Genomic DNA, 72,089 nt, shown 5'->3' with positions numbered 1-72,089 from the left:
ATGGTGGATTGCGCAGTATGTATGTAGATGTAGATGTAGACGTGCTAATGGTCACTGTGTGTTGAAAATGGCTCAAGAACACACATTGATGACATTCTGAGGGGTAGAATACTAGGGCGACTGGAGGCTGGTCAGACACAGCAGGTCGCAGCACGGGCCGCGTGTGCCACAAAGTGAGATCTCAAGATTATGGCAACGATTCCAGCAGACAGGAAACGTGTCCAGGCGCTACAGTACGGGACGTCCACAGTGTACAATACCTCAAGAAGACTGATATCTCACCAGGAGTTCCCGCAGACGGTCACGGAGTACTGCAGGTGGCCTTGCTCGGGACCTTAGCGCAGCCACTGGAGCAGTTGTCTCCAGGCACACAGTCTACAGACGACTGAACAGACGTGGTTTATTCGCCCGGATACCTGCAAGGTGCGTTCCACTGATCCCTGGTCACGGGAGAGCCCGTAAAGCCTGTCAAGAACACAGTACATGCTCGTTGGTACATTTGTGCCAGGTTATGTTCACGGACGAGTCCAGGTATAGTCTGAACAATGATTGTCGCTGGGTTTTCATCTGACGTGAACCGGGAACCAGATAGCATTCCCTTAATGTCCTAGAAAGGGACCTGTATGGAGGTCTTGGTTTGATGGTGCGGGGTGGGATTATGATTGGTGCACGTAAACCCCTGCATGTCTTTGACAGAGGAACTGTAACAGGTCAGGTGCATCGGGACGTCATTTTGCACCAGTATGTCCGCCTTTTCAGGGGTGGAGTGGGTCCCACCTTCCTCCTGATGGATGATAACGACGGCCCCACCGAACTGCCATCGTGGAGGAGTACGTTGAAACAGAAGATATCAGCCGAATGGAGTGGCCTGCCTGTTCGCCAGACCTAACCCCCATCGAGCTCGTCTGGGATGCTCTCGGTCGACGTATCGCTGCACATCTTCAAACCCCTATGACACGTCAGGAGCTCCGACGGGCACTGGTGCCAGAATGGGAGACTATACCCCATCAGCTGCTCGACCACCTGATCCAGAGTATGCCAACCCGTTGTGCGGCCTGTGTACGTGTGCATGGTGATCATATCCGATATTGATGTCGGGGTACACGCGCAGGAAACAGTGGCGTTTTGTAGCACATGTGTTTCGGGACGGTTTTCTCAACTTATCACCAATACCGTGGAATTACAGATCTGTGTCGTGTGTGTTCCGTATGTGCCCATGCCATTCGCGCCAGTTTTGTGTAGTGCCACGTTGTGTGTCACACATTCTGCAATTATCCCTAATTTATGAGCACGAGTGTAGATTCCCAGATATTTGAGTGGCTGGAAGATTTCTTAAGTAACAGCAGCCAGTTTTTTATCCTCGCAGGCGAGGGTTCATCGGAGACAAAGGTATCGTCTGGAGTGCCCGAGGGAAGTGTGATAGGACCGTTATTATTTTCTATATACATAATATATCTGGTGGAAAGTGTGGGCGGCAATCTGCGGTGGTTTACTGATGGTGCTGTGCCGTATGGGAAGGTGTCGAAGATGAGAGTTTTGGGAAAGTGTGGTTCATATGTGAAGGAGGTCGCATATAGGACGCTGGTGCGAACTTCTCTTGACTACTGGCCGAGTGTTTTGGAACTGTACCAGGTCGTATTAAATGAAAATGTCGAATCGTCTCAGAGGTGAGCTGCTAGATTTGTTACCGGCAGGTTTGACTGACGCTCAGCTGTTACGGAGATGCTTTGGGAACTAAAATATGGACCCCTGGACTGCAGGCGACGTCCTTTTCGAGGAACGCTATTGGAAAGATGTAGAGGACCGGCATTTGAATCTGACTGCAGAATAATCGTACTGCCACCAACGTAGATTTCGCGTAAGGGGTACGAAGACACGAGAAATTAGCGCTCATGCACATAGACGGTTATTTTTCCCTCGCTCTATCTGCTAATGAAACACGAAAGGATATGACTAGTAGTGGTGTGGGGTACCTTCTGACACGAGTACTGTTGCTTGCATGGTATGCAGATGTGGATGTAGAACATCCCCGGATATGTCACCGATAGAACATGTGTGGGGAAACTTCCTAGTTGGTCCCACCGCCAGTACGCAGAATGTGAAGGACGAGTTAATAACAGTTGTGGGCGATGTTGGCTCAGCAGAGGCTGTCCGACATCCTGCCGGAGAGGATCAATGCATGCATCCAGACCAGAACTGTGCGACGTCAGTATGGTAAGTGGATCCATGCTGCCAAGTTATTTGTCGCTTCGTCTCGACTTTTAAACTACTGAAATAACATCACACACTCCTCTCAGTCCGCGAAGTTTCATTTCGTTTCCTCGTCCACTTCAGTAATCCTTTTTTTTGAACCGAGCGAGGTGGCGCAGTGGTTAAACACTGGACTCGCATTCGGGAGGACGACGGTTCAATCCCGCGTCCGGCCATCCTGATTTAGGTTTTCTGTGATTTCCCTAAATCGCTCCAGGCAAATGCCGGGATGGTTCCTTTGAAAGGGCACGGCCGACGTCCTTCCCCGTCCTTCCCTAATCCGATGAGACCGATGACCTCGCTGTCTGGTCTCCTTCTCCAAAACAACCCAACCCAATCTTCTTTTTTTTCAGGTAGAATAAATGAGTTTACAAAGCAAAGCACGTGTTGTGAAACAGAAAGTTTGAGATCAGTGTATAACCGTTTCTGGCATTTGGCTGTGACACATAAAAGCGAGAAAACCATTCGAAAACTGAGTGTCGTTCAGTAACGACTAGAGGGCAGCCACGAATTGCTTATCGCTGGGAGGGACAGGAAAACAAAGAAATGGCTCAGGGAACAAAGTAAAGAACAAGTCTTTGTTCTAATTGCAACTAGCGATCCGTTGCAGCTTCACATAGGATACACTATCCACGACCCAGCGGCCCTTCTGGCGTAGCAGTAAATTTGTTTATGGGGCACTGCGTAGAGTTACGATTACAAGTCAGAGAGGAACCTTAGGTAACTGAATTGAACAGGCACATGCCACTTCCCAGGGTGTCGTGGGCTGTCCGACACTGGACTTTGCGACCGTGACGTCAACGTGGTGTTTCCGACCACAAGTACGAGGAGCACTCAATAAGTAACGCAAAAAAATGTTTTTGTTCTAACAGCAGGTTGGTTTTATTCAGGATTCCAATGCAACATACTATTCTCTCCTCTTTTGCCTACAAAACTCTTTTTCTCCAACATAATCTCCTTTCAATCGACAGCCTTACGCCACCTTACTGGGAGAGTCTGCTTCCCTGCATGGTACCACTCGTTTTATTGGTCGACGTCAGATTGAGAGATGGCATGCCTTTACAATGCACACAGTGACTTGCCCCCTCTCATATTTATATCTCGCTCTGAGTAATTCGGTTTGGGGAAGTATGGCCGAGTATGGTCATTACAAGGCTAGTGTTGAGAACTCAGAAGATATGAATATTTTCCTCTCTAATTGCATGTGGTGAAAAGTTGCTATTGCTTGACACGCGGACTTCCCACGCAGCGTCTCTCGTCACCTGGGTGGTCCGGTGACAGGCGAGTTCTGCTGATGTTGAAAGGGCTATACCGACGGGTGTGAGAGAGTCGAGTAGAGGCTGTCAAGACGCCAACATTGTCATAAGAGCAGGGGCGACACGCCGACAGGGGCCTGAAAGAGCGGCTGGGGTTAGAGATTCCGTTACTTTGCAGAAACTTAGCGAAAACTCTTTCTGACGGGCTACCAGCTAGGCGTGGGAATAACTTGTGTTCCCAGGCAGTCTTGGCGGGCAAATTCCCGCGTTTTCTGCAAAATCATAACTGTGATTGGCTTTCTCAGGGGACAGCTCCGTGACGTAGCAAAATCGGCGCAGAAATTGGCGACAAGTACCTCCACTGGTGGAGTAGTAGTGCTTCGGCGGTAGAGTGGAATTTTCCGCCGGTTTTCGAGTTGCTGATTGGCACGTTTAACCACGGCCACTGTCGTGGGGGCGGGAATGTTCGGTGTTCGGCTTGTACAGGTGCTCTTGACAGAGTTAAGTCTCGCCTGAGCTCTCGCTGCTCTGGACAGCCTGCCTTCCGTTGGCTGTCTAATACACTTTTATTTGATTGTAACTGTTTGACGAAGTTGCTGAAGTTTCCACTTCAACATAACTTTCCGAGTACAGTTGGCAATTGAGCGTTCTACGTACAAGCGGCCTATGTTGTCTGTCTCGAGCAGTTTTGGCAAAAGTTGACTGTATTGGAGTTACTGTGTGACTTCGCTTGTTAAAATCAATCACTGTACCGTCAGTAATTGTGTGCAGAGCCTTCTTCGTCTCCCTCAGAGGCGCATTTGTATTGCTAGGAAGTCTTTAGTCTGGAACAATCAGACCAGGATAATTTGTATCGGGCTATACTCGCGACATTATCATCACCAAGCAACCAGCCATTGCCTCCAGTACGCCAGATCATGTCCTTCCAGTTCAGAAGACAGCTTGGTAATGTATGTCCACAACACCGGCAGATTAGGGAATTTTGCTATGTGATAATCAGAGCTCAGCAGAGCGCGCCTGTTCGTCTTTTATAACATGGTTCTGTCTTGGGTGTTCATTGTCTGAGTTCTCACTACTGTAGCAGCAATTAATGTTAGGTTGGCTGGGTGTTTCTCTTAAGATTAGAGTTGCAAGGAATTGCTTCCACATACCACTTGGTCATAAATGTCACAAGCTAGTTTATGGACAACTTTACCTTCACAGCATTTATTTGAGTATCCAGTTTGACGTATTGTAAACGTTTCATGTGTTTTGTTTATTACACTCCTGGAAATGGAAAAAAGAACACATTGACACCGGTGTGTCAGACCCACCATACTTGCTCCGGACACTGCGATAGGACTGTACAAGCAATGATCACACGCACGGCACAGTGGACACACCAGGAACCGCGGTGTTGGCCGTCGAATGGCGCTAGCTGCGCAGCATTTGTGCACCGCCGCCGTTAGTGTCAGCCAGTTTGCCGTGCCATACGGAGCTCCATCGCAGTCTTTAACACTGGTAGCATGCCGCGACAGCGTGGACGTGAACCATATGTGCAGTTGACGGACTTTGAGCGAGGGCGTATAGTGGGCATGCGGGAGGCCGGGTGGACGTACCGCCGAATTGCTCAACACGTGGGGCGTGAGGTCTCCACAGTACATCGATGTTGTCGCCAGTGGTCGGCCGAAGGTGCACATGCCCGTCGACCTGGGACCGGACCGCAGCGACACACGGATGCACGCCAAGACCGTAGGATCCTACGTAGTGCCGTAAGGGACCGCACCGCCACTTCCCAGCAAATTAGGGACACTGTTGCTCCTGGGGTATCGGCGAGGACCATTCGCAACCGTCTCCATGAAGCTGGGCTACGGTCCCGCACACCGTTAGGCCGTCTTCCGCTCACGCCCCAACATGGCGCAGCCCGCCTCCAGTGGTGTCGCGACAGGCGTGAATGGAGGGACGAATGGAGACGTGTCGTCTTCAGCGATGAGAGTCGCTTCTGCCTTGGTGCCAATGATGGTCGTATGCGTGTTTGGCGCCGTGCAGGTGAGCGCTACAATCAGGACTGCATACGACCGAGGCACACAGGGCCAACACCCGGCATCATGGCGTGGGGAGCGATCTCCTACACTGGCCGTACACCACTGGTGATCGTCGAGGGGACACTGAATGGTGCACGGTACATCCAAACCGTCATCGAACCCATCGTTCTACCATTCCTAGACCGGCAAGGGAACTTGCTGTTCCAACAGGACAATGCACGTCCGCATGCATCCCGTGCCACCCAACGTGCTCTAGAAGGTGTAAGTCAACTACCCTGGCCAGCAAGATCTCCGGATCTGTCCCCCATTGAGCATGTTTGGGACTGGATGAAGCGTCGTCTCACTCGGTCTGCACGTCCAGCACGAACGCTGGTCCAACTGAGGCGCCAGGTGGAAATGGCATGGCAAGCCGTTCCACAGGACTACATCCAGCATCTCTACGATCGTCTCCATGGGAGAATAGGAGCCTGCATTGCTGCGAAAGGTGGATATACACTGTACTAGTGCCGACATTGTGCATGCTCTGTTGCCTGTGTCTATGTGCCTGTGGTTCTGTCAGTGTGATCATGTGATGTATCTGACCCCAGGAATGTGTCAATAAAGTTTCCCCTTCCTGGGACAATGAATTCACGGTGTTCTTATTTCAATTTCCAGGAGTGTGTTTTGAGTTTAGTCATAATAAATCAAATTGTTATTTTGGACAGAACTTTCATTCTGTAGATCGGTAGAGCAACCCTTTCATTTCTCACTATGTTAATGAAACTTTCCACTATCAAATTAGTTTCTATTAAATTAAATTATTGCAGGTGCCAAATTCTTTTCTACTCCACTTGCAGGGTCGATTACAGTCAGTTAGCGTTTCTTCTTAATCCATGTGCAACAGCAAAGTCGGAGTTAGAAGAGGGGGGTTTAGAACATCATTTCCATATGAGGATTCTAGAAGAATTTACTGTTAAATACACTGCTAGCCCCGGCACCTCGCAAGATCCAGCGTCTTGCTGCATAGTAACCTCTCCATTATCCACGTATTGCATCCTTCGTTGGGCCAAAAGGTGGAAGTCGAAAGGTGCGAGATCCGGGCTGTAGGGGGGACCCCAGCGGGCGCACTCCTCTGACTTCTCCAACAGGTGGACGAGTGTGTCAGCACTTCCAACAGAGAAGTCCAGTTGAGCAGCGAGATGTCTGACTGTGATCAGTCGATCACGTCGAATGCGACTGTCCGCACGTTCCAACACTGCAGGAATCACAGCAGTGTGCGACTAGTGAGGTTGGACAGGACCGCCTAGCCCGACGACTCACTGTGCTTTTGTTCGCTGACAGGTCTCTGCAGATATTCTGCAAGCACCTATGAATATCTGCCATGCTCTGGTTTTCTGTCAAAAGAAACTCAAATACAGCTCTCTGCTTGTAATACACCTCCATTCACTAAGCTATAGGGTCTGAAGTGGGTGTATTCCACAATGTCCCACGATAAATTCCGGATTTTTTCAACCAAAATTGACCAATAAAAAAAAATGTATTGGATTACTTACTGAAAGCCCCTCGAATTTTAGCCATGGCTTTCCGACCGTCGAAGGAAGCCGTAACAGTGGTGTCGGAGATACAAGGGTGCTAAACTCGTTGGTGCTAGGTGTAACTTTGGGACCGTTTTGTAGTTGGAACACCCCCGTCACATTTATCCAGACTATGCGCATGTCGCTGGGTGACCCAAAAGTATATCAACATTTGCAAATTCAATTCTTCACGAAATAATGTAAGTAGGTAGCTAAAAATTGACACACACGCTTGAAATGACATGCGGTATTACTGAAGCCAAAATAGGGTGCTTCATATGACACAAAAGCAATAATTACCGTGACAGTCGATTATTAGCAGAGATGATCTTCTCTGTAACAAATTCTGAACATGTTGGCTGTCACTTATCGTCAATATCTGCAGTCAAGGGGCAATGTTGAGAACGGCACTGTACACCATGTCAGTCACTATGGTGAGAAATGGCCGTCAGATGTTGTCTTTCAACATCGCTAATGAGGTCAGACGATAGTGGTGGACTTGCGACTTCAGCTGGCCCCACAACAAACAGTCACACCGACTGAGGTCTTGGGATCCTGGGAGGACAAGCATGACGGAAGTGGCGGCTCAGCAGGCGCTCCTCACCAAACGATGTGCGCGAAAGACCTTTCACGCCATGTGTAGCAGTGTGGGGCGGAGCGCCATCTTGCGTAACAGTCGTTCCTTCCAGCAGGTGGTTGTCAGCCAGGCTAGGGATGCTTGGGATTCTGTGATTTCACACGCGTCACGATGGCAGTTTGAAAAGCAGCAACCCGCATTTCCACGAAGAAAAAGGTCCCGACCACGACTGATGTGGTAAATCCGCACCACATCGTGACTTTCTCCTCGCGTAATGGGGTTTCCACAACAGATCTAGGATTCTCTGTAGCCCAAATTCTGAAATCCTGGCTGTTGACAGACCCTCCCAGGGTGTGAAATGGGCTTCGTCGGTCCAAAACACGTTACACAACCAATCATCCTTTCCCCCCATTCTTTGAAGTGCCCACACCGCAAATGCTCTCCGCGTCACAAATTTGGTGCTTAAGATGACGCTGAATTTCGAACGGATAACTCTGGAGGGTACGCCTTAGCGCTCTCCCAAACAGCAGAGCGTGGAATGCAGGTGCAACGTAAGACTTCGCGAGCGCTGACATCACCATGCGGTGCTAACTTGCTAAAGTCTCCCTTGTGTCAGGAATGGCCCTTGTGTCTGCAGCATCACTTGTGTCTGGTCGCCCACTACAGGGTCAATCATCCAAATAACCCGTGGCTTCGAACTTTCTGATCATTTTTTTCCACAGCGACAGTTGTCAGTGCACCTTTGCCTGATCCAATATCTTTCTTCGACAGGATCGTAAAATTACTGAAGCGGATTCTCCAGTCCGAAGTAAAGCTTCGCCAACAGCGCCCTTTCCCGAGTGAGGTGGCGCAGTGGTTAGTACACTGGACTCGCATTCCGGAGGACGAAGTTCAAACTGGCATCCGGGTTTTCCGCCATTTCTCTAAACTGTTACAGGCAAATGCCGCGATGGTTCCTTCGAAAGGGCATGGCCGATTTCCTTCCCCATCCTTCCCTAATCCGATGGGGCCGATGATCTCGATGTTTGATTCCCTCCCCCAAATCAACTAACCAACCAAAAACGCCTTTTCTGCCAGTGTCAACATGCCACAATTGCTGGAGCATCTGACTCCTTCTCTCACTGCAGCTCATGTTGTACATGATTCTCGTGCGGCGTCACTGGCGTGTTGCTGTCCACTGCCATCTGTTGGCGTATTTGCTGTCGTTTTTGGTTGTTTGGTTGGTTGATTGGGGGAGGGGACCAAACAGCAAGGTCATCGGTCACATCGGATTAGGGAAGGAAGTCGGCTGTGCCCTTTCAGAACAACCATCACTCTCGCTTTTGGTTGGCTGGTTGATCTGAGTGAGAAGACCAAACAGAGGGGTCATTGGTCCCATCGGATAAGAGAAGGAAGTCGGCGATACCCTTTTAAAGGGACTACCACTCTCGTTTTGGTTGCCTGGTTGATTTGGGGGAGGGAACGAAACTGGGAGATCATTGGTCCCATCAGATTAGGGAAGGAAGTCAGACATGTCCTTGCAGAACAACCAACACTCTCGTTTTTGGTTGGTTCGTTAGTTGATTGGGGGAGGAGACCAAACAATGAGGTCATCGGTCCCATCGGATTAGGGAAGGAAGTTGGCTGTACCCTTTCAGAACAACGATCACTCTCGTTTTTGGTTTGATGGTTGATCTGTTCGAGGGGACCAAACAGCGAGATCATCAGTCTCATCGGATGAGGGAAGGAAGTTGGGCATACCCTTTCAAAGGGACCATCGCTCTCGGTTTGGTTGCCTGGTTGACTTGAGGGAGGGGACCAAACAGTGAGGTCATCAGTCCCATCCTATTAGGGAAGGAAGTCAGCCATGCCCTTGCAGAACAACCATTGCTCTCGTTTTTGGTTAACTGGTTGATCTGGTTGAGGGGACCTAACAGCGAGGTCACTGGTCCCGTCGGATCATGGAAGGAAGTCTGCGATACCCTTTCAAAGGGACCATCGCTCTCGTTTTTGGTTGCCTGGTTAATTTGGGGGAGAGGACCAAACAGCGAAGTCATCGGTGCCATCGGATTAGTGAAGAATGGGGAAGGAAATCGGCTGTCCCCTTTCAAAGGAACCATCGCTCTCGTTTTTGGTTTTATTAAAACCCCAACATCGTTTCGGGCATGTGTGCCAAGTTTTAGCTCTCCAACTACATTAGTCCGTGATCTACTGCACTTTCAACTGTTAACGGACTTTTGGGTCACCCTGCACACAGGCATTTTAAAATCTGTTCTTTATTTTTTACTTTTAGTGTGACTAAGTCTCTGCAAGTGATCGAGCGGCAGTCACACTCGTATTCCGTCTGTTTTTTCCAAAATATGTCACGATTTCCTAGTGCGTGGTTAGGCAGGCCTCAAACAGTACAGCTTAAATTACTGCAAGTGAAACGACGCGTACGAGGGGCATTCAATAAATAATGCAACACTTTTTTCTCTGCCAATTTCAGTTGAAAACATACGGAGCTTGTTGTGGGGCATCGCAAAATATTCCCGCTCCACCCACAACTGTTTCATTAAGTTCCGATAGGGCCTTCAAAATGGAGTGGTGCGTTCCAAGCAAAGAGCTGCCGTGGAGTTTCTTTTGGCGGAAAACCACAGCATCCCAGATATTCGTAGGGGCTCGCAGGGTGTCAACGGAGACCCAGCAGTAAACAGAAGCTGGGTGAGTCGTTGGGCGGGGCGGCTGTCACCATCTCACCAAGGCAGCGCAAACCCGTCAGATCTCCAGCATGCCGGCCGGAAGGTGCGGACACTCTCACCCAAGGTCATCGACAGATCATAGCGAAACTCCGCAACTGGACGCCTCTGTTAGGAGTGCTGACACACTCGTCCACTGGTTGGGGTACACGAAGGTGCGTGTCCGCTGAGTCCTCGTCATCTAACAGAACACCGTAAGGAGGAACGAAGGACCATCTGTGCGGAATTACTTGCATGCTGCGAGGCCGAGAACAGCGGGAGGGGTGGGGGGGGGGGGGGCGGTAACAACCAACAACCAAAGGCTGACTGGCGAGGCAACAATTGTCTCGAAACACACGGCTGGTATTTACGTAGCACTGAGTCCTCGTGAATGTAGAGAGTGTCTGGGAAGTAGGAACGAATATTAAAGTGTCACAGAACATACAAAATTTATTAAAAATGTAACGATTCTTTTTACAAACACATTAAGTAACGTCTCTCATTTATGTATGAAAAATTATACCCTCCATACGACCACCCAAGGCCGCACAGCAACAAGCAATGCTTTCATTGAAGTTCTTGATGACGCGTTCACAAACATCTCGTGGGGGGTCGTTAACAACCCATCTAATTTCATCCTTAAACTGGTGTATTGCTTGTGGTTTGTTCAGATGCACTTTTGATTTCACAAATACCCACAAAAAAAAGTCTGAAGGCGTAAGGTCGCATGATCTGGCACTCCATTTGTGGCTGCCACTCAAAGAGAGAATTTTTTGAGGAAACTTTTCATCCAGCAGAGCATTCGTTTCGCGAGATGTGTGACACGTCGGATAATCTTGTTCAAACCAAAAATCGTCATTTTCATCAATGAGAGGGAAAAACCAATCAGAAAGCACGTCACGTTTCGGTAACGGTCGTCGTTCAGGGTGACGGCAGCTCCCTCATCATTTTCAAAAAAGCTCGGGCCCATCTCTCCTCCTGCCCAGAACCCGCGTTGTGGATGCATCTCATCCCGCACAGCACTCGCGGATTTTCGTTACCCCAAATTCTGCAGTTCTGCTTATTGACGTACCCACTGAGGTGGAAGCGCGCCCCATGTGAGGAAATTATTCTTTCTGTAAAGTTCTCGTTCTCCACCTGTCGAGTCAAGATCCATTGAGCAAATCTATGCCTCTTTCCATGGCTGTATGCACTATGGGACTTAACATGTGACGTCATCAGTCCCCTAGAACTTAGAACTACTTAAACCTAACTAACATAAGGACATCACACACAGCCATGCCCGAGGCTGTATTCGAACCTGCGACCGTAGCAGCAGCGCGGTTCCGGACTGAAGCGCCTAGAACCGCTCGGCCACTGCGGCTGGCCCGCTTTCCATGATCTGCAGATTTCAACTCTTGTGTTAAGTTGAATCTGGTACGAATACATTTTCAGATCTTTTGAAAGGATTTCGCGCAGTGAACTTGGCGATAAATTCAGTTGTTGAGCTCGTCGGCGAACCGATTTTCTGGGCTTTACGGTAGCATTGTCACGCACGACAGCAATGTTTTCTTGTGTTCTAACAGAACTAGGTCTTCCTGTTTTCTTGAAGCCTGAAACAGACCCCGTGGCCTCAACCTTCCTGATCAACTTCCGAACTGATCATTCGGTTGGAGCAACTTCACTTCCGAGTGTCTCACGCAATCCACGAAAGATTGCCATGGGACTTTTATTGTTTTTGTAATAACTTTTTATGGTTCAATTGGCTCTGAGTAGTATGGGACTTAACTTCTGAGGTCATCAGTCCCCTAAAACTTAGTAACTAACCTAAGGACATCACAAATATTCATGCCCAAGGCCGGAGTCGAACCTGCGGCCGTAGCGGTCGCGCGGTTCCAGACTGTAGCGCCTAGAACCGCTCGGCCACCCCGGCCGGCTAGCTTTATATGACTCGGATACATTTCTCAGGTGTCATCTACTTCACTAGGAAAATAAACATCAAACATCAGTGTTCACCACACAGAAGCTATCAGGCTACTAATGGGATGGAGTGCAGATAACAAACCGTCATATGACAAAACAGCGCAAAATTCAAATTCGTCCTCACTTCACGGACACCCTTTATATTAGGTAGATCGATAAATCCACAGCTTTATTTGGATTTAGCTGTATTTGGAATTATTCAGCAGAAAAAATATAAATGTCGTGTGGCTAGGGCCTCCCGTCGGGTAGACCATTTGCAGGGTGCAAGTCTTTCGATTTGAAATTCGGCAACTTGCCCGTCGATGGGGATGAAATGATGATGATGATGATGACAACACAACACCCAGTCCCAGAGTGGAGAAAATATCCAGTCCAGCCGGGAATCGAACCCGCGCCCTTAGGATTGACATTCTGTCGCACTGACCACTTTTTTCCTATTTTGCATTTTGTTCGTTTTTGATCGTTGTGTTTGGTCGTTGCGGACGTCACATGACATCTGATCAAGTTCGTATGTTGATCCTTCCACTCAGTTTTTTCATTACAGAGGCCAACCAGCTCTCTGACCGAATACCCCGGGGGGTGGACATTCAGCAGAGAGAACTGCTTTTAACCTTTTGCTCCCTACGACGCCGATTGATCTGTACGTCTTAATAACAAATATCTCTAAGAGCACGTTGGTTAATTATCATATTGTAAATATAAGGTGAAGGCCAAATCAAAGTTTACTTCAGCAAGGCCAAGTCAGTACAAGGTTCAGTCCCTGATACTACAAATGGGAGCCGTAACATAGTGCCGGTTCTGAAAGCAGGTAAATCATTTTCATAACATGTTGATTAAACTCGACTGACCTTAGCGTAAAATTAACAGAAACACAAACAAAATGAAGAGACTGTTCTGCACTGAGAAATTCATTACAGGATTAGCACCAAAAAATTAATATTTGCTCTTTGTGCAATACGCAGATCACGCCGTTTCAAGCAAGCGATATGTGATGTTGACACTCTTGAAGTTTCGGAAAAGACAGTTTGTTTGCGTTAACTAATCATAAGGAACAGGACCTTGACGATTAAGCAAAAACATCACACAACGTGGATTTAACTTGTGTAGGTAAACACAAGAAGAGAATCGAAGTATATGAGATGTGGTGCTACAGACGAATGTTGAAAATTAGGTGGACTGATAAAGTAAGGAATGAGGAGGTTCTGCGCAGAATCAGAGAGGAAAGGAATATGAGGAAATCACTGGCAAGGAGGAGGGACAGGATGATAGGACATCTGTTAAGAGATCAGGGAATGACTTCCATAGTACTAGAGCAGGCTGTAGAGGGCAAAAACTGTAGAGGGAGACAGAGATTGAATTACATCCAGCAAATAATTGAGGACGTAGGTTGCAAGTGCTGCTCTGAGATGAAGTGGTTGGCACAGGAGAGGAATTCGTGGGGGCCGCATCAAACCAGTCAGAAGATTGATGACTCAAAAGAAGAAAAGAAAAACAAGGTAAACACTGGTCTTACCCAGTGAAGTTCCATACCCAGTGTAGAGCTGAATGAAAGTTTTTGATTTTATTTGATTAATTTCTCTTTGTAACGAAAGGAACTTAATCGAAAACAGCAATTTCAGCGTTCCGTACCTCAATCGATGAAACGGAGCTCTTAAAGGATTACTTTGTTCTCCAGCTGTCTGGCTGTCCGTTGAAAGCCCTCTTCCTCAGGAATGGGTGTATCAAGTCGAAAGACATGTCACGCATCAAGGTCTATATTCCCTTAGCGGCGTAAAAAATTGAAGCTTCTAAGTCAGTGCCATCAAAAGATACGGCCGTTTATGTAACATATTTCATTACTCGCCAACTCATTCATCAAATCGTATAGAATCATGAGTCGTATAGAATCATGAAACTTCACAGAAAGCAAGGTTTCACAGTACAACTAAATGAAAAAATTCGAAAATAGTTAATGTGTAATTACATCACACGAAAAAATTTTTTGGCATGCATTATCCGACTGCCTCTCTGTCCGTCTGTCTGCCATGATCGCTTTTTCTCAGGAAATATGAAACGTGCGAAGTTGATATTTATGTCAGATAAAAAAAAGATATGACGTCCGTTGATAGTGTAATACACTGAAAAGGCAAAGAAACTGGTACACTTGCATAACATCGTGTAGGGCCGCCACAATCACACAGAAGCGCCACAACACGACGTGGTATGGACTCGACTAATGTCTGAAATAGTGCTGTAGGGAACTGACACCATGAACCCCGCAGGGCTGTCCATAAATCCGTAAGAGTACGAGGGAGTGGAGATCTCTTCTGAGCAGCGCGTTGCAAGGCATCCCAGATATACTCAATAATGTTCATGTCTTGGGAGTTTGGTGACCAGCGGAAGTGTTTAAACTCGAAGAGTGTTCCTGGAGCCAATCCGTAGCAATTCTGCACTTTGGGGTGTCGGATTGTCCTGCTAGAATCTGCCAAGTCCTTTGGAACGCACAATGGATATGACTGGAAGCAGCTGATCAGACAGGATGCTTACATACGTGTCACCTGTCTGAGCCGTATCTAGAAGTATCAGGGTTCCATATCACTCTAACTGCACACACACCACCCCATACAGAGCCTCCACCAGCTTGAAGAGTCCCCTGCTGACATGCAGGGTCCATGAATTCATGAGGTTGTATCCATACCCGTACACATCCATCCGCACGAAACAATTTGGAACGAGACTCTTTCGACCAGGCAACATGTTTCCAGTCATCAACAGTCCAATGTAGGTGTTGATGGACCCAGGCAAGGCGTAAAGCTTTGTGTCGTGCAGTCATCAAGGGTACACGAGTGGGCCTTCGGCTCCGAAAGCACATATAAATAATGTTTCGTTGAATGGTTCGCACGCTGACATTTGTTGATGGCCCGGCATTGAAATCTGCGACAATTTGGGGAAGGGTTGAACTTCTGTCACGTTCAACGATTCTCTTCAGTCGTCGTTGGTCCCGTTCTTGCATGATCTTTTACGGGCCGCAGAGATGGCGAAGATTTGATGTTTTACCGGATTCCTGATATTCGCGGTACACTCGTGAAATTGTCGTACGGGAAAATCCCCACTTCATCGCTACCTCAGAGATGTTGCGTCCCATCGCTCGTGCGCCGAGCTCAAACTCACTTAAATCTTGATAACCTGCCATTGTAGCAGCAGTAGCCGATCGAACAACTGCGCCAGATACTTGTTGTTTTATATGAGCGTTGTCGACCCAAGCGCCGTACTCTGCCTGTTTACATTGAAACGTCCCCTTAGAAAAATCAGTGAATTACTGTGGTGGTAAACCCCTTACGTTATTTGATTTTCAAACAGCTAAGCAAAACTGAACGTACCCGACATTTCTCTCTTTACTTATTTGAATCATCGCTAAACTGACACACAATGTTTTTAGCGCAACGCAATCTGACTTTCAATAATCCCTGACTAACAATAACCTATACCTTTCATGAATCACTTACCTCACAAAAATCTTCGTTACTCGAACTACTGCAACACAGCGAGCGCCAATACTGCCAGCTAAATAAAAGATTCTAACTACTGAAGGCACTAACAACTGATAGGCATAGTTAGCAAATGAAAGATTTTGATGAAGAACAAACAATGTATTTACCTTAATAGTGTTCAAAAATCATAATGTATATAGCAGTTCATGACATCCAGTCTTACAAATTTACTCTCTCTGATGGACACACGTGCAGATCGTCCGCTCTCAAAACTCCGCCGTCTCTCTCCCCACATCCACCACTGCTGGCGGCTCACCTCCAACTGCGCAACGCTACGCGCTGTTAACAGCCAACTGCCCAACACTACAATAGCGAATTCCAACAATGCAAACCGGCCAACGGACTGCACACAGCACAGCCAGTGATTTTCATACAGAGCGCTACGTGTCGTTACCAACATAAAAACCTAAACAGCCTACTTACAACATATCTCTGTATTTGAATACTCATGCCTATACCAATTTCTTTGGCGCTTCAGTGTACGTCAGTACAGTCGAAAGATAAGGTCATTTGCGTTACATATTTTCACATCTTGGCAATATTTATATGGAAAACAGGCAAATATCGGCGAAATTGTGGATTCACAGCCGGCCACCGAGCGAGGTGGCGCAGTGGTTAGCACACTGGACTCGCATTCGGGAGGACGACGGTTCAATCCCGCGTCCGACCATCCTGATTTAGGTTTTCCGTGATTTCCCTAAATCGCTCCAGGCAAATGCCGAGATGGTTCCTCTGAAAGGGCACGGCCGACTTCCTTCCCTGTCCTTCCCTAATCCGATGAGACCGATGACCTCGCTGTTTGGTCTCTTTCCCCAAAACCAACCAACCAACCAACCAACAGCCGGCCGCTGTGGCCGAGCGGTTCTAGGCGCTTCAGTCCGGAACCGCGCTGCTGCTACGGTCGCAGGTTCGAATCCTGCCTCGGGCATGGATGTGTGTGATGTCCTTCGGTTAGTTAGGTTTAAGTAGTTCTAAGTCTAGGCGACTTATGACCTCAGAAGTTTTCACGGAACCTTGGGTGCGTGAGTTTTACTCGCACATACGCGGATATTTTTTTTTCGTTACATTGTTGTTGTTTCTGTCACTAAGACTGAAGTTGGTGATGCGCTTCTCCAGTCTTTACACCTGCCACTTAGCAGTTAAAGCTTAGATACTGCATCCCTCATCACCAACTGCCTTATCTACATGTAACCAAAGCAGACAATAAGTTAGTAGTCCCCTTAAGGGAGTCCATTTGTCTCTGAGGTGCAGAACTGGTACCGTGCGGTCAGCCGGTGACCTAAATCACACCAGTGAACTGGTTAATGCGTGTCAGTCGATGGGGAAATGGCGCAGAAACGTACTATCGTGTTTGCATGTGCCCATGACTATGCCGTGAATGAGCTGCCTCACTTGTTGATGTGAAAGATGGCACGTCTTTTTGCACGCAGCTTTCTTCCCAAGGGCAAGAGACCTCGGCATATTGCCTCTGTAGCCAGAGAGAAAAAAAACTCTTCTCAAAACTTCTTTTGCAGAGCTGCGTAGCAATGTGGGAGTGGCAATGTATTATGTTGAGCCGTATTCCATTTAGCTCAAGTTTTTTTTTTTTTTTTCACGAATAAATTGTCGTCGTATGTAATTCTATCTGACATTGGAGTTCACAACATCCGGTCAAACCTTTGATTGTTTTACTTGCGGGAGATAATAGGAGCCTTCATGTAAGAAATACAATGTGTCGCCTTCGGTTTCACTACAGAGGGCCACATTTTGTAGACACTTGCCGTTGCGTGTAAGGGGGAACGACAGAGTGGCGGTCGAAAAAACTCGTATTTTTTTATTACGGAATTCGAATGTACGAGGGCTATCGACAAAGTACATTACGTTTTGGAATTAAAAATAAATAAAGTATTGGAAAAAAATTTATTATATGCAGATGAAAGCCACACTTAAATACTACTTTTCTACACAGTTGCCATTTAAATTAAGGCACTTATCGTAGCGATGGACGAGCTTGGAAATTCCTTCGTCGTAAAATTCGGCCGCCTGCGCCTTCAACCACGTGGTTACCTCTTCTTGAAGCTGTGCGTCGTCATCAAAACGCTGCATAGCCAACCACTTCTTCATTGCTGGGAATAAGTGGAAGTCGCTCGGTGCCAGGTCGGGACTGTACGGCGGATGAGGAAACAACTCCCACTTACAAGATTCGAGAACTTCACGAGTGGCATTTGCCGTGTGGGCCCGGGCGTTCTCGTGAATCAGCAAGATCTTTGAGCCCAACTTTCCCCTGCGCTTGTTTTGTATTGCTCTTCTGAGGTTGTGCAGAGTTTGGCAATACCTTTGAGAGTTTATTGTAGTGCCTCTTTCCAGGAAATCCACAAAAATCGCATTTCTACCGGGTTACTGATTAACGTGGTTGAAGGTGCAGGCGGCCGAATTTTACGACGAAGGAGTTTCCAAGCTCGTCCATCGCTACGATAAGTGCCTTAATTTAAATGGCAACTGTGTAGAAAAGTAGTATTTAAGTGTGGCTTTCATCTGTATACAATTAAAAAAAAATTCCAATACTTTATTTATTTTTAATTCCAAAACGTAATGTACTTTGTGGATAGCCCTCGTATATCTCTTGAAGAATTATTTCCCAAAATATTATGCGCGAACTCCAGAAGGTAATGATTTTGTGAGCGTTTGAAGCCGAGAGGGCACAATACAAAACGTCACTACCAAAGGTCGTTATCAGGCCCATAGCCCCAATTTACACAGATTTGAGTAAACCTGATTTGCTGGAGGGTTGTTTGGTCGGTTTTACTCAATGCGAACGGAAGTCTCAATAGTCTCATTTCGAGATACGCTCCAAAAACAACTTCCAGCCGAAGCGAAACTGTTAGCATTGCTTCAAATTTGGCCGATAGTCTATTCAGTGTGGGCCATACTGCGTTAATGCACGTGGCAGTTGTCCTTCAAATCAAAATCGGCGACGAAATGCGCAGATTCTGTGAAGACTGAGAAGCCAGCGGCGATGCATTCAGCGACGAAAAGGGTTTTGAGGACGGAAATGAGGGCTTATCAGGTCAAAGCAGCAGAAAGCAGCTTTCCACTAGCCGGGGCCGGTAATTATTATGGACCAGGCATCGATGATGTCCCGTTGTAAGAGCTCCATGACTTAAGGAATTTATTGCTAGCGCACTCGAGCAGATGTAACTACGATGGATTGCTGACGCGCCGCCTGTGATATGTAATGCGACAATAGAATCGCAGACCAGAGAGCAGCGTCGGCAGCAGGAGCAGTAGTAGTAGCTCGCAGTCGGGCGGTTGGGCCGGTCGTGGGGAGCGATGGCGGTGCCTGAGCGATGTAGAATGAGGTAAAACCAAGAATTACTATCTATGGCCGCACGCATATGTAATTTGTAGCATTGTTATATCAAGTCCCATGTAAATGTTTTTTTTAAATCTTTTAATAGTAATCTTTCTTATAAATCTTCTGGTAAACCTTCCGGGATATAAGGTCGTGGTCCATGAAACTCTTCAGCTTCTAACGTTTCGTCCAGAGCTGCGCTGGACATCTTCAGAGGGGTGTTTCTCCTCCGGTGAGTCTTGCCGACTGACGGGTCGAATGTCTGAGAGCGACTTATGTATCTACGATACATAAGTCAGTCGGCAAGACTCACCGGAGGAGAAACACCCCTCTGAAGATGTCCAGCGCAGCTCTGGACGACACGTTAGCAGCTGAAGAGTTTCATGGACCACGACCTTACATCGCGGAAGGTTTACCAGAAGATATGTCATCCGCTCGTGAAAGCTTTCATACTTTCTTATAAAATTAAGTTTTGACAATCATTCATCTGAATTTAAAGATTTTACTAATTTCTCCTATCCATGGCCATCCCGATTACCGTAAAGAAAAAACAGTTGTTTCTTTTCATACATGACAAATCTGGCGGCCAGCATTCCACTGGGCAGTGCCAGAAAAATTTCTTGTAGGAGAAGATATATACGCGTTATCCGGCGACACAATTGAGGTAAGAATCTTCAGTTTATTGAGAATGATTTTCCGGGGCCATGACGCAGTACTGCTGACGTCCAGATTTACCAGTTTAGATTCACCGTCAGTTAATTATTGAAAGGTTATATATGAGTCACAATTTTATTGAGAGGTTAGTCACTTTTTTATTGCGAAGTTACGGAGATAACTGTTGGGAGGTTACACCGTGAGTTTCAAGCTTTGTCTACTTTTTTATATGAGAAATAGCTGTCAACCTTGAAACGCGTTTTTCTCAAAACCATGACCGGCCGTTGTCGCCGAGCGGTTCTAGGCGCTTCAGTCCGGAACCGCGCTGCTGCTACGGTCACAGGTTCGAATCCTGCTTCGGGCATCGATGTGTGTGCTGTCCTTAGGTCCCTTAGATTTAAGTAGTTCTAAGTCTAGGGGACTGATGACCTCAGATGTTAAGTCCCATAGTGCTCAGAGCCATTTGAACCATTTCAAAACCATGTTTTTCGGCACGGTTGTAGTCACCCGCGTTACAATTTTCATCCGCTTTTGATGATCTTTGGCCACCCTTGAAGAAAACTGAATTCTCTTCAGTTTGTCGTAGCCGATGTTGTTTGCTTGTTTCTTTTCTTTTCTTTTTAGCATTTTTGAGGCAAAAAAGAGGAGTCGGGAAAAATGGTCATTTCTTTCAAATATCTATGATTTCAACAAAAAAAATTCTTTTAAATCCCTATGATGAACTAAAATTACGTCTTTAAGGAAGAATCACGGTGTAACGTGCTGCGAATACCTAGAAAGATAGATCCCTTATCATTTAGGTACAAAATAGCATGTCAGCAACTGGAAGCAGTTAATTCCGTGAATTATCTGGGACTACGCATTAGGAGTGATTTAAAATGGAATGATCATATAAAGTTGATCGTCGGTAAAACAGATGCCACACAGATTCATTGGAAGAATCCTAAGGAAATGCAATCCGAAAACAAATGAAGTAGGTTACAGTACGCTTGTTCGCCCACTGCTTGAATACTGCTCAGCAGTGTGGGATCCGTGCCAGATAGGGTTGATAGAAGAGATAGAGAAGATCCAATGGAGAGCAGCGCGCTTCGTTACAGGATCATATAGTAATCGCGAAAGCGTTACCGAGATGATAGATAAACTCCAGTGGAAGACTCTGCAGGAGAGACGCTCAGTAGCTCGGTACGGGCTTTTGTTAAAGTTTAGAGAACATACCTTCACCGAAGAGTCAAGCAGTATATTGCTCCCTCCTACGTATATCTCGCGAAGAGACCATGAGGATAAAATCAGAGAGATTAGAGCCCACACAGAAGCATACCGACAATCCTTCTTTCCACGAACAATACGAGACTGGAATAGAAGGAAGAACCGATAGAGGTACTCAGGGTACCCTCCGCCACACACCGTCAGGTGGCTTGCGGAGTATGGATGTAGGTGTAGATGTAGATATGTTAATCTCGTGTTCCAGATAACCACAACCGGAGTTACACCGCAACCGTCCATATACCTCATTTTTAGAGTAGCCTGGGGAAAATCCCAATTACACAATGAAGATATTAACATTTTCCAATAAAATATACTAATAAAATCTTCCAAGTATGCTTTATTTTTTGCAGCAAACCTTATTTGTCTGCTAGATTCCAGTATGGAGAAAGAAGATCCTGAATTTTAGCAACGTTCCGTCTGTCGCCCTGTTCTTCTCCGTTAATTTTCATAGTAGTGTCACAGAAGACACGGAGCTTCGTTAGAGGTACACACTTGCCCGTCCACCTGAGAGAGGCTTTGAAATGTGCAGCGCACGTACAAGGAATAGTGTTTCCCTCACATCCATGTAGCAGCGAGTGAGAACTGTGGTCCTAATCCGACGCCAACTGAGAGAAACCGGAAGCGAGTACCCTCCGCTGTCGGTGCCAATCGGTTTCAAACGAGAAAGAATTGCGGCTGCCAGTGAATTCGAGTGGATGTGAGCAATATTCCGAGCGAACGTGGCAGAGATACGTGCGTACAATAATTTGGAGTCGGGTACCTCTCAAAAGACCATTTCTAGCAGCTGCGTGTAAAGCTTCCCACCTTCAGTGCGCCAGACGACACAGAAACTACGATATGGCTGGCTAGTGGGGCGTATGGTGGTCTCTTTAGATGATGGAAGGCTTCCGGCCCAGTGAGGCGTTTAGCCGGCAGTGTGTAGGAGCTGTAGCTCACGCCTTAAGCCGTCGGCACGCGGACCGTGCATCCGAACGTTGAGCGTTGAGCGTGCTGAGTTTCTGACGTCATAGCGTGGAATAGCACGTTCGGGAGTCTTTCGGACCGTGCAGAGCAATATCTGGCATGTCAGATATTCTGAGCGTTGACCAATGAGATGGCACAACGCCACCTACGTCACATGCACGTCGTCTCCCATCAGCACGGAGTTGTGAGGCGCCATATTGGCATTCATTTCAAGTCTATACGTATATATGCCATTTCTGAGTACCAGCAAATTGAGAATCACTGGAAAACCCGTTGTTAACTGTGTGATTCGTTTCAATAAAATAATGAGAAACATCATATTCGTGGCAAAAGAATTATAGTAACTTGCATATTATGAGAGTATGCTATTTGAAGGCAGCGACGCACTGAAGATCCACCCAAAACCCACCGTACTTGGTACAATTTGTCATAATTAAATTTCAATCAGTAACATATCTACAACTGAAGTTTTCCGCAAGCGCTAACATGGTGTAATTAGTTAACAAGAGTGCGTTGTTAGTTTAGCGTAGTGAGTAGCGTCACTGATCCAAGAAGAGAATTATAATAATGGGCGGTGGTTTGCGTCTTGACACTACTAAATTTTATTTCCTTACATTCGCGTTTTTATTAGGTTCTGATACTGTATTATTAGTTTAATATAGGTATATACTATAATATTTGATGTTATGTAAATAAGAGTTCACCTTTTTTTGAGGGGTGACTTTGTTCGATTGGCTTAATCTACAGGACAGCTTGCGCTACTTGTATAAAGATATTTTGCTCCTTTTTCTTTTACGCTTCGTAATTCACATGTTGCAAGGATTCTGCGACTGGGTAGGAACAGTGATCAAGTAAGACTGACCTTGGGGTTTTACTAAAATGTGGGAATGATGAAATAGTGTTTATCTTACGTGGAGAAGTACTGTAAATTTGTATCTCACTGTTTGTAATGGAACTTTTATAAGCCTGTAACCTTGTTGATTGGACATGTTACTTTCCTTTTCGTGGACGATAGAGGAAATGTGCGTTTTAATAGAGCTAACGTGGGAATTTTACGCGCGCCCGTTAAGTAAACAGTGTGATTTACGAACTAGAAACATCCCGCAACTGCCCCTGGAGTGCGCTGCGATCGCTTATATCCACGTTGGGTCCCACGTACCGTATGCACAAGTCGCATCATTTCTGAGCGTTCAGCAGCACGCTCAACGTTTACGTTCACGGTCCGTGTGCCGACGGCTTTAGGGGGTTCTCTGGAGCGTTTCGTGTGATTCTTCGTACCACGACTTCTGGCCACTCCTGCAGGCCGTAGTGAGCGTGTAGTCGGACGTTCAGTCCAACATTCTCCGCGACCGGGTGTCTGCCTTACAGGGTCGCTCTGACAACATTTTTCCAAACAATCGGATACGTTCACTGTGCCATAACAATGGTGATGTCACTGATGACGGTGCCACTAAAGCAGAATTACTAAACGATGTTTTCCGAAACTCTATCACATCTACATCTACATACATACTCCGCATTCCACCATACGGTGCGTGGCGGAGGGTACCGCGTACCACAACTAGCATCTTCTCTCCCTGTTCCACTCCCAAACAGAACGAGGGAAAAATGACTGCCTATAATGCCTCTGTACGAGCCCTAATCTCTCTTATCTTGTCTTTGTGGTCTTTCCGCGAAATGTAAGTTGGCGGCAGTAAAATTGTACTGCAGTCAGCCTCAAATGCTGGTTCTCTAAATTTCCTCAGTAGCGATTCACGAAAGAACGCCTCCTTTCCTCTAGAGACTTCACCTGAGTTCCTGAAGCATTTCCGTAACACTCGCGTGATGATCAAACCTACCAGTAACAAATCTAGCAGCCGGCCTCTGAATTGCTTCTATGCCCTCCCTCAATCCGACCTGATAGGGATCCCAAACGCTCGAGCAGTACTCAAGAATAGGTCGTATTAGTGTTTTGTAAGCGGTCTCCTTTACAGATGAACCACATCTTCCCAAAATTCTACCAATGAACCGAAGACGACTATCCGCCTTCCCCACAACTGCCATTACATGCTTGTCCCACTTCATATCGCTCTGCAATGTTACGCCCAAGTATTTAATCGACGTGGCTGTGTCAAGCGCTACACTACTAATGTTGTATTCAAATGGTACAGGATTCTTTTTCCTATTCATCTGCATTAATTTACATTTATCTGTATTTCGAGTTAGCTGCCATTCTTTACACCAATCACAAATCCTGTCCAAGTCATCTTGTATCCTCCTACAGTCACTCAACGACGACACCTCCCCGTACACCACAGCATCATCAGCAAACAGCTCCACATTGCTATCCACCCTATCCAAAAGATCATTTATGTAGATAGAAAACAACAGCCGACCTACCACACTTCCCTGGGGCACTCCAGATGATACCCTCACCTCCGATGAGCTCTCACCACCGAGGACAACGTACTGGGTTCTGTTACTTAAGAAGTCTATCACCATAGAATACTCATCTTTTGGATCTTCAGCTCTTGTCCTTTCTTTCAGCGTTTGCAGTTAAATTGTAGGACACGGGTCCCGCCTTTTTGCAATCACAGTGCTGTTTCTTTTTACCCAAACGTGTGTCAGCATCAGTGGGTTTTTGTTTACCGAAAATGTGATTTTACATTACACGCTTTTTCAGGACCAACTGTATGACGACCTGCATTGATAGTTTGCGTTCTATAGTATAATAAAATAATTGAATAAATGATAATAAAATGTTGAAATGTGTTGCTTTTTAAAATATATTGAAAGAATGAGATTCATTTTTCGACAAGCAAAATAAGCTCAGCTATACCTGGAAATAAGTTCGTATTAGTTCATATTATTTTGCAGGGGGGAATTAGTTTCTTTCTCCGCTGTAGATTTGTGCTCACCCTTCTTTATAATGCTACGTCTGGTGGCCGTGTTTGCCTTCGAAGTCTTTACCGTGTTCCTATTGACCTTATCGGATCTTCGTAATTTTCCAAAGTACACAGGTGGACTTCAGTTCTTCTAATTATCGTACTATTTGAAATAACAACTCACGCGACCTTTCTGTTAATAAAACAATACTGTATTTTTCTAAACGGTGCACATGTGAAATGCATACTCCTCACTTATTCATAGCGACCCCAAAATGGCGGTCTACAATTACTCGCTAAAAAAAATAGCGTGCTTCTCACTCGTTCACTAGCTGAGCGCGAATCCTTCCTTCCTACTACTGGCACAAGAAAAAACTCCTCTGTTTTTTAACAATTGAAAATCAAAAATACATGACGGTAGGCATAGGCTCTACTCTGGGCTACCGCTTCATCTTTTCTCTTTGCCTTTAAAGAAGACGAAAACATAAAAGTAAGAAATGCGAAAGGTTCATCACAGTTCCAAGGACATTACACACACATATTAACGTATTTTGTGTGATTTCTTTCTTTACAAACGCCTTTTTACTTCGCAAAACACTGTGAGCACTATGTTGTGCTTCCTAACCCGGTCTGCCATAGAAGATGAAGTAAATTTACCAGAAGTCGAATGTAGAACAAGTACCAAGATGTGTAATTTAGAAGCAGGTATCTTTGGTGTAGCAAAGAAGCCTAAATCACTTAATAATGGCAAGGCCTCCGGTCCAGGTTGTATATCACTCACGCTCCTTTGAGACTGTGCTCCATACTTGGCAATCATATACAACCGGTCCCTCTTCTACAAATTCGTACCTAAAAACTGGGAAGTTGTAGAGGTCACGGCAACACTCAAGAAAGGAAACAGGAATAATCCGCTGAATTACAGACCCGTATAGCTAACGTCGATTTTCAGTAGTGTTTTTGAACATACTCTGTTTTCGAACATTATGAATTGTTGTTGTTGTTGTTGTTGTCGTGGTTTCAGTCCTCAGGCTGGTTTGATGCAGCTCTCCATGCCACTCTATCCTGTGCAAGCTTCTTCATCTCCCAGTACCTACTGCAGCCTACATCCTCCTGAATCTGCTTAGTGTATTCATCTCTTGGTCTCCCTCAACGATTTTTACCCTCCACCCTGCCCTCCAATGCTAAATTTGTGATCCCTTGATGCCTCAGAACATGTCCTACTAACCGGTCCCTTCTTCTAGTCAAGTTGTGCCACAAACTCCTCTTCTCCCCAATTCTATTCAATACCTCCTCATTAGTTATGTGATCTACCCATCTAATCTGCAGCATTCTTCTGTAGCACCACATTTCGAAAGTTTCTATTCTCTTCTTGCCCAAACTATTTATCGTCCATGTTTCACTTCCATACATGGCTACACGCCATACAAATACTTTCAGAAACGACTTCCTGACAAATCTATACTCGATGTTAACAAATTTCTCTTCTTCAGAAACGCTTTCCTTGCCATTGCCAGTCTACATTTTATATCCTCTCTACTTCGACCGTCATCAGTTATTTTGCTTCCCAAATAGCAAAACTCCTTTACTACTTTAAGTGTCTCATTTCCTAATCTAATTCCCTCAGCATCACCTGATTTAATTCGACTGCATTCCATTATCGTCATTTTGCTTTTGCTGATGTTCATCTTATATCATCCTTTTAAGACACTGTCCATTCCGTTCGACTGCTCTTCCAAGTCCTTTGCTGTCTCTCACAGAATTACAATGTCATCGGCGAACCTCAAAGTTTTTATTTCTTCTCCATGGATTTTAACACCTACTCCGAATTTTTCTTTTGTTTCTTTTACTGCTTGCTCAATATACAGATTGAACAACATCGGGGAGAGGCCTTAACCCTGTCTCACTCCCTTCCCAACCACTGCTTCCCTTTCATACCCCTCGACTCTTATAACTGCCATCTGGTTTCTGTACAAATTGTAAATAGCCTTCCGCTCCCTGTATTTTACCCCTGCCACCTTCAGAATTTGAAAGAGAGTATTCCAGTTAACATTGTCAAAAGCTTTCTCTAAGTCTACAAACTCTAGAAACGTAGGTTTGCCTTTCCTTAATCTATTTTCTAAGATAAGTCGTAGGGTCAGTATTGCCTCACGTGTTCCAACATTTCTGCGGAATCCAAACTTATCTTCCCCGAGGTCGGCTTCTACTAGCTTTTCCATTCGTCTGTAGAGAATTCGCGTTAGCATTTTGCAGCTGTGACTTATTAAACTGATAGTTCGGTAATTTTCACATCTGTCAACACCTGCTTTCTTTGGGATTGGAATTACTATATTCTTCTTGAAGTCTGAGGGAATTTCGCCTGTCTCATACATCTTGCTTACCAGATGGTAGAGTTTTGTCAGGACGGGCTCTCCCAAGGCTGTCAGTAGTTCTAATGGAACGCTGTCTACTCCCGGGGCCTTGTTTCGACTTGCGCCTTTCAGTGCTCTGTCAAACTCTTCACACAGTATCGTATATCCCATTTCATCTTCATCTACATCCTCTTCCATTTCCATAATATTGTCCTCACGGTCATCGCCCCTGTACCTCGAAGAAAACGATTTATTTACAAACAGGCATCGCAGGTTCATAAAATGTGGTTCTTGTTAAACGCAGCTACCTCTTCAATCTCTCGATATGACGGGAAATGTCAAATTGATTCCACATTTTTACATTCCCAGAAGGCTGTTGACACTGTTCCTCAAAAGCGACTTCTGAGCAAATTGCGTACCTATGGAGAACCGTATCATTTCCGCGACTGGATTCGTGGTTTCCTTACAGAAAGGTCACAGTTCGCAGTAACTGACGGGAAGTCATCGGCTGAAACAGAAGCACTATCCGGCGTTCTCCATGGAAGTGTTACAGGGCCTCTAATGTTCGTGATCTACAAACGCATATATGTGACGTCACAAGTACCGGACTGCCGCTCAAATCGCTCACCAATTCTCTATAAGGTTTTATGGTGCAGATACTTATCCTATCGATTATTCGTGGCAATATTTGCTGTAGAAGTAGTTTAGCAGCGGGTTTTCACTTATCTCGGTGTTTCTTGTGGTGTTATTGACTCGAGTGGTCTGTTGTTCGTGAGTGTGCTCACATCGTTCATCGAGGTCTCAGCAGTGTGTTTACATTTCGCGGTGTGCGGTTGCAGCGGTAGCGGTTCTTAAGCTAAGTACTGACAAAGCTGTTTGTGCGCTGTATTCGGTTACTATATTAAATAGTTTCCAGCGGTCTCTCGTACTGTTTCTGGCGAAGTAATGGTTGAATAAATTTCCAGAATCTTTCGTTCGCTGTGTTTTAAAAAGTTGTTCGTGCGTTGTAGTCATTTATAAAATTTAGTACGATAGATTTCAGTCGGTGTTTCTTCCTGTTTCTAGTGAAATATTTCACTAATAATTTTCGCTCACTGTGTTTAGTTTCGTTGAGTGTTCCAGTGGACACTTGAATTTTTTTGTTTTAGACAAAAAATTGAAATTGTGTGAAGTTTTTGTGGTATTGGTATTAGTTGTGGTTTATTAGTAGTAACAGAAGTAGTCGCTTTCTTAATAGATATTAAAATTATAGATCACTGTTGTCAGTTCTTTAAATCGTTCTACTGTAGTAACTGAATTTAGGCAAAGTAGACGTATAGTATTTTTAGTAATTGTTAGCATTTTACCATGAGTGAGAAATGCAGGCTTGGTCGTTGGTTTGTGAATTATGCGTTACGGTGGTAGATTTGTTCATATTTTCATTGGGGGTGACTGCAGTGGGGAAGCCAGAAGTGATTTATGAAATATTGAATTAAAATTTCTTAAAATAGTTTTAATTTGTTGTACATTTGTGTCAGCATTTATCAAAATTTCTAGCGAGATCTTCCCCAGGAAATGCAAAATTTGCAGCAGAAATAAGTTAATAGAGGAGCAGGAGCGTAATATCTGTGGCCTTCAGGTGCAGTTACAAAATGCAAAGGAGAAACTAGGTAGGATAAGGAGGAAGACGGGCGCTGGGGAAACTGTCTGTTGATAGGAAGGCAGCTAGGAGGAGGAGGTATTCAGACGGTTGTACTTCGCGTATCACCAAGAGATTTGGTCAACTGTCAGAGTTTAGTGCAGGGGAGCCTCTTGTACCTGTAGGTGTAGGAGACAGCCAGCTGACTTCAGTATTTACAGACGCTAAAAGAGTTGCAATTTCAAAAAGAAAGAAGAAGGTTCTGCTGTTAGGCACTAAAGATGGCTACTGAAACTGACGGTACTAGAGTGCATTTCGTGCAACTGTTTCAGCGTCATGATCGGCCTCATCTTAATGCTGGTGTTTTGAGTCTGTCAGCAGGTCGGGGTTCACTAGGCATTGCCTGCACCTCAATAGGTGTGCGAAGGGGAGGCTGGCAAAGCTTATAGGTGACAGTGTAGTGGGGTGGTGGTGGGATCACTAGCGGGAAAATTCCTGTAGTATTTGGCGTTAGAGCTGCAAGTTTTTTAGACTGAAGTCAGCTGATAGGTATACCTGCTTAAAGGAAGTCCTTCTAACTAAGGGCTCACCTTCAGAGGACGTCACAAGTACGGAAGGAATTAGCATATTTCATCAAAATATAAGAGGAATTAGAGATAAAGGTAGTAACTGCTTATAGATTTTGACTCTGACGTTATTGGTATATCGGAGCACCTCTTAAATAATTTGACAATTCAGAGGATTTTCTTACCAGGATACAGAGTATCTGGCTGTTTTTTAAGGAGTTCTTTGCGGAGTGGGGGAGTGGCCATGTACATACAAAATATAATTCCATTTGTGTCCATAGATGTAGCACGGCACTGCACTGAACAGGTATTTGAACTTTGCGCAGGGGCTGTAGAATTTAGTGAGACTGAACTTATAATTATAGTTTTTACAGATCCACTAACTCTGTCTTCAGAGCATTTCTGCTCCAGCTAGACAGCGTTCTTGGTTCATAGTAAGTACCAAAATGTAGTTGTAGTTGGTGACTTCGGTATTATTTTTGTCTGTGATTGTACAAGAAAAACTGTGTTGGAAGATCTATATTCATATGATCTGAAGTAGACTGAATGTTTCCACCCAGGGTCCAGGGGAACAGTAGCACAACCATAAACAATATTTTTATTCATTCTTCATTACTAGATGGTAATTATGTTGGCGAAAAGGTGAATGGTCTTTCACACCATGACGCACTAATTTTAACACGAAAATATTTTTGTAAACAAATGTTATGTATAATTGCAAGTTATGTAGAAAAGCTAATTCAACGACAATTGAGAGTTTCTTAAACATAATTAAGGAACAAGACTTGCAGGATGTTTTTAGTGCTTAAAACACAGATGATAAATATAATGCTTTCCTTAACACATATTTCATGCGATTTGAAAGTTGCTTTCCATTAAAACGTTCAAAACAGGGTATTAGTACTAAAAGGCAACCTGGGTGGCTGACTACTGGTATAAGGATTACATGTAGAAGAAAGTGGGAATTACGAGTACATAAAAATGTTAGTAGTAGTCGCAATCGAGCTACAGCATCCCATTACAAACAGTACTATAAGACGTTGAAATTGTTGTCATAGAGGAAAAAAGTATGTGACACACAAATAGAGTAGCTCATTCAAAGGTTAAAATTAAAACCATATGGTCATCAGCACTAGATCGAGGAATAAAAGTCAGTACGTAGTACAAATGTTACTGACAAGTCATATAAACGTACAGTATTTAATAGTCACTTTCTGAATATACGTGGTACATTAAATAAAACCTTGGTTTCCACAGGGAATCATATAACTCTCTTGGAAAATGGCTTTGCGAGACTGGTATCTGAAATACTCGTCCGTGATACTGACAAGGGAGAGACTGCGACAATAATTAAACTACTCAAGACAAGTACTGCATAGCGCGTGTAAGCCTTGTACTTCGTTATATTTGTACTTTTTCCTTAAGGAATGGTCAGTTTCGTGAACTCAGTACTAAAGCTGCTTTGTAAAAGGGGATAACGGTATAATGTAGACAGTTTTATACCTATTTCGATGCCATCAGTGTTTGCTAAATATATTGAAAATAATTGATCATTTCATTTCACATAATTTGCTGTTAAATGTACAATTTGGTTGTAGAAGTGGTTTAAACACTGAAAACGCTATATTCTCTTTCCTCTGTGAGGTACTGGATGGATTAAGCAAAAGAGTTCGAACGCTAGACATATTTTTTGATTTAACTAAGGCGTTTGATTGAGTTTATCACAAAATATTGCTTCAGAAGTTGGACCTTTACAGAATACGTGGATAGGTTGGGGATTGGTTCACTTCTTACTTTAACAATGCACAGCAAAAGGTCATTATTCACAGTGTTGACAGTGGCTATGATGTGGTATTTGAGTGGGGTAGGGTCAAATGGGGTGTGCCCCAGGGATCAGTGTTGGGGCCACTCCTGTTTCTTATTTATACAAATGATATGCCCTCTAGTATTATAGGTTACTCTAAAATATTTCTGTTTGCAGATGACACTAGCTTGGTAGTAAAGGATGTTGTGTGCAACATTGGCTCGGTTTAAAACAGTGCAGTTTATGACATAAGTTCATGGCTTGTAGAAAATAGACTAACGCTGAATCACAGTATGACTCAGTTTTTATAGTTTCTAAAACACAATTCAAAAAAACCTGACGTTCTAATTACACCAGCTTGACATCAATCAGTGAGACTGAACAGTTCAAATTTCTTGGAGCTCAGATAGACAGTAAACAATCGTGGAAAGCACATGTTCATAATCTTGTTCAAAGACTTAATACTGCCATTTTTACTATTAGAACTGAATCTCAAGCTAAGCGGTAGTTCGACACGAAAAGTAGTCTAATTTTTTATTTTCATTCGCTCATGATGTATGCTATTATATTATTGGGCAACTCTTACCATTTTCAAAGCGCAATTTTCCCGCAGAAACAGGCGGTTCGAGCAATAAGTGATGCAAACTGGCGAACCTCTTGTCGAGCTCTGTTCATTAGTCTGAGTATTCTCATATTGGCCTCTCAATATATTTCTTTAATGTCGTGTCTTATTAATAAAACTAGCTTTTTCCCAAGAACTAGCAGATTTCACTCAGTCAATACCAGGTAGAAATCCAAACTGCATTTTGATCACACCTCCTTGACTCTTGTGCAGAAACGTGTGCACCATCCATTTTCAGTAAGCCACCACAAGAATTCAAAAATCTGACCAGTAATTCACGCGCTCTCCAATCCAACTTGAAGAGTTTCCTCAAGGGTCACTCCTTCTTTTCTGTTGAGCAATTCCTTGCAAAATTCAGCTACTTCCTGTGTTACATTGTTGATTGCGTTCACACAGACTTTTTAGGATTCATAAACATTTTATTTCATTTGATCTCACTTTTCTGTTGTAATGTGACCTACTGACACATTCCACTATTACGGAAGATTTGGTCCCCAATTTGGTCGTATGGAACTAGGCATTTGAAACAAAATTAAAAGAAATATTTAAATGACATAGGAGACGATCCGAGCAGCCCTCTTAGACTATTTGCAAACGATGCCGCCATTTACTGTCCTGTAGTCATCAGATAATCAAAAGCAACTGCAAAATGATATCCGTATGGTGCGAAAAGTGGCAGTTGACTCTAAATAGTGAAAAGTGTGGAGTCATCCACATGAGTACTAAAAGAAATCTTCTAAATTTCGGTTACACGATAATTCATTCAAACATAAAGGGACCCGTTCAAAATGGCTCTCAGCACTATGGGACTGAACATCTTAGGTTATCAGTCCCCTAGCACTTTCAACTGTTTTTTTTTTTTTTTTGGTCATCAGTCTGCTGACTGGTTTGATGCGGCCTGCCACGAATTCCTTTCCTGTGCTAACCTCTTCATCTCAGAGTAGCACTTGCAACCTACGTACTGAATTATTTGCTTGACGTATTCCAATCTCTGTCTTCCTCTACAGTTTTTGCCCTCTACAGCTCCCTCTAATACCATGGAAGTCATTCCCTCATGTCTTAGCAGATGTCCTATCATCCTGTCCCTTCTCCTTATCAGTGTTTTCCACATATTCCTTTCCTCTCCGATTCTGCGTGGAACCTCCTCATTCCTTACCTTATCAGTCCACCTAATTTTAAACATTCGTCTATAACACCACATTTCAAATGCTTCGATTCTCTTCTGTTCCGGTTTTCCCACAGTCCATGTTTCACTGCCATACAATGCTGTACTCCAGACGTACATCCTCAGAAATTTCTTCCTCAAATTAAGGCCGGTATTTGATACTAGTAGACTTCTCTTGGCCAGAAATGCCTTTTTTGCCACAGCGAGTCTGCTTTTGATGTCCTCCTTGCTCCGTCCGTCATTGGTTATTTTACTGCCTAGGTAGCAGAATTCCTTAACTTCACTGACTTCGTGACCATCAATCCTGATGTTAAGTTTCTCGCTGTTCTCATTTCTACTACTTCTCATTACCTTCGTCTTTCTCCGATTTACTCTCAAACCATACTGTGTACTCATTAGACTGTTCATTCCGTTCAGCAGATCATTTAATTCTTCTTCACTTTCACTCAGGATAGCAATGTCATCAGCGAAGCGTATCATTGATATTCTTTCACCTTGTATTTTAATTCCACTCCTGAACCTTTCTTTTATTTCCATCATTGCTTCCTCGATGTACAGATTGAAGAGTATGGGCGAAAGGCTACAGCCTTGTCTTACACCCTTCTTAATACGAGCACTTCGTTCTTGATCGTCCACTCTTATTATTCCCTCTTGGTTGTTGTACATATTGTATATGACCCGTCTCTCCCTATAGCTTACCTCTACTTTTTTCAGAATCTCGAACAGCTTGCACCATTTTATATTGTCGAACGCTTTTTCCAGGTCGACAAATCCTATGAAAGTGTCTCGATTTTTCTTTAGCCTTGCTTCCATTATTAGCCGTAACGTCAGAATTGCCTCTCTCGTCCCTTTACTTTTCCTAAAGCCAAACTGATCGTCACCTAGCGCATTCTCAATTTTCTTTTCCATTCTTCTGTATATTATTCTTGTAAGCAGCTTCGGTGCATGAGCTGTTAAGCTGATTGTGCGATAACTCTCGCACTTGTCAGCTCTTGCCGTCTTCGGAATTGTGTGGATGATGCTTTTCCGAAAGTCAGATGGTATATGGTCAGACTCATATATTCTACACACCAACGTGAATAGTCGTTTTGTTGCCACTTCCCCCAATGATTTTAGAAATTCTGATGGAATGTTATCTATCCCTACTGCCTTATTTGACCGTAAGTCCTCCAAAGCTCTTTTAAATTCCGATTCTAATACTGGATCCCGTATCTCTTCTAAATCGACTCCTGTTTCTTCTTCTATCACATCAGACAAATCTTCACCCTCGTAGAGGCTTTCAATGTATTCTTTCCACCTATCTGCTCTCTCCTCTGCATTTAACAGTGGAATTCCCGTTGCACTCTTAATGTTACCACCGTTGCTTTTAATGTCACCAAAGGTTGTTTTGACTTTCCTCTATGCTGAGTCTGTCCTTCCGACAATCATATCTTTTTCGATGTCTTCACATTTTTCCTGCAGCCATTTCGTCTTAGCTTCCCAGCACTTCCTATTTGTTTCATTCCTCAGCGACTTGTATTTCTGTATTCCTGATTTTCCCGGAACATGTTTGTACCTGCTCCTTTCATCAATCAACTGAAGTATTTCTTCTGTTACCCATGGTTTCTTCGCAGCTACCTTCTTTGTACTTATGTTTTCCTTCCCAACATCTGTGATGGCCCTGGCCGGCCGCGGTGGTCTAGCGGTTCTAGGCGCGCAGTCCGGAACCGCGCGACTGCTACGGTCGCAGGTTCGAATCCTGCCTCAGGCATGGATGTGTGTGATGTCCTTAGGTTAGTTAGGTTTAAGTAGTTCTAAGTTCTAGGGGACTGATGACCACAGTAGTTAAGTCCCATAGTGCTCAGAGCCATTTTTTTGTGATGGCCCTGTTTAGAGATGTCCATTCCTCTTCAACTATACTGCCTACTGCGCTATTCCTTACTGCTGTATCTATAGCGTTAGAGAACTTCAAACGTATCTCGTTATTCCTTAGTACTTCCGTATCCCACTTCTTTGTGTATTGATTCTTCCTGACTAATGTCTTGAACTTCAGCCTACTCTTCATCACTACTGTATTGTGATCTGAGTCTATATCTGCTCCTGGCTACGCCTTACAATCCAGGATCTGATTCCGGAATCTCTGTCTGACCATGATGTAATCTAATTGAAATCTTCCCGTATCTCCCGTCCTTTTCCAAGTATACCCCCTCCTCTTGTGATTCTTGAACAGGGTATTCGCTATTACTAGCTGAAACTTGTTACAGAACTTAATTAGTCTTTCTCCTCCTTCATTCCTCGTCCCAAGCCCATATTCTCCTGTAACCTTTTCTTCTACTCCTTCCCCTACAACTGCATTCCAGTCGCCCATGACTATTAGATTTTCGTCCCCCTTTACATACTGCATTACCCTTTCAATATCCTCATACACTTTCTCTATCTGTTCATCTTCAGCTAGCGACGTCGGCATGTATACCAGAACTATCGTTGTCGGTGTTGGTCTGCTGTCGATTCTGATTAGAACAACCCGGTCACTGAACTGTTCACAGTAACACACCCTCTGCCCTACCTTTCTATTCATAACGAATCCTACACCTGTTATACCATTTTCTGCTGCTGTTGATATTACCCGATACTCATCTGACCAGAAATCCTTGTCTTCCTTCCACTTCACTTCACTGACCCCTACTATATCTAGATTGAGCCTTTGCATTTCCCTTTTCAGATTTTCTAGTTTCCCTACCACGTTCAAGCTTCTGACATTCCACGCCCCGGCTCGTAGAACGTTATCCTTTCGTTGATTATGCAATCTTTTTCTCATGGTAACCTCCCCCTTGGCAGTCCCCTCCCGGAGATCCGAATGGGGGACTATTCCGGAATCTTTTGCCAATGGAGAGATCATCATGACACTTCTTCAATTACAGGCCACATGTCCTGTGGATACACGTTACGTGTCTTTAATGCAGTGGCTTCCATTGCCTTCTGCATCCTCATGTCGTTGATCATTGCTGATTCTTCCGCGTTTTGGGGCAATTTCCACCCCTAGGACAAGAGAATGTCCTGAACCTCTATCCGCTCCTCCGCCCTCTTTGACAAGGCCGTTGGCAGAATGAGGCTGACTTCTTATGCCGGAAGTCTTCGGCCGCCAATGCTGATTATTTATCAAAATTTAGGCAGTGGCGGAGATCGAACTCGGGACCGAAGACGTTTTGATCATAGTTTCCCTCCAGAAGTGATGTATGCGATAGGTTTCTGGTGACTGTGACTGTGTAACAGAAAAATGTCCTCCTAAAAATGTCCTCCTAAAAATCACAGTTGCATTTATTTTCTCTAAACGGATCACAAAACTGGTCATCAATTTGTAGAAGGAACAATTATAGAAATGTAAACCAAAGATGTAAACTATTGTAATAAAACGAAACACATACAGCCGTCCTTATGACGCCATTTACTGTGTAGCTTCCAGTTTCGGCACTTCAGTGCACCAGCTTCAGGTCTTGGTTGATGCTGAAGGGGTTATCACGATCCGTATACACACTACTGTCTATTAAAATTGCTACACCACGAAGATGACGTGCTAAGACGCGAAATTTTACCGACAGGAAGACGATGCTGTCATATGCAAATGATTAGCTTTTCAAAGCATTCACGCAAGGTTGGCGCCGGTGGCGACACCTACATTGTGCAGACATGAGGAAAGTTTCCAATCGATTTCTCGTACACAAACAGCAGTTGACCGGCGTTGCCTGGTGAAACCTTGTGATGTCTCGTGTAAGGAGGAGAAATGCGTACCGTCACGTTTCCGACTTTGATAAAGGTCGGATTGTAGCCTATCGCCATTGCGGTTTATCGTATCGCGACATTGCTGCTCGCGTTGATCGAGAGCCAATGACTGTTAGCAGAACATGGAATCGGTGGGTTCAGGAGGGTAATACGGAACGCCGTGCTGGATCCCAACGGCCTTGTATCACTAACAGTCGAGATGACAGGCATCTTATCCACATGGCCGTAACGGATCGTGCAGCCACGTCTCGAGCCCTGAGTTAACAGATGGGGACGTTTGCAAGACAACAACCATCTGCACGAACAGTTCGACGACGTTTGCAGCACCATGGACTATCAGCTCGGAGACCATGGCTACGGTTACCGTTGATGCTGCATCACAGACAGGAGCGCCTGCGATGGTGTACTCGACGACGAACCTGGTTGCACGAATGGCAAAACGTCATTTTTTCGGATGAGTCCAGGTTCTGTTTACAGCATCATGATGGCCGCATCCGTGTTTGGCGACATCGCGGTGAACGCACATTGGAAGCGTGTATTCGTCATCGCCATACTGCCGTATCACCCGACGTGGTGGTATGAGGTGCCATTGGTTACACGTCTCGGTCACCTCTTGTTCGCGTTGACGGCACTTTGAACAATGGACGTTACATTTCAGATGTGTTACGACCCGTGGCTCTACCCTTCATTCGATCCCTGTGAAATCCTACATTTCAGCAGCATAATGCACGACCGCATGTTGCAGGTCCTTTACGGGCCTTTCTGGATACAAAAAATGTTCGACTGCTGCCCTGGCCAGCACATTCTCTAGATCTCTCACCAATTGAAAACGTCTGGTCAATGGTGGCCGAGCACCTTGCTCGTCACAATACGCCAGTCACTACTCTTGATGAACTGTAGTATCGTGTTGAAGCTGCATGGGCAGCTGTACCTGTACACGCCATCCAAGCTCTGTTTGACTCAATGCCCAGGCGTATCAAGGCCGGTATTACGGCCAGAGGTGGTTGTTCTGGGTACTGATTTCTCAGGATCTATGCACCCAAATTGCGTGAAAATGTAATTACATGTGAGTTGTAGTATAGTGTCCAATCACTACCCGTTTATCATCTGCATTTCTTGTTGGTGTAGCAATGTTAATGGCCAGTAGTGTACGATGCATCAGCGGATTACGCAGGTTACCTGTAACTCTGCTGTCGTCTGTCTAACCATCAACTGTCAACATAAGGGTGGCTGTAGGTGTCTCATTTTCTTACAATATGAACGGCAGGGTCCCCCAGAACGTCCAGGAACAAGGTTGGACATACAAAAACATGTAAACAGTCCTTATCTGATAGAGGTGTTGGCAAGAATCTAGTAAAAAACTGGAAATTTGTTGTAAGTTCCTGCTGATGTTATCGGTCGCTAGGCTTACACGCTACTTAATTTAACTTAAACTAACCCACGCTAAGGACAACACACACACGCCCATGCCCGAGGGAGGACTCGAACCTCCGACGGGGGGAAAGGATCTAGTACAAACTATAGGGAATCTAGCGCGCTTCTCTACTACGAGAAGTTGGAGCAAAGTAAACAAGTGAAATGTACAGTATAATATCGATAAAGAAGTGGATAATTGGTTGTAGTACCACGATATCACCTAAGGGCGCGAAGTAATTCTACGGATCCAACAGCTGAGAAACCTCAGTTCGAATTTTGGGTGGCTGAAAAAAAATCAACTGAAGACCTACAGGCCGGAGCTGCGTATATCGCTACAGTTCGGCCCACGATGAGGTGCCGATGGCGGCTGCCGCTCGTGGTCGGTTCCGCTGCCCGGAAATGGGATCCGCCTTGCTGACAGATCGAAGACACTGTGTTTGTCCAGGAAGACGGTCAAGCCAAACTGCGTATGAAATTAGTCCGCAGTTAAGGGCGGCAAAGTACGCGAACGACCTCTGCGGTGGCCAGCAATGAACTCCACTCAATTCTCTTCCACCTCGCGCCCAAAGAGAGCGACCGCTTTTCTGACGTCAGAACTCGGCCAGCTGTGGCCGATAAAGAAAGCTTCCGCCAGCTACGGCCTTACATCAGATCCGTCTAGACTCCCACTGCCTAGTCCGTCAACCTAGGTGCCAATAGCATTCCTTCCCGCCAATTCCCGACAGTGACTGCGAACTTGTGCTGACGTAACAGTCGAGCGGCCTATCGCAGCCGCCGCCAGGACTTTGTGCGGGAAGATATGCAGTGATGGCCGCCAACGGAATACTACAGCTACAGTGCTCGTCATAAGAATATACCTGATGTAAACATTACGCCGCGTATTCTTCCGCGTTAGCTTGAATCTCACTGGATTTCGTTTCACGCGGAGCGGAAGCCAAGCTGTGACGAGTACAGTCAAGTAGGTTTTATGCTGTGTTACGCGCACACAGACTGAGCGATAATGCGGGACAACAGCATTACCGGCGCATTTATTTTGGTCAGCCCTGGCCGGCCAGCTGGTCCAGCTAACCTGCAATGAAGTGAGCAGTTGCAGTTCAGACGCAAAAAGAGATGAGCAGAGAAACAATATCGGTTCGAATGATTTTTAATTTTTAAAGAGAATGAAATGATATTCGGCAAAATTCCAGCACTATCGCGCGGTCCTTAGGTGACCGGACGGAAAGCACAAAATGGTCTCGTTGTCAGCTGACATAGTATTCTAATTGCAAACAAGAGTGATGAAAATTGCTAACTTAAACACAGGATAATTTTTCTGAGTGAACTATGTGTGATGCAAAGGCATACTGCAGAGATTTCACGCTACTTTTGAATACTGAAGGCACTAAAGTTGTCAATTACAGTCAGTCGTCAGGTAATCTCTCAGTTCCTTCCTTATCCGAATAGGATTATCTGCTACTTTGATAACGAGACGATCAGCAACAGAATCCACGAAGCCAACCAGGCGTCGCATTTTCTCCTCTTCTTTTATGACGCGCAGATCTATATCCCACCAGCGTAAGGCAGTGACATACAGAAAGCTGCGTGCTTTTGTTCCAGTACGTCTGGCAGCTTTGTATCGTGTTATTTCTCGCGACAAATCCCTTAACTTGGCCCCAGATCAGTTCTGTGGAGTTCATATTGTAATGGTACAGTGGCAAACGGAAAAATGTAGTGTTTATATCGTGTGCTCGATGCTGTGAAAATTATTGTTTTTTATGTTTCTACGACTGTTTCGCGTTAGACTATATCTGTGGTATAAAATGGTGCAAATAAAGAGTATTTGGTTTTTCATTTCTTTCCTAAAGAATTAAATTGTTGTGTTTTCTTAATTTAAGCAATATTCAGTAACAATCTTTCATAAAATATCGATAATTAAGAATTTTTATATCTAATAAAAATCAGAAATTTCGCGTTAAATATGTAACTAGGAACAAGGCGTGCGTTATTCATAAAAGAATGATGATGAATTTTCCAATTAAGAGATGTAAAAAAAAAAAGGGACTCCGTCTTCAGGCCACAAGTGGCCTACCGGTACCATCCGACCGCCGTCTCATCCTCAGTGGATGCAGATAGGAGGGGCGTCAGGTCAGCACACCGCTCTCCCGGTCGTTATGATGGTATTCTTGACCGAAGCCGCTACTATTCGGTCGAGTAGCTCCTCAATTGGCAGCACGAGGCTGAGGGCACCCCGAAAAATGGCAACAGCGCATGGCAGCGCGGATGGTCACCCATCCAAGTGCCGACCACGCCCGACACCGCTTAACTTCGGTGATCTTACGGGAGCCGGTCTATCCACTGAGGCAAGGCCGTTGCCAATTAAGAGATGTAGGTACATCTACATCTACATTTATACTCCGCAAGCCACCCAACGGTGTGTGGCGGAGGGCACTTTACGTGCCACTGTCATTACCTCCCTTTCCTGTTCCAGTCGCGTATGGTTCGCGGGAAGAACGACTGTCTGAAAGCCTCCGTGCGCGCTCTAATCTCTCTAATTTTACATTCGTGATCTCCTCGGGAGGTATAAGTAGGGGGAAGCAATATATTCGATACATCATCCAGAAACGCACCCTCTCGAAACCTGGCGAGCAAGCTACACCGCGATGCAGAGTGCCTCTCTTGCAGAGTCTGCCACTTGAGTTTATTAAACATCTCCGTAACGCTATCACGGTTACCAAATAACCCTGTGACGAAACGCGCCGCTCTTCTTTGGATCTTCTCTATCTCCTCCGTCAGACCGATCTGGTACGGATCCCACACTGATGAGCAATACTCAAGTATAGGTCGAACGAGTGTTCTGTAAGCCACCTCCTTTGTTGACGGACTACATTTTCTAAGCACTCTCCCAATGAATCTCAACCTGGTACCCGCCTTACCAACAATTAATTTTATATGATCATTCCACTTCAAATCGTTCCGCACGCATACTCCCAGATATTTTACAGAAGTAACTGCTACCAGTGTTTGTTCCGCTATCATATAATCATACAATAAAGGATCCTTCTTTCTATGTATTCGCAATACATTACATTTGTCTATGTTAAGGGTCAGTTGCCACTCCCTGCACCAAGTGCCTATCCGCTGCAGATCTTCCTGCATTTCGCTACAATTTTGTAATGCTGCAACTTCTCTGTATATTACAGCATCATCCGCGAAAAGCCGCATGGAACTTCCGACACTATCTACTAGGTCATTTATATATATTGTGAAAAGCAATGGTCCCATAACACTCCCCTGTGGCACGCCAGAGGTTACTTTAACGTCTGTAGGCGTCTCTCCATTGATAACAACGTGCTGTGTTCTGTTTGCTAAAAACTCTTCAATCCAGCCACACAGCTGGTCTGATATTCCGTAGACTCTTACTTTGTTTATCAGGCGACAGTGCGGAACTGTATCGAACGCCTTCCGGAAGTCAAGAAAAATAGCATCTACCTGGGAGCCTGTATCTAATATTTTCTGGGTCTCATGAACAAATAAAGCGAGTTGGATCTCACACGATCGCTGTTTCCGGAATCCATGTTGATTCCTACATAGTAGATTCTGGGTTTCCAAAAACGACATGATACTCGAGCAAAAATCATGTTCTAAAATTCTACAACAGATCGACGTCAGAGATATAGGTCTATAGTTTTGCGCATCTGCTCGACGACCCTTCTTGAAGACTGGGGCTATCTGTGCTCTTTTCCAATCATTTGGAACCCTCCGTTCCTCTAGACACTTGCGGTACACGGCTGTTAGAAGGGGGGCAAGTTCTTTCGCGTACTCTGTGTAGAATCGAATTGGTATCCCGTCAGGTCCAGTGGACTTTCCTCTATTGAGTGATTCCAGTTGCTTTTCTATTCCTTGGACACTTATTTCGATGGCAGCCATTTTTTCGTTTGTGCGAGGATTTAGAGAAGGAACTGCAGTGCGCTCTTCCTCTGTGAAACAGCTTTGGAAAAAGGTGTTTAGTATTTCAGCTTTACGCGTGTCATCCTCTGTTTATTTTAACTTGAACGAAAAAAAAAACTAAGGCGAGATTTGAACCAGCGCTTATTGAACAGCACTAGGCTATCAAACTACTATCTATCTATCGATTCCGTTATATATCCAAGGTGTATTTGTATCGCAACTGTATTAAATAGAGCTTCTCGGGAAACTTCAAAGCCCATTCTTTCAGTAAATTTATGAAAAACATGAAGAACAGACTATTTCTCCTTTTTAACCGTGTTCACAGGCGTGTTTCACTACGGAGCAGGAAGCAACCTCAGTCATTTTCGTACTGCGCATTAACAGCGCCACAATCAGAGGACAACGCTGCAGAGGCTCTGACTGTACACGATTTTTGAAATAAAAACTACGTAGCTAAAGCGTGGTTAAGAAACACATTGATGGCTGTTAACACTTTAGAATATCTTAAAGTTTCTTTCAACGTAACATAGTAATAATGTAACTAATATATAGGTAGAACCTACTTCCAAGAGTGTAACAACACCAGTGAACGAGTGCTAAGGCTTCTGACCAATCATCGCGTTTATGTTTGCTTACATCAGGTTTATTCTTATCTATACGTGTGGCGCCGCTCTGTCGGCTATCCCCTGAAGCTCGGCGACAGTTTCTCCGACACGTCTCAAAAAACACCACAGCCGTGGCGCCGAGCTGGCGCATTCCTCCTCAAAACGAGAGGCGAGAAAACTGCCACCAGCCGCTGTAAACATAGGGAGCGTCCGTCGCCATGGCCCCTGAGACCCGACATAGAAAGAGAAAACTGTCAGCCACAGGACACGGGATGGGACTCCGTCCGCAGTTCTCCGTTACTGGATCCCCCGCCCTTTAATGCCTCCTGGCTGTTCGCTGCTATTGTTGGTGGCTCTAGCCTTCTCTCTGCCCAGAAGTTCCCACCAAAGACATTCTGCCGTTCTGCTACCGCAGCTCGCCTCCAGTGTGAAACGAACAGAATTCTGATATGCGTGCATCCTACTGCCAATCGTGTACATGCCGGTACATAGAATCTGAATACCCACTTTGCATGACAGTGCAATATACACTGAAGCGCCAAAGAAAGTGGTATAGGTTCGCGTATTCAAATACAGAGATAATGTGAACAGAGAGAATACGGCGCCGCGGTCGGCAACGCCTATATAAGACGACAAGTGTCTGGCGCAGTTGTTGGGTCGGCCCACTCGCGTACCCTTGATGACTGCACGACACAAAGCTTTACGCCTCGCCTGGGCCCTTCGACACCGACATTGGACTGTTGATGACTGGAAGCCTGTTGCTCTGTCGCAGGAGTCTCGTTTCATATTGTATCGAGTGTATGGACATGTACTGGTATGAAGACGACCTCATAAATCCATGGACCCTGCATGTAAGTTTGTTGAGGCTTTGTGATGGTCTGGTGCGTATGCAGTTGAAGTGATATGGGACTCTCGATACGTCTAGATACGATTCCGACAGGTGACACATATGTGAGCATCCTGTCTGACCACCCGCATCCATTCATGCCCATTGTGCATTCCGACGGACGTCGACGATTCCGGAAGGCAATGCAACGCCAAACACGTCCAGAATTGCTACAGAGTGGCTCCAGGAACCCTCTTCTGAGTTTAAACACTTCCGCTTGCCTACCAGACTCCCCAGACATGAACATTATTGATGCCTTGCGACGTGCCGCTCAGAAGAGATTACCACTCCCTCGCACTCTTATGGATTTATGGACAGCCTTGAAGGAGGTTAACACTAAGTTGCAACAAAACACAATGCATTGTACAAAGATCTATACACTATTCAGTACTTATCTTTAAAATATGTTTTCAGCAGATCCAGAAATATGAGTGAGAAACCCCAAGTACTGAATTTCATGTTAAAACATGTTCTTGTGGCACACACTATTTTCTACAGGGGTCTTCACAACAGTTAAGAATTTTTCTATGTTGTGTTACTTAAGTCCCCTCACAATATTTTAGTGTAACAATAACGAAGTTGCTGTACAACCACACCAAATGAAGTGGAATAACTTTTAGTGTTCCATTAATTCTGTAAGTCTTTTGTTAGTTTACAGAATGCTAATTAGGGATTTTGCTATCTACTGACTTGTTCCTTGACTGCCATGGACCATATGGTCCCAAGAAACCTGATAAATAATTAAAAGAAATAGTAAAATAATATTGGTCTCATTCCAGTCATCCCCACAGGCAGGAATCTATGGAATGTGAAAGGAAGTCGACTATGTACATCTTACATCTGTACAATACTTAACGTTATGAAATACTTTTGTATTATAGTTCTCATAGTAATTATAATGTAACTTACAATGAATTTTAGAGTTAATATGTTCTTCAGTAGAGCAGAAGATGTTGCCCAATATAAATATCATTATGTCAGTCTTAAACTCCATGACATCCATCACAAATTACTTAATATGTTCTAGTAGGTTACTAAACATGCTTGTACCGATTTATGTGACCCTCTTTTCTATTAATGTTAAATCCTTGAAGAAACTGCTTTTGGATCCAGTATGTTATTTACGTTTTTCACCATTTGTATGAGAAAAGAGAAATATAAACGATGTTAATGAATGTAATCACGAATTGTGAAAGAGCCGTAAAAATTTAGGGTATTTCTGAAGAGGCCTTTACAGAATATTCTAGAACTAGCGTCAGATATAATTTATGTAACTTGGGTCTGTATTTGGAGAGTACTATCTCTGTGATTTGAGCGTGTAAGTTAATTTTCCCAAAAAGTGGTTCTGTTGTTCATTATCGGAGAGAATTCACATGTAGCAGCAACAATGCATACGGCAAATGTCTCAGAATCTTACCACTGTTTACTTGCGGTATTAACATTTGAGAAAACTATTTTATAGCTTACAGAGATGTATGAGAACAAATAATTTGTGTATACGCAGTCTTACCAATGTTGAATGAAGTCCATTTGCATTTAAACATATGTTGAATGTTTCAAATACTTCATTACGCGCCTTATCAGTGAGAGGACTGTTGTTACATTTTTTTTCTCCTATGCTTGTATCATCTGAAAAAAGGACAAACTTTGCATTGACCTACAGTCTAAATGGAAGAGCACTTATGTATAAGAAAAACAACAGAAGATGCAAAATAGAACACTGTGGTACACAATATCTGACCGGTTCATATTGCGAGTGACATACTCAACATGCTCAATGTGGATCTGATTAACATTGCTTTCTGTCATGCAAATAAGATCGAAGTCAGTGAAGCAGCTACACCATGGGTCTTTATTGATCAATCATGTAATGCATATTTGGTTACCTTTGTACAGTAACACTACAAATTCGTGCTGTTTTAGCGACTAGTTTCAACTTAAGACCAAAGATTCTTATAGACATCACACATCCCTATCTCTTCAATGCTGTACTTTGAAACCAAGTGTAATATCACATTTTATTACTGAAATAACTGTCTGATATGGTGTTGTATGTCAGAACCAAAGATGTTGCATAAGAAAAGCGAACATTATCATTGCATTAACTCTGATTTTTATTATCTCTGCTTTTGAATGCAATGTTAATCACTCCAATTTCGTTCTTCCTGTGATAAAATCGAAGAGAACTTATAATTGTGAATATTGTATATTACAACTCTATAGTAAAAGTAGAAGTTGTATTCAAGCAATAAATAAACGAGTGCTCATCTCTGATAAATAATTGAGTGACACTCGAACCTAAATATTATCCTTTGTAGTCATTCTAATTACCCTAGAAAGTTTCATCTACACTACATTGAGAGATGCTCGGGAGACTGGCGAAGGAACCCTTATATAAACACGGCGACTTTCAGTGGACTTGAGTATGAGCAAGAAATCTGCCACAGGTCTTTACCAACATATTACCACACAACAAAACACAAGCACAAGGTGACTTGAGTTTCAATGGAAATTTCAATAAACCATTTGACAACCAAGAATGTATGTTATTCTTGTCTATAAAACCATGAAATATACTAAAAATAATAATGTAATCCGTGTACCATTCACAGGACTAATCTTAAGTCTGGAAACACACACAGCATACATTATAGCATATTGCATTTGTTACAAATATTGTTTGTGTTATTATTATGAGGTACTAATATCGTATTTCTTTTCCATGTATGATTGCTAAAGTATTACAGAGAAGATATATATACATGAGCAAAAATTAAAATGCAATAACTGTAACATCTGACAACTACATGGCAGTCAGCGAAAAGTAAGTGTATATTTTCATTTCTATTTCTGCTGAGTTTTTAGAAGAGTGTAGAGGGGAATTATTAGTAGTGGAAAGGTACTTTCTTTTTTGTAGATTAGATGTAGTCAGTGTGAATAATTTGTTTGTGTCAACTATATGTATGACATTGTTGCTACACAACCCACATTACATGGTTTCTGGTGTGCTGCTTCAAGGTCACAATCAAGAACATTATTGCAGGCAAAGACTACTTATGACTCAACTGTAATTAGTTTAACAATTTTGAATGAATTAGAACAATCTGAGTAAAAGATTAAAATTTGGTATGGTTAAAAGAAAACTGCAGGCAAGAATGACACAACAGACAGAGCAAAATGTGCACCAGGCAGTGAATGTAGAGGAGGTTGTTTATCCATTTGCATTAACGTGTTTGTTTACTTCTGGACACCAGAGAGATATATAAGCATACCTTGAGGACACAACCTCCAATATAAATGAGTTAATTCAAAAGTTTCCTGGTGTTAACATTTTCACGATAATAGGTTGAAGATCTTTGTTTTGGCAAGTAATTACTAGACATGGAACGACACAGCAATCTTTTACTTGGAAATGCAGATACCAATATACAGTATTGCCATTTGGCCTTAATGTTAGCTCAGGTATATTTTTTTCAGCATTGGACACTGTGTGGGGACTGAATTACTAGATTTGTTTAAACCATTTGTTGTTGATATATTAATTGCAACACCAATTTGAGAGCAAGATGCTTCTTGCAATATTTTCAACAGCCAAAGGTGACTGACAGCCTCAAGAGTCGAGGTTTGCACTGACAGACATCAACTTACTTGGACATTTAATTTCTTCGTATGGGATTTAATTTGGTTCTGTTGTATACTTTCTTTATTGTAGTACACAAATGAGACAGCTGTCTATACGAAAAAGAACATGGCAGCGCCAATAGACTGTCAGGAATGGCAGAGGATCGAGGGAATGAGTCATAACCACTCAGTAAGACGCATTTTCAGGATTAGCCTCATTTTACCATCGTTTTATACAAAATCAAGCCTAAATTCGAAGGTCTTGTTAAATTCATTAAAGAAATATTTGTCATAGCAATGGACTCACGAATGCAAGATAGCTTTTGAGAGTATAAAAACCACTAGTCTAAATGCACCAATATTACATCATCCAGAAAAATACATTTTGGATTAATGGCAGATGCATGGTCCTGTGGATTAGGAGACCGCTTATTTCAAATGAGTTAGTTGATGGATTTCTATTTTTTGCGCCATAGTTTTTGCAGGTTGAACGCTTATAAACTGTAAAATATCATACATGACTACAGAATTGGAAGTATTGGCAGTGATATGGACCTTTCGCAAATTTCGTTATTATTTGGCTGGAGCAGATGCAAAGGTACATTGCGATCATCAAGTACTGACCTTTTTGAATAACTGCAAGCTTTTACATCCACAATTAGTCTGATAGATGCTGATTCTACAGTAATATCACTTTGAGATTATTTATGTGCACAGCAAAGAGAATATTGTTGGAGATACTTTGTCAAGATTCCCTGAAGGATTAATAGACCCTACTTAAAAGAAGACAACAGAATTTAAAGTTTTACTTGTGAAGAGTTTAGAAAATCAGTGAGCCTATCATAGAATGCAGATAAACATAGCACATCTGCAGTGAACTGATCTTCGTTGGATTCACGTTACCTATCAGATTCAAGCAGGAAGTCCACCAAAGATGAGACAGCCTTGTAAGTTATATGATACTGTTTTATTTCACAGGAGACATCCTCAGTCAAACAACTGGTGTGTTTGCGTTCCACAAGACTGTGTAGAAAATTTTATCTGGCATACATACATAGTATGAGCTCACTGACGAGTTTACAAATGCTCAGAAGAGACTGGAAGATACTGTCATGTTCCTAATGTAAGAAGAAAATGTCAAATATGTGAAAAGCCTAAATCTTCAAACCACACCATCCAAGGGATATTACATCCGCTCATCATAAAAGAACGACAACTGGGTGAGTATTGATGTAATGGAACCCCTACCTCATGCAACAGGAAATGTTACATACATTGTGGGATTTTACTACCTATTTACCAAATATGTAAAATTGTATTCTACCAAGACGTGTACCTCACAGTCCATCATCAATGGACTCGCAAATGATTACATTCCACGTGTTGGCAAGCCATGTGTATTATTGTAAGACAGTGCTAGCAACGTTATGGGATACAGGTGGAAAAGACATTTGCAAAACAACGGTATTAAGCAAATTCTGATTTCCATGTTCCGTCAGGAAGCCAACCAAATAGAGAGGTTGTTTCGTGAATTGAGCAAAATTAGCCACACATGTTTCCACCATAAACAATCACATTTTACAGCCATTGAAAGAAGTATAGACTAATTTGACTCACTCATCAACTGAGGCTATGCCAACAGAACATCTGTAGAATAAAAACGGAAACAATGAGTGGACCAACTGTTTACTGTAGATGATGGATATAGAAGAACCTAGGGAGGCCAAGATTCGTTAAGCATTACATCTGATGAAGGCAAAAACACAACAAAGGAAGAAGTACTAGGATCAGATGTTGAAGAGGACGCTACAGTACACAGTGGGAACGAAGATGTTTCTAAAGAGTCGCCCAAGGGTATCGTTAGTTAAGAAGGAAATCAAAAAATGGTCTCTCGTGTACTCACGACTGTATTGGATTGTATCAATACCGAATAACTAGTGATTAGAAGGCAAAAATACCAAACTGACAACTACTGTTAAACTGGAGGTCCAGTCAGCGAGAAATGTTAAATAAATATTTTGAAACCAAGGATTTTTCAGAGATTTGCAAGAAGCTTGAAATCAATAAAGCGAACAATTTTCTGAGTGGCTAGTAACTATAGACATACAGATGGAAGATGTCTATCTGCAAACGAACAATCTGTGTGTTATTTGGAAGGATAATTACTCGGTCATTGCTGATAATGAATGTATCACAAAGACAGCTAGTCCAAAACGTGAACTACCATCTTTAAACAACTATACATAAAGTAGAAATATCTATAGAGTGTACATTGGGGTGCACAGAAAGGAATTTCTGCAGCCAGCATACATTGACTCCATAACTCACGTGAGTAAGATGAGTTGTAAAGTTTGCCCATTAGTCCTCTGCAGCTCCTGAATATCATTATATTGCAGCATAGACAGAGCCCATTCAAAAGTACTGTAATCTTTATACACACGTTTCATACACTTATTGATAATATGCAACAGTATCTCACTTAAAGCTTTGAAAAGATAAATGCACGGGTTTGTTTGTGACAAACATCACAGCTTATATGTCACCATTTTTTTGATATGGGAAAGAGAGAACCATCGCTTTTTACAGTATTTGGTAGTACTTCTGACTGAAAATGTCTCAAAAACATCCGATTTAGAGATGTTACAAGCAAAAAACTATGGACTTTTTGCTCTTTGCAATATTTTTAGGAACAAAACTCTTTCGTTTTTACTTTCTGGTGACATATATTTAATATTCATCCTCACTTAAAAAAGCTGAAATGTTAATTCCACATACTCATTCCCTGTGTCTTTTGTACTAAGATTACAGTTCCTATTGTGACTACTTTAAAATGTGCACCAGGAGCAACAGAGATCACAAAACAGGACCTTAAAATACATCAGGTCTGACTACTTCAGTTTTCGACTTTGGAGACCTGTATAATCCGGAGGAGATGTGCTATCATACACAAATCTTATCATCAGGTGAAGTCTGCTACAATTGCATATGCATTTTACCTTGTGCGTTATGCATTGATCCTGCTTACTACGGTCAAACTTTGGCCTGAATCTACTATTTTTACCTCCCAAAATTCCTCCCATTGGCAAACTGAAATTTGCTATGTATTTCTGTATGTGTACTATAAACTGGTAGAATTTTGTGCAGAGCATCACTTAATCATAGCTAACACTTGGTTCAAGAATCATGAAAGAAGGTTGTATACATGGAAGAACCCTGGAGATAATAAAAGGTATCAGATAGATTATATAATGCTAAGACAGAGATTTAGGAACCAGATTTTAAATTGTAAGATATTTCCAGGGGCAGATGTGGACTCTGACCACAATCTATTGGTTATGAACTGTAGATTAAAACTGAAGAAACTGCAAAAAGGTGGGAATTTAAGGAGATGGGACCTGGATAAACTGACTAAACCAGAGGTTGTACAGAGTTTTAGGGAGAGCATAAGGGAACAAATGGCAAGAATGGGGGAAAGAAATACAGTAGAAGAAGAATGGGTAGCTTTGAGGGATGAAGTAGTGAAGGCAGCAGAGGATCAAGTAGTTAAAAAGACGAGGGCTAGTAGAAATCCTTGGGTAACAGAAGAAATATTGAATTTAATTGACGAAAGAAAAAAATATAAAAATGCAGTCAATGAAGCAGGCAAAAAGGAATACAAGCGTCTCAAAAATGAGATCGACTGGAAGTGCAAAATGGCTAAGCAGGGATGGCTAGAGGACAAATGTAATGATGTAGAGGCTTGTCTCACTAGGGGGAAGATAGATACTGCCTACAGGAAAATTAAAGAGACCTTTGGAGAAAAGAGAGCCACTTGTATGAATATCAAGAGCTCAGATGGAAACCCAGTTCTAAGCAAAGGAGGGAAAGCAGAAAGGTGGAAGGAGTATATAGAGGGTCTATACAAGGGCGATGTACTTGAGGACAATATTATGGAAATGGAAGAGGATATAGATGAAGATGAAATGGGATATATGATACTGCGTGAAGAGTTCACAGAGCACTGAAAGATCTGAGACGAAACAAGGCCCCGGGAGTAGACAACATTCCATTAGAACTACTGACGGCCTTGGGAGAGCCAGTCCTGACAAAACTCTACCATCTGGTGAGCAAGATGTATGAGACAGGCGAAATACCCTCAGACTTCAAGAAGAATATAATAATCCCAATCCCACAGAAAGCAGGTGTTGACAGATGTGAAAATTACCGAACTATCAGTTTAATAAGTCATGGCTGCAAAATGCTAACGCAAATTATTTACAGACGAATGGAAAAACTGTTAGGAGCCGACCTTGGGGAAGATCAGGTTGGATTCCGTGGAAATATTGGAAAACGTGAGGCAATACTGACCTACGACTTATCTTAGAAGCTAGACTAAGGAAAGGCAAACCTATGTTTCTAGCATTTATAGACTTAGAGAAAGCTTTTGACAATGTTGACTGGAATATTCTCCTTCAAATTCTGAAGGTGGCAGGGGTAAAATATTGGGAGCGAAAGGCTATTTACAATTTGTATAGAAACCAAATGGCGGTTATAAGAGTCGAGGGGCATGAAAGGGAAGCAGTGGTTGGGAAGGGAGTGAGACAGGGTTGTAGCTTCTCCCCGATGTTATTCAATCTGTATATTGAGCAAGCAGTGAAGGAAACAAAAGAAAAATTCGGAGTAGGTATTAAAATCCATGGAGAAGAAATAAAAACTTTGAGGTTCGCCGATGACATTGTAATTCTGACACAGCAAAGGACTTGGAAGAGCAGTTGAATGGAATGGATGGTGTCTTGAAAGGAGGATATAAGATGAACATCAACAAAAGCAAAACGAACCATACGCGACTGGAACAGGAAAGGGAGGTAATGACAGTGGCACGTAAAATGCCCTCCGCCACACACCTTTGGGTGGCTTGCGGAGTATAAATGTAGATGTAGATGTAGTTGAATTAAGTCGGGTGATGCTGAGGGAATTAGATTAGGAAATGAGACACTTAAAGTAGTAAAGGAGTTTTGCTATTTGGAGAGCAAAATAACTGATGATGGCTGAAGTAGAGAGGATATAAAATGTAGACTGGCAATGGGAAGGAAACCGTTTCTGAAGAAGAGAAATTTGTTAACATTGAGTATAGATTTAAGTGTCAGGAAGTCATTTCTGAAAGTATTTGTATGGAGTGTAGCCATGTATGGAAGTGAAACATGGACGATCAATAGTTTGGACAAGAAGAGAATAGAAGCTTTCGAAATGTGGTGCTACAGAAGAATGCTGAAGATTAGATGGGTAAATCACATAACTAATGAGGAAGTATTGAATAGGATTGGGGAGAAGAGAAGTTTGTGGCACAACTTGACCAGAAGAAGGGATCGGTTGGTAGGACATGTTCTGAGGCAGCGAGGGATCACAAGTTTAGTATTGGAGGGCAGCGTGGAGGGTAAAAATCGTAGAGGGAGACTAAGAGATGAATACACCAAGCAGATTCAGAAGGATGTAGGATGCAATAGGTACTGGGAGATTAGAGGGAGAAATAACCTTTATGACCCATTATTAATGTATCAGTAACTCAGAAAGGAGATCAAGATGCACCAACAAAAATTTTTCTTCACTTGCCCACTGATATAAAATGTCTGAAAGGAAGTAACACAAATTTCAAGTGTAACTTAAAATCATTTCTCCTGCCCAACCCATCCTATCCCACTGACGAATTTGTACTTAAATACTGGTAGCCAGTAAAAGAAAAATAAAAAAATTAATAATATTATTTTCAAATGTATTTGCTTGAATAGGACTAAGAAATGTGTTCATTAATGTTAACACTAATCATGTATAGAAGTCCTGTTTACTGAATCGTTCCACATCATTTTGATAAAAGAATTATTCAAATGATCTGCGGAATATATAACTAACTAATCTGATTTAATTCTACTACTTTCCATCACTCTTGCTTTACCTTTCTTGACATTCAGTTTATCATATCTTCTGGCAACATTAACAATTTATTTCAACTGATTTTGCAAGTAGTTAACGATTTATTCAGAAATCTCAAAGTTTTTATATCTTCTCCCTGAACTTTACTTCCAATTTCAAATTCCTTCTTTATTTAATTTACTGCTTGTTCATTCCTCACACTGAATAAAATTGGGTATAGACTACAACCCTGTCTCATTCCTTTCTCAACCACTGCCTCCTCAAGTTCTTTGACTCCTACAAATTCAGTCGGGTTTCTGTACGTGTTATAGATAACTTTTTACTCCCTGAATTTATCCCTGATACAGTTTTTTGAAGAATGTCTCCCAGATGACATTGTCATCCAGATGACAGTGGCATCTCAGTGTACAAATACATAAGCCTTCTTCAGTTTATGTTAGAAGATAAGTCATAGGATCAGTATTGCCTTGCATGTTCCAACATTTTTCCAGAAACTGAACTACAAAAAGTTGAGATGTAGAATGTTAATAAAATTATAGTCTTTACATTCCCACATTGATTCTTTTCACCAAACCTTGTGTGCTATTAGCAATGAATAGGTTATCACTTCCACATGGACACTGTTATGGTGATACATCGTTACTGAGTATGGTGGAGCCCTTCAGTGGTGAGTGATTACTGTTGGCTTCCCTTTTGGGGATGTTCATAAGACATTTTACAGAAAGAATGCATCATGATCCCATTTCTCCTAGTAAACTGACAAAAATTTTTAATATATAAATATTACCAATTATCATTGCTGTTTTCATGGCACATGAGACATTTGCTTAATTTGATGATTTTTTTTCGTTTTGCATGAAAATTTGAATACGTTTTCAATTATGTGTATCATACATTGGTTTTATAAATGTTCATCATGTAATTAAACCAAATTGATTTGGCATTATTCTTTTTTTTTGGTATCTCAGAAATGCAATGTTATCCAGAAAATGTGGGGCACCTATGAATTCAGCCTGCCAAAATACACTACATCCACCTACTTTCAAATCATATACAGAAAAATTGTTTCAATTGTGTTAATTATTGTTATTAAGAAACAAGTTTTGCAACTGAGAAATGACATAGGTCCATGCTCCTGCAATGGTTCTCAGTAAAAATTAACATTTTAGTATTGATGTGTAAAAGTACAGATATCAGATTCTGCTCCTGAAGTTTTTGTCTCTGTTCCCTGACTGTTGATACTCTGATAGCTGCTGCTGTTATTCAAGAGCACTAATCATGATCCTCTTCATGAATTTCTGTACAAATTGAAACAAGCCCTAGCTAACTGAATCTTTAGATTATGTTTAGTGATATTTGTACATAACAGTTTTGTTTACAGCCACAGTGATGAAAGTTCATAAAATATGCATTTTAGGTTTCTCTTTCTAATCAAGATGATCCTTTGTGGATATTTCTGAAAAAATGGTTCGTTTCTTTCTTTGAGTGCTAAATGCAAAGGAAAAAAGTACAAATTGATACCACATATCCAGGCTTAAGATTTTATTTAACACAAACTCTTCAGCTTGCATTGTGCACAGGATAAAGGGAATACAATATAATCAATATTTGTTTACAGCCACAGTGATGAAAGTTCGTAAAATATGCATTTTAGGTTTCTCTTTCTGATCAAGATGATCCTTTGTGCATACTTGTGAAAAATGGTTCGTTTCTTTCCTTGAGTGCTAAATGCAAAGGAAAAAGTACAAATTGATTCCACATATCCGGGCTTAAGATTTTATTTAACACAAACTCTTCAGTTTGTATTGTGCACAGGATAAAGGGAACACAATATAATTAATATTTAAAAAATTTATACACTTGCTTTCATGGCCATTGAATGATAATCTTTATAAATAAATTCACATATTAGATAAACACAAATATTCACATACAGGAGATACTTTGCATCTTCTCAGAATGGTGTTACTCCTTAGCTTCAGCTTCTACATAATTTTTCCATTCTTCTTTATCTCGAAAAATAACTTTTCAGAATTTTGGTTGTATTGAATTAATTATAAAGCTAACAGATGGCTCACAGTGTAAAAAGAGTGTGAAATGTTGTACTTCAGTATTCATCAACTGTAGACAGAGGCTATTTTTCTGACTGGGTGTAAATCCTTAATGGAGTTCCCATAGTAGAGCACTGGGTCCTCTGTTGTTCTCATATATATTAGAAGATCTGTTTAATACATATCAGGCAATGTTACCCCTTTTTAAAGGTGATGCAAATATTATAATCCAGCGCAACACACATACAGCAAGAGATTAAATTGTAAATAACATGTTTATAAGAATTACTGAGTGATTTTCTGCTAATGATCTACCTCCTAAGTTTAAATAGACATGCCATGTTCAGTTCTGCACATCTAAGGGTACAACACTAGTGACAAATTTAAAGCACAGACAAGGGTTAGTAAGCAAGGCAGATCGTTGAGAATATATTGCTGTATATGTTGGTGACAATTTAAATTGAAAGAAAAATATATTTTAGAGCAGCTTAAATAATTCAGTTCTGTGACTTTGCACGCTGTGCTATTGCAAGACTTCAAGAAAGAGAAATCAGGAACATGGCATTTCGATTCTGTAAGAAATCGCAGATTTACTGACGTTTACTATTATGTGATCTTATCTGAGACATTGCTAGTACGGCTAAAGTGGCCGTGCGGTTCTAGGCGCTACAGTCTGGAGCCGAGCGTCCGCTCTGATCGCAGTTTCGAATCCTTCCTCGGGCATGGATGTGTGTGATGTCCTTAGGTTAGTTAGGTTTAAGTAGTTCTAAGTTCTAGACGACTGATGACCTCGGAAGTTAAGTCACATAGTGCTCAGAGCCATTTGAGCCATTGCTAGTCAATGAGTACACATACTGCGGCCCACTGGGCAGCACTTACATCGCTGTCGCGAGTGACGTAACTTCTTTGGGCAGCGATAACATCTCTGTGTGTCGTCTGGCTGGTGTGTCGACAGTCGCGGTGAGTCAGCGAGCGGGAACGGCGCCCTTGGCTGTGTGTAGTTTGCACAAGACGGTCTCCATTGTGTTCAGGGAGAGCGCCAGCCATGGAGTACGCGCCTAGACCAGCCAGCAGTGGGACCTGTTGCGGGCTGCGATCGAGGGAGGCGGATGTGCGCTCGAGTGCAAAGTACGTCGCGCACGTCACAAGGCAGTGTTGTTAACGGAGGTTATTAGCTGTGCGCCGAGGGCAACGTTACATCGAGACACTGTTGGAAACATCGCCTGTGTTTGTTCGACACTCTGAATCCTGTGGTCTCTTTCTTTTTAACGGCGTTGTAAGCTATGCTCTAAGGCATATGCCTAACTTCGGCCTCATAAATCGTGCCAGATTCGGAAGAAAACAGCCAAATTTTTGTGAGAACCAAAATTTATACCAAGGTATGTAAAAAATTATCCGACAGCTATACCTTTAATTTGGATGCAAACAGGTCACCTATGGTAACATTTTTCAAGATAGTACCCTTGCTTCTCAAGGCATGTGGTCCATCGTTGCACGAGTTCCCTAATGCCCCGAGAAAAGAAGGTTTTTAGCTGACAAGCGAGCGACGTATGCACTGCGTCCTTGACTTCTTGGTGCAATATGAATCGATGGTCCACTAATGCCTCTTTGGAGCGATCATGTGGTAGTCGGAAGGAGCAAGTTCAGGACTATAAAGAGGATGAACCATTACTCCAAACTTCAGTTTCTGCAGTATTTCAGCAGTTAGGGCAGCTGTATGTGGACAGGCATTGTCGCGTGACAATCCGACACCTTTCGACTATGGTCCTCGTCGTTTGATTAAAATTCCAAGCTATAGCATGTCAGTAACCCTCCCACTATAGCGCGCTCTGTTCATTGTTGTGCCATCTTCTGATAATGTTCCAGTACTGGGCGTTGTGCGTCCCAAAAAACGGTAAGCACCACTTTTCGTATGGATGTCTGGGTTTTGAACTCTTTCCTGCTGAGTCACTATGTAGGTTCCCAGTCCATACTCTGTTGTTTACTCTTCGTTTCGTAACGGTGGATGCGTGTCTCGTCACCAGTGATGATTCTGTCTAAGAAGCTGTCACGTTTGTTGCCATAGTGATCCAAATGTCTTTGGAAGGTATCCAAGAGTGTTCCTCTACACTGTGAGTTGTTTTGAGACCTCTCTTGCCTAGTCTGTTTTGGATGATTTTCTTGACAGTTCCGCAAGTAATTTGCAGACGATGTACCATTTCATCAATAGCAACTCGCCTGTCTACGAGAACAATGTCACACGCACACTCAATGTTATCATCATTTGTGGTCCCAGATGGTAGTGTGGCTACTTCCTCATTCATAGCGCTTGTGTGACTTTCTTTTTAATGTTGCAGTCCATTTGTAGACACGCCAGTCTTTGACAGACTGCGGTTCCCGATTCATCTTCCAAACACAAAACCGGATCACCGCTCGTTGTTCCTGTTTGGTGCAAACTTCCAATGGAATGGCCATGGCCTATCTCCTGCAACAAAAGGAAGACAAATGGAGGCGTTAGGATCCAACTTTCGTAGCAGGACAACAACAGCGTAACAGTAAAATAAACAAAGACAGAGATCAGTATGAATAGTGTTAAGTGTTGAGTCAACATTGTGGGTAATTTCTCACACCCTCATAAATATGATTGCTACTAACAGGTGTTAAACTCTGCTCTTAGATTGCTGCATAACCATGACCTCGGAAATAGTGACATATGCAGAATAAAAAAGCATAGTTTACGCCAGTTACTGAAACAATGACAGATAACGGTTGAAAAACGGGATGGTTAAATTCTTTGCATTGTAAACTTATGACAAACAAATGACGCCGTCGCTCAAAGCCGAGAGTTGGAATCGGACACTAGAATTGACCCCTCAACAAAAGGGTGGTGGCAGTCGTTTCAGGATTTGCTTCTGGTCGTTCACTGTGGTCTGGGTTTTCTGTTTGCCTCCTACAACAATATAAAATAAAGTCAGCTTGTATGCTATTGTAGTGTGTCTGTAATATATCCAGAATGTGTGATGATAATCATATATTGTACATGTTAATAAAATGCAAATTAATCAAGAAATATTCTTATGATGTTTTGGACTACATTCAAACAAGTCAGGCGTTGTCAAGTACCGCTAATTTTCTTTTATATTGGTCATTTCCACTTGCGTTTCTTAAAAATTCATTTGTCAAGTTTTAACATATTACTTTGTGCAATTCTCAAATTTTTTAAAATAAGTTTATTCGAAGTCAAATTGTTAATGATACAAGGACGAATCGGAATGTGATACACACAGGCAATTTACAAATATATATACTATTGTACGTATCTTACACTATTTTTTCACATAGTCCATACACGAGTTTAGACGTTTGTCCCATCACAGCACTAAATCTCAGATAGCTTTGTGGTAGAATTCGTTCGGGTGACTGTGAAGTCGCCGTCAGGCTGCTGTCCTGGCTTCACCGTTCCACATGGTTTTCTATCCTGCCAGCAGCTTTCTCGGCGGACCAAAAACATGGAAATCACTGGACGACGTCTGCACTGTATGGTTGGTGCTCAGGACTCTCCCTGTGGAACGACCAGAGTTGCCGGTGGTTCTGATTGTCACATGTGACCTCGCATTTTCGTAGAGGATAATCACATTGTCCACATCCATAATCCCTAGGAACCTTTTTCTGATGGGAGCCCACAGACTTAACAGTGTGAAACAATAAACTGTAAGCGACCTAGTGGCATAAAATCTAACATGCGTAGTCCACGGCTATCCCTAAAGACGGTTAACGTCAAAAAAAATTGGTTCAAATGGCTCTGAGCGCTATGGGACTTAACTTCTGAGGTCATCAGTCCCCTAGAACTTAGAACTACTTAAACCTAACTAACCTAAGGACATCACACACATCCATGCCCGAGGCAGGATTCGAACCTGCGACCGTGGTGGTCGTGCGGTTCCAGACTGTAGCGCCTAGAACCGCTCGGCCACTGCGGCCGGCCCCAAAAATACAAGTGCACAGTCTCGCATTCAGTTAATTCGGAACACAGGTACTTTCCTATGAGTCTCTGAAACCCCGGTGAAATCCAGTGTGCAGGTGGACCCTTTTGCTGGTCTGCCAAACAATTTTGACTCCGTGCCACGACTATGCATGACGGAATATGTCAAATGCTTAGACGGCCGACTCAAGACAAATAAGTACACCTACGCGTCAGTCGTTGTGTGCGTGATGCTAGAAGCAGTACCTCTGACAGTTCAGAAGGTGACTGGCACAGGCTCTAAGTGGCACACAAGCAAAGGACACAAGTCTCACCGTTTAGGTAGAGAGCAGCAATTCTTTAGTTGTGAAGCGCCAGTACAAGAGTGAGCTCTCTTCTCTTTCAGTCCACTTCCTCCTCAGCTTGGTAGCAAAGCACATTCACATCTTAGACTTCCCCCACTTTAGCACAAGCCAATCACGAGCTGGAGCCCGGCATTCGAAGCTCGGAGAGAGCCCCTTGCTCTGCATACACCGATTTGACCAATCAGAGACTAAGTTAATTGGGAGAAAAGGACAAAAGATTCAGCTTCCCAGCCTCTTTCCCACTTGGTTGCACGGTGTTTTTTGCTAACATGACCATGATGGAACTACAGCCCTCCATAAAAGCTTGTTATCTACCCTGTTGCGTCCATTTCAAAGTTTCCAAAGAAAGGCCATAAACTCGCTAAAAGCCATGTGCTTTCACAAATATGTTTTGTAACAGAGTCTGGACGTCTGGGCTCCAGTGGCTTGTCACACAGGAATTCGCAGAACGCTCACAGTTGTCTTGTCAGCTTCCTGCCTGACAAGGGCCCATCCTCTACTTAACTGCCGGTCTCCAATGCACTGGCCATTGCAGCGGCGACTTCCGGGCGCTAGTCAGTCTACCTGGACGTGGCTGCCTCCCGAACGGCACCAACCATCGTACCTGCACAATGCGACTGCGGAACTCGACCGTCCAGAAATGTTTCCTCCCAGGCTCCGCAAAGTAAACGCGCTTCGCTCAGCCCACCGTCGCCGTGCACTTTTACTGAAGTCATTTAAACATCTTTGATCACACGTAAAGCTTACCGTTGTTCCTTCCCTAGAGCACGCAAGCAACAGCATTAACTACTGCCCACCATCATCATAATGTATGAAGTCAACATTGCGATAAAGATCATATTCTCTAAGAACATGAAGCGGCATAGCACTGAATCAGAAGTGAGAATGCCTGCAATCTCTCATGCTCCACTTCCCAAACCAGTGATCCCTACCATTTAATCACCTACAAACAGCATCAAGTCCATATTTAAATACCAGTTATGCTAATATATTTAGCATTGGAGGGCAGCGTGGAGGGTAAAAATCGTAGAGGGAGACCATGAGATGAATACACTAAGCAGATTCAGAAGGATGTAGGTTTCATTAAGTACTGGGAGATGAAGCAGCTTGCACAGGGTAGGGTAGCATGGAGAGCTGCATCAAACCAGTCTCAGGACTGAAGACCACAACAACAACATGTTAATATTCTGTAAACTGACTCATCGCAACGATTTATCATGCAAAGTAATCCATGGAACATGGAACGAACTAGATATTTCATAACCACATGACATGTGGAACGAAAAATTTCTTCCTTTACACAGTTTTCTGTAAACAGTGAAAACAATGCAATGAGGAAAAATTGACCTGCGCTCCAGAAGTCGCCTCCAAGCTGTATCAAATGGTTCAAATGCCCCTGAGCAAAAAAAAGGTTCAAATGGCTCTGAGCACTATGGGACTCAACTGCTGAGGTCATCAGTCCCCTAGAACTTAGAACTACTTAAACCTAACCAACCTAAGGACATCACACACATCCACGCCCGAGGCAGGATTCGAACCTGCGACCGTGGCGATCGCGCGGTTCCAGACTGAAGCGCCTAGAACCGCTCGGCCACACTGGCCGGCAAGCTGTATCCACCCACCAGCTGATACAGATGTTGGTTTCAGTATGATGACGTCACTCGCAGCCTATATCGTCTACGTCATTCTTGCTGTGCTTTTTAATTTTTTTATACCTTTTTCATTCATATGCATATTTTGAAAGGACTCAGTTGGCGAGTTTCTTGGCGTGTATCTTGAAAATCGTTTCTTGAAGCGCAAGTAAGTGTACATGCAGAAAGGAATGTGCACTAAAAGATTACACACATAAAGACTGGTTGATAGATTGGTTGGTTGATTTGGGGGAGGGGACGACACGGCGAGGTCATTGGTCCCATTGGATTAGGGAAGGATGGGGAATGAATTCAGCCGTGGGCTCTCATAGGAACCCTCAAGGCATTTTCCGGACTCGATTTAGGGAAATCACGGAGAAGCTACATCAGCATGGCCGGACGCGGGTTTGAACCGCCGTCCTCCCGAATCAGAGTCCAGTTCGATTACCTGCCTACGTGGAAAGAGGAAAGGGCCAAAAACCTCATTTCAAACCAGCCAGTAAAATAAATTATTTCAGCGGCGATGTATAGCTGTACGCCTGTGGTAAAGAGGATGCAAAACGAGAAGCAGACTGCAGATTCAGGAGTGTTACCACAGTTCATGTCTCACACTACGGCAAAATTGAGTAAGCTTTACCGCAGGCCTGACCCCGTTTGGTTTGCATTGGGGTACATCACTTGGTGCAATAAGGACACTCCGGAGTGTTGTTAAGGCTTTGACAAGGAGCATTTACCTGCTGGGATATTTTATAATCGGTATCCCATGTATCCATGTCAGGCAATCCGAAGATGTCCAAATAAAGGTGAAACGCCTCATTGGGGAATAGTGAAAAATTTTAAAACTGCAACGAAGATTGCTTGTTTCTGCATATGAGTGGCATGATTACAAGACTCAATAACGTTGTCAAACAGCTGAAGTCGCTAAAATTGAACACAGCTTCACGACCTGACAAAATCCCTATCCGAACTTTCGGCTGAGTTAGCTCATAATTTAGCTGTACCGTAGATTCCTTGGGGGAAAAAACCTGTACTAAGTAGTTAGAAAGAAGCACTACCCTAACAGAAAGTGTAGCACAAGTCATCCAAAAACCACCGTCCAATAGTCTCGACATCCATCTGTTGTAGAAACTCAGATCATATTCTAAGCTCAAAATTAATGAAGTTTCTCGACCAAACTGACCTACTCCATGCCAGCGAGTACGCATTCCGAGAAGATCGTGAGGCGTGGCGCCGTATACCGATCCTGCCTTGGAGGCGGTTAAGTGGGAGATGTGTCTCTGAGCTGGATAGTGACAGATGGTGATGCGAGACTGGACGCGCAAGTAGTTCATGTATCAGTCGATAGAGGACAATATTGGATAGGGGGCTGATTTAGTTTCGTTTGTGCCCACTAGACTGCACTTAAGTAATAGAATGTTTTTCATAAACAGTTCTAGTATTTTCCTAAAGTGTTATTATGTCTTTTTGTGTACGCAAAATGTTATAAATGTGTTTCATCAATATGAAAGATGCGTGAGTGTGGATTAATGTTAATATGAAGACAGTTGTTTAACGAGTTATGTAGTAGGATTTAGTGTGCGAACATTTCGAACAAGTATCGATATGAACAAAGGGAATTTTTGTAGAATAGATTTGTAAAGTAAGTTTATGGTAAAGGGAAAGTTAATTCAGGTATAAATAACAATAGTAAATAACTTTATGCATAAGCAAAACTTCAGCATATTAGATAATTATGTCGGTAAAAAGTGCAGCCGTTAGGTTTACTATTTTGCGATTGGTTATTGATGAAAAGCGCGGATTGACGCGGGAGAATGTTGTTTTCCTATTGGCTGTTGAGTAGACTGGCTAGTGGTAAAGCAATATTCTTCGCGCGCCTTTCTCTGCTGGTAGAGAAGACTTAGAGTATTCTAGAGAAGAGTCGGAGCGTAGCCATGAAACAGTTCGGACGTGTGTAGTAGTAGTTCCGATGGAAACGATAAGTTGCCGGATCTAGCAGGGTTTCATACATCAAAAGTGTGGTAAAGTGACGGCATAATTATTCCGATGGGCGTGTAGAAATTTCGGAATTCTTAAGTGAATTTTGTGACGTGAAAAGACATATATTCCGCGTGGCGTATTGAGCAGGTCGGTGGCTAAAAACTGTGACTGCATTTGGTACCGACAGACTTAATATTTGGCGAGCATTATCAATCAAAATCAATCAGTATTTTTGTAGCTATTACGTTTTCGGGAAATGCAACACCATAAACTTGCTAACGTGAGTGAAAGGGATTATGAGTGACTGTGTTAAGACTAGCACGGGCTTGGCAGTGATACTTGTTCACCTAAGTTTCAGAATACATTAACTGAGGACAAAATTTCCAACCTTTCATTTCGTGTGAAAACTTTCTCCCGAAGCGTAGATTAGTGACTTTAATTGCAGCCTGGTTCACGTCGAAGTACAGTAGGTTTCACTCGGCTTTCCTACTGATGCTCTGCTGAGACAGTATTCACATATGGTGCAGGTCCGTCGTAAAGGGACGGAAAGAACCGCGCCGCCGCAATCGGTCATGTGAAACCGAACTCACGTTTTTCTCGCACGAGATTCTGAAAGCCACTGGTCAAGACGATCAAGTGGATGGAGCATTTATTGACATTCAAAAAGCATGCCCCCAGAGACGTGTGTTGCGACTCTTACTTTCCCTTGGTACATTAGCGACGTGACAGGCAGTGTTACTATTAGCTTGGTGCATAAGTTCGTAGCGTTTTCGTATTGCACTTTGGTCTTGGGGTTGCTAGTGGTTTTTTTATCGATTGTCATTTATCTGTAGTTCAGTGTTGCTATTTGAGTTTACATGTCGTCATTTTGTCATTCGGAGACGGTGAATGGAGCTGTGGACGCTAGGAAATGGAATGCCAAATGGAGAAATCGGAACATCACCGGCATACTCTCGTGTTTGGGTTCAATAGGAGGATGACAGCAGCGGAGGCAGCTAGAAACATTTGTGCCGCGATTAAAAAAAAATGGTTCAAATGGTTCTGAGCACTATGGGACTTAACATCTATGGTCATCAGTCCCCTAGAACTTAGAACTACTTAAACCTAACTAACCTAAGGACATCACACACATCCATGCCCGAGGCAGGATTCGAACCTGCGACCGTAGCAGTCTCGCGGTTCCGGACTGCGTGCCTAGAACCGCTAGACCACCGCGGCCGGCATTTGTGCCGTGAATGAGGATAATGCCATTGGACAGAGTACGGCAAGGAAAAGGTTTTCCCTTTTTAAGGAAGATTATTTTGACGTTATCAACCCTCCATGTTCAGAAAGACCTTCTGGGTTTGATGTATATCGTTTTAAACGCATGAATCCAAAATGTACCACACCAGCGTACTCGAAAACTGTATAATGTGATGAACGGTGATCATTCCACCATCGTGCGACATTTGCAGGCTGCGGGGTAGGTTCAAAAATCGGGTGTATGGGTAGCACATGCTTTGAGCCAAATTTACAAAGATCAGCGGGTGGCCATTATGTGCATCTCTGCTTGCTGATCATCAGTTAGCTCGTCAAGAACTCCTACCATTCCTGTCCTGTTCCCTCACTGTGGACGAGAAATGGTGTGTTTAGGCTAACGAAAGGAAAAGGAAGGTATGTTTGAGCCCAAACAAAGCAGCAACGCCACGTACAAAGACCTGCGCGCATCCACAAAAGATAATGCTATGCATCTGGTGGAACAGTGGTGGTGTGGTGTACTACGAACTGTTCCCCCGAGCTAGAATCGTCACTGCTGACATTTATTGTCAGCAACTGAGGCGTGTTGTAAACGCAATCCAAGAACAACGACCAGGAAGACTGCGTGAAGAGTTGCTACGCCACGGTAACGCCCACTCGAATTCTGCTAGACTCACAAAAAATACTATCCAGGATTTGGGTTGGGTAGTCATTCCGCACTCACCTTATTCACGTGATCTTTCACCCTCAGATTTTCACCTTTGACGCAGTCTATCGACCAACCTTGAAGGAACTTCCTTTACATATGAAAATATGCTCCGAACGTGGCTCGCGAAGTTATTCGCCTCGAAATCATGTGATTTCTACACTCGCTGTATCGAGAAGCTAGTCCAGTGTTGACAGATTGTTGTAAGTAGTTGAGGAAAATAATATATTTGCGTCTCTGTTATGTGTATCTGTGGTCTTAAAATTAACCTGTCGAAAAATACTACGACCTTACGCACCAGCCCAATAGTAAGTTCTGACATTTCGTAGATGAAGCACCAATCTATAGTGAAGTATTATCGGAGAAAAAAAAACTGCACAAATATATAGTCAGATCCCGATAAAGGGTCAAAGCGGTGCAAAGTTTGGCAACGTGCTTTAAATGTTAAAAAACGTAAAATTCTGCACTTCACAAAAGAGGAGAAAACTTAATGTTTTAAGGCAAAAACACCAAAGAGTCACAGTTCGAATCAGTCACCTCTTGCAAATATATAGATGTAATGGTTTGTAGCGATAAGAAATGCAACGGTTACATAGACTCAGTCCTAGCTAAACCTGTCGTTAGACTTGAGTAGGACACTGGATAAATGGTGCGAGTCCACAACGGAGGTTGCTTACAAAAGACTCCTGCCACACACCCTAAAATGTTGTTTAAGTTCAAAAATGGCTCCGAGCACTATGGGACGTAACAGAACTACTTAAACCTACCTAACCTAAGGACTTCACACACATCCATGCCCGAGGCAGGATTCGAACCTGCGACCGTAGCAGTCGCGCAGTTCCGGACTGAAGCGCCACAAAGGGCTACACGTTTGTTTTAACCGCGGTAGAGAAAGGGGCTGGAAGATAGATGCAAACTACCCCATGAAAACTGGTTACAAAGTTTCATAAACCAGTGAGGAATCTGTGAATATGCTACAACCCCCTACCTATTGCCCCAGAGTGGGCGCGAAGATCTACATCTACATCTATAACTACGTGATTACTCTGCTATTCACAATAAAGTGCCTGGCAGAGGGTTCAATGAACCACCTTCAAGCTGTCTCCCTACCGTTCCGTCTCTCGCGGCAAAAACTAGCGCTTACATTTTTCCGTGCGAGCCCTGTTTTCTCTTATTTTATCGTGATGATCATTTCTCCCTATGCAGGTGGGTGCCAACAGAATGTTTTCGCAGTCGGAGGAGAAAACTGGTGATTGAAATTTCATGAGAAGATCACCTCGCAACGAAAAACGCCTTTGCTTTAATGATTGCCACTCCACGTATCATGTCTGTGACACTATATCTCCTATTTCGCGATAATACAAAACGAGCTGCCCTTCTTTGTACTTTTTCGATGTCATCCGTCAGTCCCCACCTGATGCGGATCCCACACCGCAAAGCAGTACTCGAGAATAGGGCGGACAAGATAGGATTAATTACGGTACGCACAGAGGAATATAAGCAATCATTCTTCCCCCCTACACCCGCAAATGAAACAATTAAAAGCTATAATACTCAGTGCAATGCTAAATATCCTCTGCAGTGCACTTCACACCGGATTACATGGCATAGTTGTAGCTATAGACACCATTAAGCAGTTTAGTGATACTTTTGATTGTCAGAGCAGTCTGCTCGGCTTCCAGTAATCCATTCTATGACCCCCTCCGATCCCTGAGGATTCTGTGTACGGAACTCGATAGATCCACGTGTTCGAGTGTTGTAAAATGGTTGTGTGTGTGTGTGTGTGTGTGTGTGTGTGTGTGTGTGTGTGTGTGTTTCACATCTCCTCCTCAGGCTCTGGACCGATTTCAACCAAACTTGGTACACACATCCCTTACGGCCACGCAACAGTCGCTGTCTGGGTAAAAGCCACCTGCCTGTCATAAACAATGAGATGCGTGTAAAGCTGCCGCATCATGCATGCTGTTTAAGTTTATTACTTCTGTACTACTAACTCCATTCGCAATAAATTTAGCATACAGTATCCACATTTGCCGCTAAATGAACCTGCAAAAATAGATCATGGTGCCACACACAGTTCAGGAGATTTAACGTGATAAACACCGAGATGCATGATCTTTAAATCTAGTACTTCTTTGCTGCTAACTCTGTTCATCGTAGGTCCTGGACATGTAACTATAAACATTGTTTGTAATCAAGTTCCGAGTTAAATAAACATGAGAGAGAATCTGTGTTTTGCGCACTGTCTTTACTGCACTTACAGATACTTCTTTGTAGCGCTGTTTCATAAATTCAAAGGTGTTTTCATGAATAAATGGAATTAAATTTTTCTTGTATTACCCTACAAGCACAGTTCATCTTTCGTTTTCGTTTCTAATAGAAAATTTGCATAAGGAGTACCAGGGCTATGAGAAAATGACCGAATGAATTTTGTTCTTTCTAATTGACGGAGGAGACAGTATGTACTGATTAATATGTAATTAGTTGGCTAACCAAGGTTGTGGCCTTAATCTACATTCTCGTGTTACTCTAAGATAAAAATTTGTGTGTTTCTACATCCATATCTTGCAAGGCTCTTTGTGATGTGTGCCAACGGGTGCTTCGAGTAAAACCGTCGCTTTCATCTTTCCCCTTCCAGTCGCAAACGGTGTCCTGTCGTAACGATGACTGGTAATCCTGCGTGTACGGTGGAATCTGATTTATCTTCCTGATCTTTTCGCGAGTCATACGTAGAAGGAAGCTATATATTTACTGATACTTCTAGGCTGGCCGGAGTGGCCCAGCGGTTCTAGGCGCTACAGTCTGGAACCGCGCGACCTCGTCGGTCGCAGTTTCGAATCCTGCCTAGGGCATGGATGTGTGTGATGTCCTTAGGTTAGTTAGGTTTAAGTAGTTCTAAGTTCTAGGGGACTGATGACCTCAGCAGTTGAGTCCCATAGTGGTCAGAGCCATTTGAACCATTTTTTGATGCTTCTAGGGTAGAGTGCTCATGGAATTTTATCGGAAAACCATACCGTGGTGCATGACTTCCCTCCAGTAACTTTTGCCACCGGGTGAGTATGTGCGTCTCCATGACACAAAATGAACCTGTGGTGAAAGGTGCTACCTTTCTTTGGGTTCAAGCGTCGAACGTCTAGAAGTTTTTTTGCAATTCGCTGTAGCTTTGTAGAGTTGCAACGTCACTGTACGCAATCGTACAATAAGCGAACAGACTCACGGACCTTTTGACTTTATCCATAGTCACTTACTTTCACTCTAAGACAAAAAGGATGTAGTGCCAAACTTTGTACAATTGGCGCCTTAGATCGTCAAAATCTCGATATGGTTGGAGAGCCCTGACCAATGCTCCAAGCGTTCTCAGTTGGGGAGGGATCTGGCGACCTGTCTGGCCAAGGTAGGGTTTGGCAGCCAAGAAGACGAGCGGTAGAAACTGTCACCGCGTACGGGCGGGCGTTATTTTGCTGAAATATCAGCCCAGAATTGGTTGCCATGGAGAGCAACAGACCGGGGCGTACAGTATCGTCGACGTTCTGCTGTATTTCAAGCGTATCACGGATGACAACCAGAGGTGGTCTTGCCTTGAAAAGAAATGGCACTCCACACCGCATTCCTGCGAGCCGCCTGTTAATCGTGCTTGTGGTCATGGAAGCGGTGGTTGAGCGTCGGATCGATGACAACGATAAATCCAAGGCTCTGAGTACCTCTCTGACGATTACGATATTGCAAGACCTGTGTTGCTCACAAGCAGGCTGCAGAGTTCCCTCGGATACCATTGCATCGCACTTCTGAACGACACAGGCATTTTATTATCGTATATATCCGCCGACGCAGGACAAGCGACCTCCGATTAATATCTCTCCTGTACGGGAATGTACACTGAAGAGCCAAAGAAACTGGTACACCTGCGTAAGATCGTGTAGGGCCCCCGCGAGCACGCGGAAGTACCGCAACAGATGATGTTCAGATGTGTCTGAAATCTTATGGGACTGAACTGCTAAGGTCATCAGTCCCTAACCTTACACACTACTTAACCTAAATTATCCTAAGGACAAACACACACACCCACGCCCGAGGGAGGACTGGAACCTCCGCCGGGACCAGCCGCACAGTCCATGACTGCAGCGCCCCAGACCGCTCGGCTAATCCCGCGCGGCAGTACCCCAACACGACGTGGCATGGATATGACTTGTGTCTCAAGTAGTGCTGGAGGGAGCTGACACCATGAATCCTGCAGGGCTGTCCTCCATAAGTGTATGAAGGGGTGGAGATCTCTTCTGAACAGCACGTTGCAAAGTATCCCAGATACGCTCAATAATGTTCATGTCTTGGGAGTTTGGTGGCCAGAGGAAGTGTTTAAATTCATAAGAGTGCTCCTGGAGCCACTCCGTGGCAATTCTGGACGTGTAGGGTGTCGTATTGTCCTGCTAGAATTTGGCAAGTCCGTCGGAATGCACAATGGATATGAATTGATGCAGGTGATCAGACAGCATGCTTACGTACGTGTCACCCGTCAGAGTCGTATCTAGACGTATCAGGGGTCCCATATCACTCCAACTGCACACGTCCCACACCATTACAGAGCCTCCACCAGCTTGAAGGATCCCCTACTGACATGCAGGGTCCATGAATTCATGAGGTTGTCTTCTGACCCGTACACGTTTATCCGCTCGATACAATTTGAAACGAGACTCGTCCGACCAGGCAACATGTTTCCAGTCGTCAACAGTCCAATTTCGGTGTTGACGGGCCCAGGGCCCAGTCAAGGCTTAAAGCTTTGTGTCGTGCAGTAATCAAGGGTACACGAGTGGGCCTTCGGATTCCGAAAGCCCATATCGATGATGTTTCGTTGAATGGTTTGCACGCTGACACTTGTTGATGGCCCAGCACTGAAATCTGCAGCAGATTTCGGAAGGGTTGCTCTTCTGTCACGGTGACCCATTCTCTTCAGTCGTCGTTGGTCCTGTTGAAAGTCGCGAGCTCTGTCTTCTTATCTCGTGTTTTCTACTGAAAATCTCGTGCTTGTACTCTGGTTAACTTTACTATCACAGAGATCGCCTAAACTCTATTTTATTTTATTGGTCCTGTGCACAACTTGGTCTTTCTGCTGCCACTGCTTGATCTGCTGCATTCCATTATTTAACAAAAACATAAAAAAAACCTATTATTCGTGCTGAGTGCAATGCATGTTCTGTATGGCGGCTCCTGCTGTTGCTGCGGCTGCTGCTGCTTACTACAACTACATATAATTCGAGAGAAAGGGTTTGGTCAAATCTAAACTCGATAAATGATAACCCAAACAAAAAACTATATTCTGAAAACGATTCTTTCTCATTCAATTCAAAACGCTAGAAGCTCTTTGAACAATCGCTTCGTATGCGGAGGTCTGCCTCGAGTGGTATTAAAGCAATATTGCAAATTAATCAAACTCTTGAGACACACTGAAATACTTCTCAATTAAATATATAGTGAAACAGTTCCCTGACAATTACAAAAGAAATCAATGACAAAAATCAATACTTAATCGTTTCCCTTAAGAATTCAACCCCTATCATTATCAAAATTACCGTCTGCTGCTACGCACATATACAAACCTTTTCTGTAAATTAATAAGCGCGCTGCAAATTATAAAAAATATCAACTCAGTACCAAATCCTGTGTCGCTGCTGGCGGACACGGCAGTAGGGCAGCTCGGCGACGACCCCTCGCCCAACACACGTGCGCACCACAGCAGGCGGGCAGGCGGGCTCCTACACTGGCCTCCAAACTGCCACCAGTTAATCCGTGCGTTGCGAGGCGCGACAACAATATCTTAGATTCCAGAGCTTGTGTATGCGCGCTGTAGCCAACCTTTACTTCCTAAGAGAGTATTGCCAACTCTCACCGTTCTTGCACGATCTTTTTCCGGCCGCAGCCATATCAGAGATTTGATGTTTTCCCGGATTCCTGATATTCACGGTACACTCGTGAAAACGTCATCACTACCTCGGAAATGCTGTGTCCCATGGCTCGTGCGCCGACTATAACGCCACATTCAAAGTCAATTAAATCTTGATGACCTGCCATTGTAGCGGCAGTAACCGATCTAACAACTGCGCCAGACACTTGTTGTCTTGCATAGGCGCTGCTGATAGTAGTACCGTATTTTGCCTGTTTACTTATATATCTGTATTTGAGTACACATGCCTACACCAATTTCTTTGGCGCTTCAATGTCTCATTGATGTACGAGTACAGGTTGTAGACACATGAAGCGTGCCCGGATAGCCTAATTGTAAGGTGACCGCTCGCGATAAGCGGGAAATCCAATTTCGATTCCCGGTCCGGCACAAATTTTCATTGTCGTCATTCCATTATGCAACTGACGGTAATCCATATTCGCAACTGCGAATATATTTTATGTATCTCTGGTGACTGCTCGGTCTTCTCGTTCTGTTGTATCTCGAGGTCTTACCGCTTCCTTCTTCAACATGTCGTCGCTCGCGGATCAAAAAAATGGTTCAAATGGCTCTGAGCACTATGGGACTTAACATCTATGGTCATCAGTCCCCTAGAACTTAGAACTACTTAAACCTAACTAACCTAAGGACAGCACACAACACCCAGCCATCACGAGGCAGAGAAAATCCCTGACCCCGCCGGGAATCGAACCCGGGAACCCGGGCGCGAGAACGCTACGGCACGACCACGAGATGCGGACTACCTCGAAGAAAACGGTCTATTGACACACAGTCAACATGGGTTTAGAAAACGTCGTTCCTGTGAAACACAACTATCTCTTATTCACATGAAGGGTTGAGTGCTATTGGCAAGGGATTTCAGACCGATTCCGTATTTCTGGATTTCCGGAAGGCTTTTGACACTGTACCACACGAGCGGCTCGTAGTGAAATTGCGTGCTTATGGAATATCGTCTCAGTTATGTGACTGGAGCTGTGATTTCCTGTCAGAGAGGTCACAGTTCGTAGTAACTGGTGAAAAGTCATCGAGTAAAACAGAAGTCATTTCTGGCGTTCCC

This window comes from Schistocerca americana, chromosome 9 (genome assembly GCF_021461395.2).
Source record: "Schistocerca americana isolate TAMUIC-IGC-003095 chromosome 9, iqSchAmer2.1, whole genome shotgun sequence".
Lineage (NCBI taxonomy): Eukaryota > Metazoa > Arthropoda > Insecta > Orthoptera > Acrididae > Schistocerca > Schistocerca americana.
The sequence above is the reverse complement of the archived record's forward strand: the minus strand, read 5'-3'. Positions refer to the sequence as shown.